At 41.3% G+C, this 72,089-nt stretch overlaps 2 protein-coding genes and 1 pseudogene across 2 annotated transcripts; all 3 read left to right on the plus strand.

Annotated features, from left to right (window-relative positions):
• Window positions 1–1,136: 1,136 nt before the first annotated feature.
• CRISP2 (cysteine rich secretory protein 2) lies at window positions 1,137–23,351 on the plus strand. The gene is made up of 10 exons (XM_006050711.4): window positions 1,137–1,233; window positions 2,478–2,577; window positions 5,250–5,286; window positions 7,509–7,579; window positions 12,136–12,252; window positions 13,108–13,195; window positions 17,312–17,457; window positions 17,856–17,953; window positions 20,747–20,835; window positions 22,913–23,351. The coding sequence occupies exons 4-10, from the start codon at window positions 7,511–7,513 to the stop codon at window positions 23,038–23,040; spliced, it is 735 nt and encodes a 244-aa protein (XP_006050773.4). The 5' UTR covers window positions 1,137–1,233; window positions 2,478–2,577; window positions 5,250–5,286; window positions 7,509–7,510; the 3' UTR covers window positions 23,041–23,351.
• A 21,862-nt stretch (window positions 23,352–45,213) lies between these two features.
• On the plus strand, window positions 45,214–65,564 carry RHAG (Rh associated glycoprotein). Its single transcript, XM_044925750.2, is given in 9 exon segments — window positions 45,214–45,376; window positions 56,529–56,712; window positions 57,324–57,474; window positions 59,092–59,239; window positions 59,435–59,601; window positions 61,409–61,546; window positions 62,094–62,219; window positions 64,720–64,786; window positions 64,995–65,564. Coding segments are annotated over 9 exon segments (1,311 nt in total). The 3' UTR covers window positions 65,162–65,564.
• A 4,145-nt stretch (window positions 65,565–69,709) lies between these two features.
• LOC112583033 lies at window positions 69,710–69,825 on the plus strand (annotated as a pseudogene).
• Window positions 69,826–72,089: the final 2,264 nt, after the last annotated feature.

The following is a 72,089-nucleotide window of genomic DNA, read 5'->3' on the forward strand; positions in this document are numbered from 1 at the left end:
ATCTTGAAAACTAAGCATAGAAGTAAATCATCTATTACTCATCTGTCCTCAGTGAGGATAGGCATGTCTTCAACCAGTGCCTGCTGAACGTGAAGCCTGCAGCCTTGGATCAGGACTTCTGGGCATTTTTCCAAGACTTGAATTTCTAGATCACAAAATTGTTGTGGAAGGGAAAAAGAGGAGTGAGACCACGACATGTTTGTGAGCAAACCATCAAAATGGCAATTTCCACGAGTGCATTGTTGGCAGTACACTAGTATTGGGCAGCAAACTCAAGTATCTATGGACTTTTCCAATCAGCCCTTTCAGTTCAGTTCAGTTCAGTTCAGTCGCTTAGTCGTGTCCGACTCTCTGCGACCCCATGAATCGCAGCACGCCAGGCCTCCCTGTCCATCACCAACTCCCGGAGTTCACCCAGACTCACGTCCATCGAGTCAGTGATGCCATCCAGCCATCTCATCCTCTGTCGTCCCCTTCTCCTGCCCCCAATCCCTCCCAGCATCAGAGTCTTTTCCAATGAGTCAACTCTTCGCATGAGGTGGCCAAAGTATTGGAGTTTCAGCTTTAGCATCATTCCTGCCAAAGAACATCCAGGGCTGATCTCCTTCAGAATGGACTGGTTGGATCTCCTCGCAGTCCAGGGGACTCTCAAGCATCTTCTCCAACACCACAGTTGAAAGGCATCAGTTCTTCGGCACTCAGCTTTCTTCACAGTCCAACTCTCACATCCATACATGACCACTGGAAAAACCATAGCCTTGACTAGACGGACCTTTGTTGGCAAAGTAATGTCTCTGCTTTTCAATATGCTATCTAGGTTGGTCTTAACTTTTCTTCCAAGGAGTAAGCGACCTAGATTCTGTTAATTCAGGAAATCCTGTTTGGAAAGGAGTGCCTCCTTTCTCAGCCACCTTCTGGGCATTTTGAATCCTCATATCTCCATCCTCCTCCTCCTCCTACTGCTCTGTTTAGGTGTGTGGGCAGACATTTATTTTTCTCCATCAAGTGATGGTAATGATGGTAAATGTGTAAGGTTTTCACGGTGCGTCCCTGGAAGGAGTCCAGGGAATTGAGCGAATAATTCAATTGGCCTGTGACTGCGCTGAGGTCATAAAGCCTGGTGACGTCGCCCCCACGTGGCTGGTGCGGTATTTTACAACCGCAGCAGGAGGGGCGAGCCAGCGGGCGTCTGACTGCCGCTCTGCAACAGAAGATCTCGGCTTTCCAACCAGGGTAAGAATTAGAGTGGACTGGAAAACTGGAAATGCCCAGGGCTGGGAAGTGGGATGAGTTCGAAGGGGTGAGGGGTCTTCACATCCTCCACGCCTCTTCTCAGGTTGGTACATGAGCTGTTTTAGTTCAAACAGATGAAAGTTGGTCAGTTTTGTTGCTCGGCGCCTAGCACAGAGGAACCTGACTGGGCTATGGTCCATAGGGTTGCAAGGAGCTGGACAAGACTAAAACGACTTACATAGCACACACCCAGGCACCAAAGATTCGACATCCTCTCCAGGGTGTCCTATTGAAATTCTTTCACTATCTGAAAAGTAAATCGTTCAATGTATGTGAAACACTCTGAGACACAGCAGAAGGCTGAAGTCATTTCTAACTCTGGCTTTTCATGAGATCAAACTGAGAGCTTTGGTTTTTTTATTTATGTTTGGAATGAACAGTTATTAGAAACTGTTTATTATAAACAATTAGAATTATGGCTGTGGACTCTTCTGGATTTTATGTAATCTGTTGTCTTCCAGGAAAAGATATGAATAAATATAGGTGGACCTTCCCCCTAGATCCACTCAATATATGCCCAACTATATATAGAAATTACTTTCTAGAGAGTGTATGGGTTGGAGGTATAAATAAGGAGTTGGGAGTCTTCAAAATATATTTTACATGTTATATTTATATTTTGAAGTCTTCAATATATCACAATATACTGTGATATTCCAAGAAAAGTATTCAACCAACAGTTAACAACTTTTAGTTAACAACCAACAGTTAACAGCTTTTTTTAAGAAGGCCACATCTTTGTTAATGTGTGAAGGAAATACCAGGACATCAAAACACAATCTGATCTCAGAAGATTATGGTCTTACTGGGTAAGATCCAATAAATGCAGTAAATTATGAGAGAAAATATCAACTAAATAACTGAGTCAAGTTTTAAGTTTGTGACAGAGATTGTTGATACTACCTATCTCTTCTTCCGGCTTCTGTGGTGGCTCAAATGGTAAAGAATCTGCCTGCAATGCAGGAGACTCAGTTTTGATCCCTGAGTCGAGAGGATCCCATGAAGAAGGGACTGGCTACCCACTCAATATTCTTTCTTGGAGAATTCCATGGACAAAGGAGCCTGTTGGGCTATCGTCCATGGGGTAACAAAGAGTCAGACACAGCTGAGCAAGTAACACTTTCACACACACACACCTCTTCTTCGTGTTTTTATTTTAAATGTTCTCTTTTCCCTTGCTCTAGGATTATGAAACCATACACCATGCTCTTCCTGCAGACATTGTAGAAGAACCATGTCACCCTGGTCTTAAAACATACAAAAGGTCACAGTGCTTTTCCATTTGTAAGTATTGAAGGAAAATAATGGGATCCATGAATGTGGGTTTAAAGGAATAAAATAGCAACTTTTCTTTAAATATACTCTCACAAAAAGTGTCATTGCTTTCATTGATGCAACAAAAATGATTATAGGTGAGTGAGGGAGTGGAGAGAGAAAGGAGGCAAAGAAGAGTGTGTGGCATCTTTTGTCTATTGAATTATGGAATTATGGGTTACCTAATACAAACCTATAACGTGATTAAGCTACACAAAATCATCAGGCTCATGTGTGTCTTTCAGTGAGTGATGAGGATACAACATCCCAGATGTTAGATCATTTTCCTACAGTTAGCCAGAAAGTCTCCAGTGGCACTGGGCCTTGAATGTAAGAATATATGATTAGATTATAATGATTTTTTCCTCTGATACCTGGAAGTAAATGCAGGTTTTATAAACACTTCTAAAACCAGCAATTCAAACAGTGTGATTTACTGAGAAAGAGTATGATCTCAGCAGACTACCACCAGCAAAGGATAATAATAAAAATATTAATCATTTCCATTTATTGAGTATTCTATACCAGGCTTTCTATACCAGCTAAAACAGCTATTGAATTGGGTAGGCTTACCGCACAATTGCACTCATCTCACACGCTAGTAAAGTAATACTCAAAATTCTCCAAGCCAGGCTTCAGCAGTACATGAACCATGAACTTCCAGATGTTCAAGCTGGTTTTAGAAAAGGCAGAGGAACCAGAGATCAAATTGCCAACATCCGCTGTTCATCGAAAAAGCAAGAGAGTTCCAGAAAAACATCTATTTCTGTTTTATTGACTATGCCAAAGCCTTTGACTTTATGGATCACAATAAACTGTGGAAAATTCTGAAAGACATGGGAATACCAGACCACTTGACCTGCCTCTTGAGAAACCTATATGCAGGTCAGGAAGCAACAGTTAGAGCTGGACATTGAACAACAGACTGGTTCCAAATAGGAAAAGGAGTATGTCAAGGCTATGCATTTTCACCCTGCTTATTTAGCTTATATGCAGAGTACATCATGAGAAATGCTGGGCTGGAAGAAGCCCAAGCTGGAATCAAGATTGCTGGGAGAAATATCAACAACCTCAGATATGCAGATGACACCACCCTTATGGCAGAAAGTGAAGAAGAACTAAAGAGCTTCTTGATGAAAGTGAAAGAGGAGAGTGAAAAAGTTGACTTAAAGCTCAGCATTCAGAAAACAAAGATCATGGCATCCGGTCCCATCACTTCATGGCAAATACATGGGGAAACAGCGGAAACAGTGGTTGAATTTATTTGGGGGGGGCTCTAAAATCACTGCAGATGGTGATTGCAGCCATGAAATTAAAAGATGCTTATTCCTTGGAAGGAAAGTTATGACCAACCTAGACAGCATATTAGAAAGCAGACATCACTTTGTCAACAAAGGTCGGTCTAGTCAAGGCTATAGTTTTTCCAATGGTCATGTATGGATGTGAGAGTTGGACTATAAAGAAAGCTGAGTGCTAAAGAATTGATGCTTTTCAACTGTGGTGTTGGAGAAGACTCTTGAGAGTCCCTTGGACTGCAAGGAGATCCAACCAGTCCATCCTAAAGGAGATCAGTCCTGGGTATTCAATGAAAGGACTGATGTTGAAGCTGAAACCAATATTTTGGCCACCTGATGCAAAGAGCTGACTCATTTGAAAAGACCCTGAACCTGGGAAAGATTGAAGGCAGGAAGAAAAGGGGACGACAGAGGATGTGATGGTTAGATGGCATCACTGACTCAATGGACATGAGTCTGGGTAAACTCCGGGAGTTGGTGATGGACAGGGAAGCCTGGAGTGTTATGGTACTTGGGGTCACAAAGAGTCAGACACGACTGAGCAACTGAACTGAACTGAGATTTTAGTATCCATAAGGAGAGTGAGAATATGCTTTACTTGTGTGTGTGCTCAGTTGCTCAGTCATATCTGATTCTTTGTGACCCTATAGACTGTAGCTTGTCAGGCTGCTCTGTCCAAGGGATTCCCCAGGCAAGAATACTGGAGTGGATTGCCATTTCCTCCTTCGCAGGATCTTCCCTACCCAGGGATTGAACCTGTGTCTCCTGCATTTCCTGCATTGGCAAGCAGATTCATTACACTGAGCCACCTGGGAAGTCCTGTTCTTAACTTACTCATGTTATAAGCTAAATGAAAGCTGCTGCTGCTGCTGCTGAGTCGCTTCAGTCGTGTCCAACTCTGTGCAACCCCATAGACGGCAGCCCACCAGGCTTCCCCATCCCTGGGATTCTCCAGGCAAGAACACTGGAGTGGGTTGCCATTTCCTTCTCCAATGCATGACAGTGAAAAGTGAAAGTGAAGTCGCTCAATTATGCCCAACCCTTAGCGACCCCATGAACTGCAGCCTTCCAGGCTCCTCCATCCATGAGATTTTCCAGGCAAGAGTACTGGAGTGGGGTGCCATTGCCTTCTCCAAAGTGAAAGCTAAATAATGTCAAAAACAACATCAAAAAAAAAAAAAACATCAGATAACTGTCAATGAAATTGAAAGCCATTGGCGTAAAAAAAAATTCTACTTTGGAAATGTACTGATTTAGATTTACTTGCAAACCAGAATGTTCTAAAACAGAAATAGATGTAATATATATTGTGCTCTAATATCCTCTGCACCCTTTTTCTTCCTACAGACAAAGCAGACTCTTCATCCTGCTCTGAAAACCAACAGTAAGGCATAACTCATTTATTTAAATGTGAACATTTTGTCAATCATTTTTATTTTGCCAGGGGTAAAATTATATGCTTAATAAATGTATCCTTGATTTTCAAGCTTAATGGATAAGTGTTTATTGAGAGAATGATCCTGGGTCAATTCTACTCTTACTATGTCAAGTTGAAACAAGTGAATTTTTTACATCTGATTCTAAAATACATAATATAAGGTTCCATTTTCTTGGAAAATTTTTTCCAAAAGTTTCCAACTTTTGAATATACAAGTTCCTATTTTTTACTTTGAAACAATTATACTAAAACTATATTTCCTAGAAAAATGTAAAATATGACAATTTGTATATATTATATACCCTTCCATGTTAGTGATTTTTATTATGAACATATACATTTATATATTAACATAGGGATTGTTAAAATAAAGCATCTCCATTAGACTGCAAAATGATTGATTTTTCCCAGTTGAAACTATGTTTTCCTTTCAATGTTCATTGACTTGGAAATCATAATTGGATGAAGGTTAATTTCTAACATTACTTTAGAACTTTTCATTGGCATAGGTCGATTAACTCTTCTAAGCCTCAGTCCTTTCATTGGTAAAATACTGCCATACCCACCAAGGTATGAGAGTGAAATTAGACATTGATTGCATTTTACCACAAACTATGCATAAATGTTCATTCCCCTCCCTTTGAAGATCATACTATTGAGAAGAAAGGCAACACACGGACTAAGTATCAATTGTCTACTCTTTACAAATTAATAAGACCTAAGAAGTACTGGCTTCCCTGGTAGCTCAGCTGGTAAAGAGTCCACCTGCAATGCAGGAGACCCCAGTTTAATTCCTGGGTCGGGAAGATCCCCTGGAGAAGGAATAGGCTACCCACTCCAGTATTCAGGCCTGGAGAACTCCATGGACCATATAGTTCATGGGGTCGCAAAGAGTCGGTCATGACTGAATGACAAGTACTGCAGATAAATAATTTAGAATTTTATTTCCCTCCAGGAATTTAGGAGTACTAATTTCATAGGAAGAGAGCTAATCAAGGTATCATTCCTTAATTTACAAAGTGATCAGTTTATATGACTAAGAGTGGAGAGGGAATATGAGTTCTTCCTAAACTTAGTTCTTGTTGCTTCATCCAAAGGACCAAGGATTTTTTGACACATTGAGGAACAAATGGACGCATGATGAGATGATGGTGATAAAATGTAGTTTTCTGACCCCTGGGCAATCCAGTACTAAATGTGGTTTTAAAAGTTAATAAAAGATACTTTTTTAATATACATTTATTTATTTTAATTGGAGGCTAATTACTTTATAATATTGTATTTGTTTTGCCATACATCAACATGAATCTACCTAATCCTGGATTCAGCAGATTTGAACAGCCTGGACTTTCAGTACATTTGTTCTATTTGCATTTTTTTTATACTGGGAAATTTGAAAATATAGACAAATATAAGGAAAAAAATAAACATCACTTCTAATGCCTCCGTTGGAGAAATAACTGCTAATAAAGTATTTGTACATTTATTTCTGTGTAGTCACAACCCTGAAATCTTGATTAGAGCCGTTTGTAAATAAAAGGACAAATATCTAGTTTTCATAGAAAAGAGGAAACTAAAAGATGGTATACACTGAAAATAAGCTTTCCCCACAATTGAACTGATAATCCATTGTTGCTATTGTTCTGTTGCTCAGTTGTGTCTGACTCCTTGCAACCGCGTGAACTGTAGCACACCAGGCTTTTCTGTCCTTCACCATCTCCTGAAGCTTGCTCATCCATTGAATCAGTTATGCCATCCAACCATCTTATCCTCTGTCATCCCCTTCTCCTCCTGCCTTCAGTAATCAATGCAGGATCATAATTATCTGTGAAGAAATCTGTTTTTTTTTTTCCATATTTTCTTTCTGATGAGTTCAGGAGCAATAGAACTGGGCAGAAAAAAAGATAGTATGTCCCTTGCCTTTACAGGTATAATTCAAAGGCAACTGTCAAGTTCTTTAGTTTATTGTTTCCATCAGAGACAGGGTGGTTCCACTGATTCCTCTGGCTCTGTATGGTAGTTCTCTCATGTTATATTACTTATGAACTTGGGAATCACAGCTCAGTTGAAATAACCAATGTCATTACATTCGTTCTTCCGTCTTAGTCAGAGGTCCCTGTGCTACATGTTTTGATGCAGATCTGTGTTCTCTTTGACTTACTTCCTAGCAATGGCTTTACTCCCAGTGGTGCTGTTTCTGACCGCTGTGCTGCTTCCATCTTTCCCCACTGAAGGAAAGGTAAGGTTAAAATCAAAAATCTTTCCAGAACTCTTTGGGATAGGAAAAAGTGAAAAGTGGAGAGTGGGAAAAGTGAGTGTCTGGTACATCACAGAGTACCCACTCATAGCTCGAAGAACTTAATTATCTAGATGAAAGTTTAAGGATGCTATCAGTCATACAAGGCTGTTGTGAAGACTTGAAATGTGACTTTTCTGTAACAAGATAAAATACAGACCAAATGTCAAAGATTTCGTATTTAAAAAAAAAAAAAGAAAAATATTTCAGTATTTTTATATTAGGTACATGATGAAATGATCTCGAAAATTAATGTAGTAGGTCTTTAGGGTTGTTGCAAAGAAATTCACACAATTTTGATGGCTTTGCAAATAGAAATTTATTCTCTCACAGTTCTGAAGGCCAGAAGTGTGAAATCCAGGTATCAGCAAGGCTATGCTCCCTCTAGAGGATCAAAGAGGAAGTCTGTTCAGTGTCTCCCTCCTAGCTTCTGGTGGTTCCTACCAGTCCTTGGTGTCCTTGGCTTATGGCTGCATCCCTGCAATCTCTGCCTCCACCTTCACATCATCTTCTCCTCTCTGTGTCTCTAACAAAGACGCGTGTCATTGGATTCATTTTTCATTCAGTATTGGTCCCTGTACTTCAGAACATAATAAGCAAACAGGAGAAATGGACACATGGGATGATGGTGATAATATGTAGTCAGACCCATGTTCACAGTATTTGCAGAGCTTTGAGGGGGCTCAGTGAGAAGGCGATGGCACCCCACTCCAGTACTCTTGCCTGGAAAATCCCATGGATGGAGGAGCCTGGTAGGCTGCAGTCCATGGGGTTGCTGAGGGTTGGACACAACTGAGCAACTTTCACTTTTCCTTTCATGCATTGGAGAAGGAAATGGCAACCCACTCCTGTGTTCTTGCCTGGAGAATCCCAGGGACGGAGGAGCCTGGTGGGCTGCCATCTATGGGGTCGCACAGAGTCGGACACGACTGAAGTGACTTAGCAGCAGCAGCAGTGCCAAAGAATGTTCAAACTACTACACAATTGCACTCAGTTCAGTTCAGTTCAGTCACTCAGTCATGTCCAACTCTTTGCAACCCCATGAACTGGGAGGCACACCAGGCCTCCCTGTCCAACACCAAGTCCCAGAGCCTACCCAAACTCATGTCCATTGAGTCAGTGATGCATTAAAAGCATGAGTCTCTGCTTTTTAATATGCTGTCTAGGTTGGTCGTAACTTTCATCTCACATGCTAGCAAAGTAATGCTCAAAATTCTCCAAGCGAGGCTTCAACAGTGTATGAACCAAGAACTTCCAGATGTTCAATCTGGATTTAGAAAAGGCAGAGGAACCAGAGGTCAAATTGCCAACATCCGTTGGATCATCGAAAAAAGCAAGCAAGTTTCAGAAAAACATCTACTTCTGCTTTGTTGACTACATCAAAGCCTTAGACTGTGTGGATCACAACAAACTGTGGAAAATTCTTCAAGATATGGGAATACCAGACCACCTCACCTGCCTCCTGAGAAATCTGTATACAGGTCAACAAGCAACAGTTAGAATCAGACATGGAACAACAGACTGGTTCCAAATTGGGGAAGGAGTATGTCAAGACTGTGTATTGTCACCCTGCTTATTTAGCTTATATGTGGAGTACATCATGCAAAATGCTGGGCTGGATGAAGCACAAGCTGGAATCAAGATTGCCAGGAGAAATATCAATAACCTCAGATACGCAGATGACACCACCCTTACAGCAAAAAGTAAAGAAGTACTAAAGAGCCTCTTGATGAAAGTGAAAGAGGAGAGTGAAAAGTTGGCTTAAAACTCAACATTCAAAAAACTAAGATTATGGCATCTGGTCCCATCACTTCATGGCAAATAGGTGGGAAACAATGGAAATAGTGACAGACTTTTTTTTTTTGTAGGAGGTGGGAGTGGTTCCAAAATCACTGCAGATGGTGACTGCAGCCATGAAATTAAAAGACGCTTGCTCCTTGGAAGAAAAGCTATGACAAACCTAGACAGCATACTAAAAAGCAGTGACATTACTTTGCCAACAAAGGTCCGCCTAGTCAAAGCTATGGTTTTTCCAGTAGTCATGCATATGGATGTGAGAGTTGGACTATAAAGAAAGCTGAGCACCAAAGAATTAATGTTTTTTAACTGTGGTGTTAGAGAAGACTCTTGAGAGTCCCTTGGACAGCAAAGAGATCCAACCAGTCCATCCTAAAGGAGATCAGTCCTGGGTGTTCATTGGAAGGACTGATGCTGAAACTGAAGCTCCAATACTTTGGCCACCTGATGCGAATAACTGACTCATTGGAAAAGGCCCTGGTGCTGGGAAAGACTGAAGGCAGGAGAAGGGGACAACAGAGGATGAGATGGTTGAATGGCATCAATGATTCAATGAACATGAGTTTGAGTAAACTCCGGGAGTTGGTGATGAACAGGGAGGCCTGGTGTGCTGCAGTCCATGGGGTCTCAAAGAGTCGGACATAATTGAGTGACTGAAGTGAACTGATGGGACTCAATACTAGAGGAGCAGAGAACTTATCCCAAGGTGTCAAGGGAAAATCAACAAAGTACCCCATCTGTTCAGACTTATACTTCAAAATTTTACCCATGCTCATGTAATATCAGCCTTTTTTTGTAAATTTGGGCTATCCAATTGTTAGACCTTGTGGGAACAATTCACACACCCTATTCCATCTCCAGAATTAGGGCTCAACCCTCCCCCAGCACACACACACACAATGATACACCAAGAATATCTGCACCTGGTTTAATACCTTATCAATTATATTTCTGTTACTAAAAGGAACAAAGCCAGGGATGGTACACTGATTGGATGGCTTTGCTTCCTTCTAATGGCCTTGGAGATTTTTTTTAATGGGGTCTTTTGAGTGATTCCATAAAATCTACCTATAACAGAATCATTTTACTAGAATATTGAATGCACTTTGGCTGACCCTAAACATTCTTAATCTAAAGACATTTATTGACTTTATTGACTATGCCAAAGCCTTTGACTGTGTGGATCACAATAAACTGTGGAAAATTCTGAAAGAGATGGGAATACCAGACCACCTGACCTGCCTCTTGAGAAACCTATATGCAGGTCAGGAAGCAACAGTTAGAGCTGGACATTGAACAACAGACTGGTTCCAAATAGGAAAAGGAGTACGTCAAGGCTGTATATTGTCACTCTGCTTATTTAACTTATATGCAGAGTACATCATGAGAAACGCTGGGCTGGAAAAAGCACAAGCTGGAATCAAGATTTCTGGGAGAAATCTCAATAATCTCAGCTATGCAGATGACACCACCATTATGGAAGAAAGTGAAGAGGAGCAAAGAGCCTCTTGATGAAAGTGAAAAAGTTGGCTTAAAGCTCAACATTCAGAAAACTAAGATCATGGCATCTGGTCCCATCACTTCATGGCAAATAGATGGGGAAACAGTGGAAACAGTGGTTGACTTTATTTGGGGGGGGCTCCAAAATCACTGCAAATGGTGACTGCAGCCATGAAATTAAAAGACGATTACTACTTGGAAGGAAAGTTATGACCAAACTAGATAGCATACTGAAAAGCAGATATATTACTCAGCCAACAAAGGTCTGTCTAGTCAAGGCTATTGTTTTTCTAGTAGTCATGTATGGATGTGAGAGCTGGACTGTGAAGAAAGCTGAGCACCAAAGAATTGATCCTTTTGAACTGTGGTGTTGGAGAGGACTCGAGAGAGTCCTTTGGACTGCAAGGAGATCCAACCAGTCCATTCTAAAGGAGATCAGTCCTGGGTATTCTTTGGAAGGACTGATGTTGAAGCTGAAACTCCAATACTTTGGCCACCTCATGCGAACAGTTGACTCATTGGAAAAGACTCTGATTCTGGGAGGGATTGGGGTCAGGAGGAGAAGGGGACGACAGAGGATGAGATGGCTGGATGGCATCACCGACTCGATGGACGTGAGTCTGGGTGAACTTCGGAAGTTGGTGATGGACAGGGAGGCCTGGCATGCTGCAATTCATGGCGTCGCAAAGAGTCGGACACGACTGAGCGACTGAACTGAAATGAAAGACATTCCTTCTCTAAGAACCGATACCATGTCAGATCAAACTTAACCTTAAAGTCCAGGGTGATTCTTGAATCTCGCTCTTATCCCCCTGCTGCAGCATGTAGATAAATCTGTCTTAATGTTCCTGTTGTATGCCTTTGTAGGCAAATTATAAAATATTATAAAGCATTATCACTCATATATTGAGAAAAATCACATTGAGAGTTCCCCTGAAACTCGAAATTGGCATTTGTGGCCTCAGAAGAGTTTTTAATTTGTCATGCCATGAATTAACATCCCCATTCTCAAAGCTTCAAACTATCTCTTTCCTATTTGTCATTACTTTGGCTCAGTTCATTGACAGTGCTTACCAATTCACAGTGTCCTGAATGGAACATTTTGTAAAGTAATCCCTGGTTCCTTAAATTAACTTATTGCCTCTTAAATGCAATTTTTTAAAAATGTTTTAAAAAATAACCTTACTTTTATTTTCCTTTAGGATCCATCCTTTACTGCTTTGATAACCACTCAAACTCAAGTCCAAAGAGAAATTGTAAATAAACACAATGAACTAAGGAAATCAGTCTCTCCACCTGCCAGTAACATGCTAAAGATGGTAAGAAGCAGGAATACAAAGAAAGTAGAGTGAGCCAGAGTTGGTACGAGTAAGCAGCTGGTAACTGGCCTATCTTAAAAATTTTGTGGCTTACAAATTTCTGTCTCTGTGTTTTTTGTTTTTTTTTGTCTCTGTTTTTTAATTTCATTTAGCGGTGTCATGGGCAGGGCAGAAATGAGTTTCCCTTTATAATGGTTGAATAGCTTGTCAAAGTTATAAGGCAATAAAATCGGGAAGGCAGACCGAGAAGCCAAATCTTCAGACATCAAATGTGAAGTCATTACATTTCTTTTTGTTCACTATCTTCCTCAGTCGAAAATGAATAAATCTATCTTTCAGGATCAATGCCTTTTAGGCATTGATTGAATATTATAACAGCCCATTTTCCAGGAAATAGTCCATAAAAACTATCACCTCCCATATGGACACAGTGGGCTACAAATGGAATTGGCAATAACCTGTGTCTGCTTATTACTGTTTAAATGTAGTTATACTCCCTCACATGTTAATTAGTATTAAGAGTAGCACCATTACTAAAAGATCTTAGGTGTGGTTGCTATGATATCATAGTCAGATAATATTGTATTATCTTAGGTGTTTCTTTCATTAAATATATCACCTGGGGACTTGTCTTTGCACTGGGGCAGATAAAGACACACATATGCAAATAAAAAGATATTTTAATACCAATGACAATTAGGTAATATTATAACTTATATTATAATTAGGTAATAATATAACTTTTTGGCCAACCTAGCATATCTACAGAAGTTTTAGTGCAAAATCAGCCTACCAATCAGATTTTAAAGTGTTGAGTTGAATCTTTGTGTATTTTGTTTTTCTTGGGACGTTTAGGAATGGAGCAGAGAAGTGACAGCAAATGCCCAGAAGTGGGCAAACAAGTGCACTTTAGAACACAGCAATCCAAATGAACGAAAGACCAGTACGTAAATCAATACATGTTTTCTGAATAAATGAGCAAATAAAATACTGGACAAATAAGATAGACCACTCTGGGGCATTGTACTAAGAAGACTTTGCAAATAAATATATGGCTGTATTTTTAAAATAAAGTGTCTGTATGTAGAGAGATACATACTAGTACTAGATACGTGCTGCTGCTGCTGCTGCAAGTCGCTTCAGTCGTGTCCGACTCTGTGCGACCCCAGAGACCGCAGCCCACCAGGCTCCCCCGTCCCTGGGATTCTCCAGGCAAGAACACTGGAGTGGCTTGCCATTTCCTTCTCCAATGCATGAAAGTGAAAAGTGAACATGAAGTCGCTACTAGTACACAGAAAAGTACTATATTGTGTATGTTGATTGTTTCTATTATGCAGACTTATTTCTTAAGCAGCATCTCATTTGTTCCTCTTGACCAGCTCATGGTAAAGAGATCATGCATAATCACTTTTCCAATTTTCAAGACTAAAAACTAAGGATGTGAAGGAATGTATTATGCAAAAACATAACAGGAAAGAGTGCCATACATTGGAAAATTAACCAGGCTTCCTAATTTCTCACCCTTTGCCTTTTTTGTTTAGCTGTTTGGTGTTTTGAAATCCATTTATTTTGCATTCCCAAAATGTATTAAAATATGTTGAATTGTTCCTAAATTTTGCACTAAAAATATATAAGCTTTTTAAAATCAGGATCGATATTTTGGGTGTGTTGATTCATTTTATAAATTTCTGATAACAAACTGTCAAATATTTCATATAGACTATGTGCCTATAATGTGTAGAATAATAGACACAAATAAATTATAAGACATATCAAGGATCATAAAAACCATGGAAGAACAAAACTTGAATGCATAAATGTTACATAAAATATTTTACATTATCAAGCATGATATGTACATAGACAAGCCCAGTTTAAAAGCAGTGAATAGCTTACCTGTTATTTCAGCAGAATTATTATTGTTTATATTGTTGGATGCAAGAATTATGATGAAATTACAAGAAGTGACTGCATTCAGTAGAGTATTGGAACAAATGGCCTTAAAAATCCAAGTCTACTGTTAGATTCTTAGTTTCTGTCTTTCCCTATTAAAGGAGATATTCACAAACATTTTATACTCTCTTTAAACAGCACACAGACATTGTATTTCAAGTCACCAAAATGTAAATATTAAATGAGGGCTAAAAAAGGTAGGGAAAATTTTCTGGACTACAAAGCAGTTATTTCTTTGTCAAATTCTTTTTTGTGGTAAGAACACATTTTTTTCAATTTTTAAAAAGGATATTATGATAGTAAAGACTCAACATGTGATCTACCCTCTTAAGAAATGTTTAAATATGTAATATGGTGTGCTTAACTACAGATGCCTTGTTGTCCATCAGATATCTAGAACTTATTCATCTAGCTTCCCTGGAAGTTTATGCCCATTGTTTAGTAACTCCCCATTCTCCCTTCCCCCAAGCCCAGCAACCACCATGCCTCTTTTAGATTCTATGAATGTAACCACCATGCCATTTTTAGATTCTATGAATGTAACCACCATGCCACTTTTAGATTCTATGAGCTACTTCACAAGGATGGAATCAGGCCCTAGTTGTCTTTCCGTGACTAGGTGGTTTCACTTAGCATAATGTTCTCAGGGCTCATCCATGCTGTTGCATGTTGCAGAATTTCCTTCTTTTCTAAGGATGAATGATATTCCATTGTATGTATAGACCACGTTTTGTTTATCCATTCATGTGTTGGTGGACCCCTGGGTTGTTCCCACATCTTGGCTGTCATGAAGAGTGCTGCGATGAACGTAATAGTGCAAATATCTCCTCGAGATCCTGATTTCAGTTCTTGTGGATAAATACTCAAACTCAGGACTGCTGGATCATTTGATAGTTCTACTTTTAGTTTTTTGAGGAAGCTCCGTACTGTTTCTCACAGCAGCTGTTCCATTTTGCATTCTCACCAACAGAATATACAAGGATTCCAATTTCTCCACATCCTTGCTATCACGTGCTGTCTTTTTTTTTTTTATAACATCTTGACAGGGGTAAGGTTATATATTTCACTGTGGTTTTGATCTGCACTTTCCTGATGATTACTGACTTTTGAGTCCCTTTGCATATACCTGTTGGCCATTTGTACATTATCTTTGGAAAAATGCCTCTTCAAGTCCATTGTAGTCAGAAAAGATTCTCAATCATTTCCTCAGGAAGCTCCCAGGAAAAAAAAAAAAAAAAGAAAATGGATTTCTGGACATTCCATCCAATTCTCTCTCTCCCTGGGGAAAGGCTAGCCACTAGGGTATTTTGTTTGCTCACTCTGTGCTGAACCAGGAAGGGAAGTTATGGCAACCGCCAGCCCAAATTTCTGTCTCTGTTCTTACTAGCCCCAGACCGTGAATTTATGCTAGGTCTTGTCAGCATTCCAAATCAGGCAAGTCCAGAGGCAGTTGCTCAGGCAGCCTCTGGAAAATGTGTGGCATCTGATAACCAAACCAACTTCTTCCCTCCCTGGGGAGAAGCAGGCAGTTGAGGTCTTTTTCTGCTTACCCTGTGCTGAGCTGTAGAAAAGGGCTATGATATATCTCTCAATCCAAATTGCCAACTCTGTTCTCCCCCAGGGAGCAAGACAGTGCTCTAGGACTGGTGAGGAAGGTGCCAGTTCTTTCAGTAACCCCAGAGAAATTGGAGCACTGTACACATTGCTCAACTCTACCTCTCAGAGTAGAGCTCAGAGCTAAGATTTTTCATCTGTTTGCTCTGGTGCTGACCCAGGAGGAGTTATGGGATCTATCAGCCCCATCCCCATCTCCTTTTTTTCCCAACTGTTAGAGCTCCAACTCTAGCAAGACAGAAGCCAGCCCTGTGGGGAGTCCCCTTGGAAAATTTGGGTTGCGGTACACATGAACCAACCTCTTCCCTCCTCTGGGAGAAGCTGGAAGGTAGGGAGTCTCTTCTGACCATATGGCACTGTGCTGAGGGTAGGGACTCTTGCAAAGGGGTTTTCCAATTTCCCTACAGACTTCAGGGAGTCTGGTTGTATATCCTTCAGAGGATGAAGTCTTAAAATTTGTTTCTTGATTTCTCACGAGGGCAATCAGTTCATGAATTGTTGCTGAGTCAGTGTGTCTGTTGAGGGTAGGAGAGGCCAAAGCTTCCTGTCCCAACATTCTGCCGATGTCACCTTCTGCAAAGTCCTTCCTGCCTAACTCCCTGAGGAGGGTCTGGCTTTGAGACATTATGATTTATTGATTAAGGAAAGATCAACAAGTTTTGAAAGTTGTCTTCCTCCTGATGTCAGTTGCCTCTTCATTAGAGGTCTTAAAGTCTATTGTTGGGAACTTCCCTGGTGGTTAACACTCAGAGCTTCCAGTGTAGGGGGCTTGGGTTCAATCCCTGTTTGGAGAACTAAATTCCCACATGCCCTGTGGCACAAAAAAAAAAAAAAAAAAGACTGCCTATAAACTTTTTTTTCCCCAAAGTTTACACAAATCATAATCATAAATCTTTATTCTAGCTCTTATATGTGAAAAATCACTACTGAGGGTGAGTAAGAGAAAAGAAATAATAGAAGTTGTTTGCTGCCTTACTCAAGCTTATAATACAAAGCCAAAGGTACACACATTATACATATAAAGGATTTAGCATGAAAAAGAAGGCACCTTTGACAGTCCAGAAGGAGGAGGATTTGTTTCATTTTAATTTTTATTGAAATAAAGTTGATTTACAATGTGTGTTAGTTTCAGATGTACAGTAAGGTGATTCAAATATACATATATATAAATATATGTATTCTTTTTTCTACATTCTCTTCTAAGTTATTACAAGATATTGAGTATCGTTCCCTGTGTATACAGTTGGTCCTTGTCAAAATAAAGTCTTCTTGACCTATTCAAAGGTTGCACGCTGTGACCAGGCTCAGTGGGCTAGGTAGATCTGTCTTCTCTTTACCTTTATAACTGATTAGGAATGGAAGCCCTTTTTTAATGTATTCAAGTTAGAACATATAGGCAGAGTCTGAAGGGTAACATTCTTGTGTTCATATGTTGACTTCTCTTGCCTTGGCATGCTTGTTGTTGTCTTCATGATGATCTGTTCCTCCTTAGGTACAAAATGTGGTGAGAATCTGTACATGTCAAGTGACCCTATGGCCTGGTCAGATGCAATCCAAAGCTGGTTTAACGAGCACCACGATTTTATCTATGGTTCAGGACCAAAGAGCGCCGGTGCAATTGTTGGACATTATACTCAGGTAAGCAGAACAAATGAAAAACTTCGGCTACAGATGCTCTAACAGTGAAAGCTTCTCCAAATGATGACCAACTCCAATGTTCAGTTTAGAAGAGCTTGAGTATAATAGAATCCTGGCATCTGGCTGGTAGTTCATTTCAAACCATTTTTACCATGCTCTGCAAAATTCTTAGCAGGGAAGTACATTCTGTACTTTTCCAGCATTAGAAATGGATAAGGTAGTGAATGTACATGGAATGTAATATTTGTAAAGTTTGTGACTTTGTTTCAGTAGTTTAAATATTTCCATAAGGCATATGGCTAAGAACGAGTCGCTGTTTTACGTTTGGTGTTATTTGCATTTTAATATTTACCCCTCTTCTTTAATGTACTCTCATGTATTCCCTTATGCATCTGTAGCTTGTCTGGTATTCATCTTTCCGTGTTGGATGTGGAATTGCCTACTGTCCCAATCAAGAGAGTCTAAAATACTATTACGTTTGCCAATACTGTCCTGCGTAAGTATACACTTTAAACTTTATACCAATAATTCATTGGCAATTTAATATTTTAAAATAGTCTTATATTTAACCAATCAAAATAAAAAGCCTATTTCAATAAAGGAAAGGGATAAATTTTTGGAAATGCTTTTTAAAATGGGATACATTCAGCTTACTAGAGAAGAGATCAAGTTCTCAGGTTCTGAAACACTTTCCTCAGTTATGAGTTGATGTCTTTTCTCTCAATTCCCTTTCCCTACAGCTCAAGGTTATTCCCTTGAGCACGTGTTATATACATTTCTCTAGATTTGGTGTCATTAATTCTTGCTAATTTCACATCTTAGAAAGGTGGAAGCTTGTTGGCTAAGCAAGAGGTAGTAGTGGGGTAGAAAATAAAGGATAGTAAATTGTGATTTCAGCCCTTTCTGCTAAAATGTTCCAACTCCTACCTATCTTAAAAACCATGCACGTTATTATCATTAGAAATTATTCATTCTTTGGGGTCTCAAAGGTTTTTTTTTTGTTTGATTTTTTCTTTTTTTTTATCCTTAATTTAAATTTTATTTTATTTTTAGACTTTACAAAATTGTATTAGTTTTGCCAAATATCAAAATGAATCCGCCACAGGTATACATGTGTTCCCCATCCTGAACCCTCCTCCCTCCTCCCTCCCCATACCATCCCTCTGGGTCGTCCCAGTGCACTAGCCCCAAGCATCCAGTATCGTGCATCGAACCTGGACTGGCAACTCATTTCATACATGATATTATACATGTTTCTATGCGATCTTTAATACATTTCAGAGCCCCAAAAAAGGTAACAGCCTAAGCTTTTGTTTCTCAGAAGTTTTCACAAAAACTCCATAATGAACAATCCTTAATGTCTTTATTTATAGCAAGAAACATGCTTTTCAGTAAGCAAAATGTTTGAAGTTATCCAGAACAAAGCCTGCAAATACATTGAAGACCGAACCTTAAGATATCTGTTAGTCTTGATTTCTTTTAAAACTTGGAATTCTTTACTACTACAGGCAGGGGGTCCCCAAAACCAAGCCTCCTACAGGGTTTACTTGATACTATAGGTGGCTCAGTTGGTAAAGCATCTGCCTGCAATGCAGTAGACCACCTACAATGCAGGATACCTGGGTTCAATCCCTGGGTCGAGAAGATCCCCTGGAGAAGGAAATGGCAACCCACTCCAGTATTATTGCCTGGAAAAATCCCATGGACAGAGGAGTCTGCGAGGCTACAGTCCATGGGGGTTCACAAGAGTCAGACACGACTTAGTGACTAAACCACCATAGGTGACCAGGCACATGAACTTCCTGTTTGAGGAGTGTGGCCTCCAAAGTCATTTTCCTGCAAACACCTATTGGACTTTAGTATTAATAGAAAGAATTGGTAGGTCATTTGGAGAAGGACCATTGAGGCCTAAGAAGATACTGAACTGATCTCCTCCCCTGGAGACAATGAATCTGCACCTACATACAGAGCAGGTCCTCCTGAAGAAGACGTGCGGGCTGATTGACTAGCTACCGTACATAGAAGGACCACACAGAAATGGGGGGAAAGATGGAGAATGTATCCAAACTCACTGCCTGGCTGTGAGAGACGAGGCATTTGGAGCCAGGCATTTGAAGTGAGAGTTGGCAGGAATAATGAGGAAAAGCAGGTGTGAGAGAACCTCTGGAACACTTTTGTATCCATGTCATCATTTCTCCAAGGGCGGCCACCGCACATACTGCTGTGTTCTGTGCAGGGAGACTGAGCTGCAGATACATTGCCTTGGGCCCTTGACTCCCTTGACACTGCTGAGATTTGGATTCCCGTGTATTTTCCAATGAATTACATAAACAGTCAATAGGATAATGATCATCAGTGAATTACAAGTTAGTCACTGTAATTGATTATACCCAGCATATTGGTGTTTATCAAAACTGTTAAAACTAATGTTTGTTTTTTAGTAAATATAAAAATCTCTCACATATCACCTCTGGAAACTCACAAGCCTCCCCTAGCTTTTCAGGCCCACAGACATACACATCATAAATCACTTAAGTATCAGAACATCATCTAGAGATGAAATATATGTATATTTAATGTGATATATATATGGGAGCTTTGTTGTCCCTAGTTCATAGTAGAGAAATTATGGTATTTATCCTCTTTTAAATATAAAATTATATTGTAACATTGAGTATTCTTTTTCATACTGTAACCCCCTACCACCAGGACCTTCCTCTGTCTCTGTAAGGGATATATTTACCCCTAGTCAGCTCATTGAGGTGAGCAGCCTTACCAGTTTGACTGAGACTTCTCTGGTGGCTCAGATGGTAAAGAATCTGCCTGCAGTGCAGGAGACCTGGGTTAAGTCCCTGGGTTGGGCAGATTCCCTGGAGAAGGGAAAGGCTACCCACTCTAGTATTTTTGCCTGGGAAATCGGGCGGAGGAGCCTAGCAAGCTACCATCCATGGGGTCACAAAGGATCAGACAAAACTTAGCTCCTAAACAACAAGGGGAGATGAAAAGTGTGTTACCACAAAAATGTACTCTGAAAGCATTAAAATAATTATGCCAACTTAGTTGCTCAGCCTGAAGAATTAGAGTCAAGGAGATGGGTCAATGTATGTGAAGTGTCTCCTTAATCTGGATGTTATCTAAATTATCTACATGTTGGGAATTGTAATTTTTCAGTTTTGTTAACATAACTAAAAACATTTAATAACCTATCATACCTTGAGTGATTGACGTTGCTCTTGGCAACCAAACAGCAAAGTGAAAAATATTTAACATTGTGTGTTTTAAATTGCAGTGGTAATAACGTGAGCAAAAAGAATACCCCTTACCAACAAGGAACACCTTGTGGCAGTTGCCCTGGTAACTGTGACAATGGATTGTGCAGTAAGTTTGAAATGATTAACTTGTATTATAGTCAGGAATTTATATTTCAGGACTCCTCTGGTGGTCTAGTGGTTAAGACTCCATGCTTCCAATGCAGGAGACGTGGGTTTGTTCCTTGGTTAAGGAACTAAGATCCCACATGCCACAGAAAGTGGTCCAAAATTTTTTTTCAATTAAAAAAAAGAATTGGTATTTAATTTTCTTTTTATGGGTTAAAAAATCTCCTAACAAACTTAAATAATGTCTTTATGCAAAAGACAAAATGATTACTCAACAGAGTGTAAGTAAATATTTTACACACTTCAATAACCTTTGTATTCTTTGCAATGAAAAGAGTACAGACATACCTCACTACAAAAAAGAGATAACTCTACAGAAAGTCACACACATTTGGGGGTTTGTCAGTGCACATAAAAACTATTTTACACTATCCTGTAGTCTATTAAGTGTGAAATAGTATTATGTCTAAAACCAATGTACTTAAGTTAACATAAATAGTACTTTCAGAAAAATGACGCTAATAGATTAGCTTGATGCAGGGTCACCACAAGCCTTCAATTTTTAAAAAACAAAACACAATATCTGCAAAGCACAATAAAGTGAAATGAAATAAAATGAGATATGCCTACATTACCACATGTAAGATGAAATGAAACATCTAGAATTCATTTATTTTTGTGACCATGGAGAGCTCATTAATAGCTATACATCCATGCTTCTGATAAATAGTTTATTTTATCAACATTAATACCATTACACCAAAGATTGTATTTTGAAAGAGCAAAATGTATAAATTTAAGGATGTGAGACCACATTATGGCTCAGTCTACACAAACAAAATATTTCTTTTTGTGCAAATGAGTCCCTCATAATGATTTAGCATTTTTTTTCTATAGTATTAATTGGAAGCATGGTGATTAACATAATCAATGATCACCGTCCTATAATTTAATCATGATTGTATACACATTTTTAATGATAAAATCCAACCTGTACTTGATATTGGTTCATAGAGTCCACAAACATATTGTTGAAAGGGAAGGAATAAAATAAATGTTATAAATGTTATGTCTAAAGTTGTCATGATCTGAAACAAAAACAGCTGTTGGCTTTTTATAGTTGGGATATTTTTATTAAAATTATTACCAACAGTAGAGTTGAATTCATCTATAGTCCACATTCCTTCTTACTGAATTATAGAACAATGATGTCAGAACTATAAATCAACTGGAGGAAAAATATCAACTTAAAAAAATGTGGAATATCTCTACCTCTACTGAATGCTATATTTGCTAAGGAGCTTGGAATTTATCCTATTAGCAATAAGTACACAATTCAAAGGTTTTCAACAAAAGAGTAACAAGGTCAGAATAATGTTTTATAAAGAGCTTTCTAGCAATGGTGTGAGGAACTATTGGATGGAATTCAGTTAGAAAACTGTTGAAAAACATGAAATTGAAAAGAAATTGAGGGACTTGCCTGGTAGCCCAGTGGCTAAGACTCCAACCTCCCAATGCAGGGGGCCTGGGTTCAATCTCTGGTCAGGGAATTAGATCCTACATGCCACAACTAAGACTCAGTGAAGCCAAATAAAGAAATTGAATGTCTTGACTGCATTACTGGCAAAGTGAATGAGGAACAATGGACAGGGCTAAGAGACAAGACGTAGAATAGCCAGTGTTCGTTACCAGACTAGCTTACTAGTAGCTGCTGGTCTCAAGTGGTCTTTGAACACCGTGGCTAGTAAGATTAAGGAACCAAATTTTAAATTTTGCCTAATTTAGAATAAATAATTTAAGTTTAAATAGCTCTGTGTGGCTGGTATGTCCCATATTAGAGTCTGCAGGTATTTTCATTTCTCACTCTTTGCTAAGGGAGCAAAGCAGAAGTGGTGGTTGATCAGCGCACTCAGCTAAGGCACCTTGCATGTCCCTGAGGAAGTGAAAGGCCCTTCATGGTGATGTGACCCTGACTCGCTTATCCAGTCTCGCTGCCTTGTGTGTACTTTGAATGTGTGGATTGCTTTGTTGCTAGTGAGGAAAACGATAATGATGTTAACTCGTCTGTTTTGTTACAGCCAATACTTGCGAGTATGAAGATCTCCTCAGTAACTGTGATTCCTTGAAGAAAACAGCTGGCTGTGAACACGAATTGCTCAAGGAAAAGTGCAAAGCGACTTGCCTGTGTGAAGGCAAAATTTACTGAAATGCCCGATTTGCATTGTGTGGGACTAAATGGAGAAAAGCTGCATCATTTAGTTGACACATACCAAGAGGGAGACTGTAGACGTGTTAGATAGACATCTGATTCCCAACAGTAATGAACCTTTTTTTCCTGGATATTTACAGAGATCTCTTTCATACAGCAATTTACAAAAGCAGCATAGTCTACAATGACAACTTTGGACTGATACAAACGTGTCACGTTATCTTTAATTAAATGAATCAAGTTGAAGATTTTGAAAGCTGTACAACCACAGGATTTAGTCTGGATTAAAATAGTTACGTTTCCTGAAACACCATGCCAAAAAAAGAAGACTGTAACATTGTCACTCCTTAGAATGAATTCAAAACTTGACATCTACCTTTGTTTTCCAACCTCTTCTTTAAACAAAAGCAAACAACTTTAAGAATAAAGAACGTATCTAAGCAAACATGTGGATGTGATTTAAATAAATAAAATATAAAATCATATTTTATAATATTTATACATAACCCTAGTTAGACTCAGGCCAGATAAACGATAAGACAAAGCAAAATTTCTGAAAACAGTTGCCTATAAAATTAAATTTTAACAATAATAATAGCAAAATGAATCAGTTATATTCTCATTTGTTTTTTGACTTTTTTATCTCCTCCTAACTGGCTTGGTAGGACTTCCCTGGTGGCTCAGATGGTAAAGCGTCCACTTACAATGTGGGAGATGCGGGTTCGATCCCTGGGTCAGGAAGATCCTGTGAAGAAGGCAATGGCCCCCCACTCCAGTACTCTTGCCTGGAAAATCCCATGGACGGAGGAGCGTGGTAGGCTACAGTCCATGGGCTTGCAAAGAGTCAGACACAACTGAGCAACTTCACTTTCATTTTCACTTAGCTGATTTGGTATCCTATTTTTTATGTAAAAAAAAGTCAATACAAAAATACACATGTATTCGTTGGGCAAAATGTTTGTTCGGGTTTTTCTGTACTACATAATGAAGTTTTTGGCCAACCCAATACCTTCATATTTACAGAAAAATGTACATGCCACATATGAAAAGTGTACAGAAACGAAAGAGATTGGTTACATAGAGTAAGTGGGCACAGAAGGGAGGGATGGGGAGTGTCAAAATGATAGGAATAAATGTGTGGGGGGAGTGACTTCTTCATTTGCATAGCTTTATTTTGTGATTTTTGTTAATATTTCACACACTCTTTAACATAAAATATAATCAACAGCATGGAGAGAAAATCCAAAATGTAATAGAAATAAGAATAAACTATATTGATTATAAAATAATCACCATAAAGTGTGAAAAAGAATCAATTCAACTAATGTTTGAATGCTATATATGGACTATATGTCTTCTATATATTTATACAAACAAATATTCTAGTGAATAAAATTTTGCTTTTAACATAGACCCGTGGATTAGTAGTTCTGAAAGTACTGTGTACCCTGTGCTGTGCTTAGTCACTCAGTCGTGTCCAACTTTTTGTGACCCTCTGTATGGACTGTAGCCCGCCAGGCTCCTCTGTCCATGGGGATTCTCCAGACAAGAATACTGGAATGGGCTGCCGTGCCCTCTTCCAGGAGATCCTCCCAACCCAGGGATCGAACCCAGGTCACCCGCGTTGCAGGCAGATTCCTTACCATCTGAGCCCCCAGAGAAGCCCAAGAATATTGGAGTGGGTAGCCTATGCCTTTTCCAAGGGAACTTCCCAATCCAGGAAGCAAACCAGAGTCTCCTGATTTGCAAGCGGATTCTTTACCAGCTGAGCTACCAGGGAAGCCCACATTGTACCCTACAAACACAAATAATTACAAAGAATGGAAGTCAGGTTTCTCACTGCTGGAGAAAGGATTTACACATATAGAAATAAAAAAACGGATCAAATCCTGTGTTGTACTGGAATTGAGGTATTGGTGTGAATTTGTAGTTTTTCACATATAGAGACAGAAATGCAAGAGAAATATCAGTGATAGAAGCAGAAGGAATTCCTCCCCTTCTGAAATCTGAATGGTTGATTTCTGAAACTGGAAAAGAACAAAATGGTCCCCAGAGCCACTAGGGATACAAAGCATATTTTGGTATGCTAATTTTGGATGATCAGTTCAGTCACTCAGTCTTGTCCAACTCTCTGCGACCCCATGGACTGCAGCATGCCAGGCCTCCCTGTACATCACCAACTCCCAGAATTTACTCAAACTCATGTCCATTGAGTCGGTGATGCTGTCCAGCGATCTCATCCTCTGTCGTCCCCTTCTCCTCTTGCCTTTGAGCTTTCCCAGCATGAGGATTTTTCCAATGAGTCAGCTCTTCACATCAGGTGGCCAAAGTATTGGAGTTTCAGCTTTAGCATCAGTCTTTTCAATGAACATTCGGGAATGATTTCCTTTAGGATGGACTGGTTGGATCTCCTTGCAGTCCAAGGGACTCTCAAGAGTCTTCTCCAACACCACAGTTCAAAAGCATCAATTCTTCGGCGCTCAGCTTTCTTCACAGTCCAACTCTCACATCCATTCATGACCACTGGAAAAACCATAGCCTTGACTAGACGGACCTTTGTTGGCAAAGTAATGTCTCTGCTTTTTAATATGCTATCTAGGTTGGTCATAACTTTTCTTCCAAGGAGTAAGCGTCTTTTTAATTCATGGCTGCAGTCACCATCTGCAGTGATTTTGGAGTCCAAAAAAATAAATTCTGCCTGTTTCCACTGTTTCCCCATCTATTTGCCATGAAGTGATGGGACTGAATGCCATGAGCTTTGTGTTCTGAATGTCGAGCTTTAAGCCAACTTTTTCGCTCTCCTCTTTCATCAAGAGGCTATTTAGTTCTTCTTCACTTTCTGCCATAATGATGGTGTCATCTGCCTATCTGAGGTTATTGATATTTCCCCCAGCAATCTTGATTCCAGCTTGTGCTTCATCCAGCCCAGCATTTCTCATGATGTATTCTGCATATAAGTTAAATAAGCAGAGTGACAATATACAGCCTTGACGTACTCCTTTTTTTTTTTTTTTTTTTTTGATGTACTCCTTTTCCTATTTGGAACCCGTCTGTTGTTCCATGTCCAGTTCTAACTGTTGCTTTCTGACCTGCATACAGATTTCTCAAGAGGCAGGTCAGGTGGTCTGGTATTCCATCTCTTTCAGAATTTTCCACAGTCCATACAGTCAAAGGCTTTGGCATAGTCAGTAAAGCAGAAATAGATGATTTCTGGAACTCTCTTGCTTTTTCTATGATCCAGCGGATGTTGGCAATTTGGTCTCTGGTTCCTCTGCCTTTTCAAATATCAGCTTGAACATCTGGAAGTTCACGGTTCACATATTGTCAAAGCCTGGCTTGGAGAATTTTGAGCATTACTTTACTAGCATGTGAGATGAGTGCAATTTTGTGGTAGTTTGAGCATTCTTTGGCATTGCCTTTCTTTGGGATTGGAATGAAAACTGACCTTTTCCAGTCCTGTGGCCACTGCTGAGTTTTCCAAATTTCCTGGCATATTGAGTGCAGCACTTTCACAGCACCATCTTTTAGGATTTGAAATAGCTCAACTGGGATTCCATCACCTCCACTAGTTTTGTTCGTAGTGATGCTTCCTAAGGCCCACTTGACTTTGCATTCCAGGATGCCTGGCTCTAGGTGAGTGATCACACCATCGTGATTATCTGGGTTGTGAAGATCTTTTCTGTACAGTTCTTCTGTGTATTCTTGCCACCTCTTCTTAATATCTTCTGCTTCCGTTAGGTCCATACCATTTCTGTCCTTTGTTGGATGATAATTATTCATAAAATGTAACAGCAAAGGGAGAAATGCAGTCTTAGTCACTTTTCAGTGAAACACATAGTACCTTTGAGTTTAAAAAGTTCCAGAAAAAATGGTTTCAGACTGGCCACATGAAGTATTCATTCTTCTCTCTGGAACACAAAACTGGTGGTAACTTACGAGCAGCCATCGGAGGGCTCAGTGGAGTCCAGAAAACAAACTCATCTTTGAGATCTGAAGCTACTGTAAACATGCTGAGGGAGAGTCCCCAGACATCGGAATACTTAGAGTCACAGATCTGTGAAAGAAGCTGGTGCAGGAGCATAGAGAGAGAGCAGGCGCTATGGAGGAGGTGCTAGCGTCTGTTAGCACAAGCAAGAAAACCCCTGGGGTGCCCCGGATCCTTGGGGTTAAAAGAAGGATTTCTGGCTCTTTCAGTGGCAGGAAGAAGGGAACACTCCCTCTCCCCATCACACACATACATGTACATACACACATGAAAACAATTAATGGAAGTTGTTTTAAAACCAAAACCATAGTACTGGGAAATACAATTACAAAATGTACTTCGGTGACTGTGCGACTGTTTGTCAAGGCTTTTCCCAGTGTAGGAACATGTAAACTGGGTAGTACTGAAGCATCTATTGTAAATAGAAAAGTACAGAAGAGCTTCCTTCAGATCAGTGCAGGCTTTAAAAGAAATTCTATTATCAATATTGTTTTAAAGCTGATTTGTCTTTAGCGATTTTGTGAACAGAAGAACACATAAAGCAGTCCTTCCCAAACTTTGGAAAAAATGTGTATTGCACAGGACACTGGGCTTTGTTTCAAGGTCGCTTGGTCAAACACATTAGGAAGTAGTGAATTCAACTAATAACAGACTTCTTAAAAGGGTACCTGGAACTTTATATATAAGCTTTATATATAAATTACTTCGCAAATTTCTAAGAAGATAGCCTATGCAGCATTTTCCATATATATTTTTTGACTCTTCATTCTGCAGGATGTGGTATTAGACATTCTATCATAATGAATGAATTGTTCAGAAGTGTATTGCCTTTAATAATTGTCATTTTATTGAAACAACCCAGGTGAATTATAAGATATTTGGAAAATCTAGAAATAGACGAGGAAAAAAATAGGAGCACCTGCAGTTTTACCACTCACATCATCATGTATTGGTTTCCACTTATGTCTGTGTGTCTGTATATGTGTTTATAGAAAATTATGATCATTGTACATCCATAGAGTTTTGTCTCCTGTTATTTAATAAAAGCCCTTAATGGAAACGAAAAAAAAAAAAAATGTACTTCGATCTGTATATAGAATATTTAAATGTCACCAGATACTGGTTTCTCTTTTCAAATTGAGATGATTTTTTTTCTTTTCTAAGTGAAATAACGCATGGAAGATACTTAGCAGTAAGAGAGACTAATCGTGCTCAAGAAATTCTAATTCACTTCTCTGTGTCTCCTTCATGCAACCGAAGTTAATACTGAGTGTACATTCCAGGGGATATGCTGATTGGCTTATAGTCATTTTTGCACTTTATCCTCCTAATAGGCCTTTGTCTCCATTCTGCAGGTAAGTGAAGAGGGACAGGAGAATTTTTTGGTCTGCATATAGACAACCATGCAACCTCAGAGCACAGACTCAACCCTTGGGCTTTTATGCAATATGCAATGCTGTTTCCTGATCTAGACTAACACTAATTGACAGTTTAGATTAATAAATGCACTCAGACTGAGGATTTAATATGAAATAAAACAAATGTTTATACAACATTCCTAAATTTCTTTGTCCTATATTCTTAGAGATGTGTTTACCTTTGACAATCAGACATTTAAGACTTGTAGTTCAATTGTAGTCAGACATAGAATACCTTCATAGAATTGTATAAAATTACATCATGACTCAGTCCTATTGACTTCCATTTTATTATTTTAAAAACCGGTTCTATAAACCGTAAAATTACTACAGAAATGTTCTTTGTGAGACTGACATAGATTTGTTCAGACATCAAAGGTTTCTTTACCAAGAAGAATGTATTGCCAAAGAAATCATTAACATACTTCCTGCTGAAACTGTAGTGAAAGAACACTGTCTGTTCTCTAATTGAACAAAAAGAAAGAAAAAAATAATTGTCATCTCCACCTTTTCGGTAAATATGGCCCACCACTACTGTTTCTGGGGGGAGGAAGAAATAGGAGCTTGGCCTCAGCGGATGCGGCACGAAGGCTGAGGAGCGCCTCTGCACCCGGGAACTCAGCGGATGGGGAATCCAGCATCGTCCTTGGCATTGCAAGTTCCCGTTCGTGTAGAGCGGGCTTCTCATGGGACTGACATTTCGTGGTGGAGCGCACAGACGCTGAGATTCGAGGGCTTCCCTAGTTTCAGCTCTCTGCCTCAGTAGTTGTGGCAGCTTGGCTGTAGAGCGTTGGCTTAGTAGCTCCTCCCCACGAGAGATCTTCCCCCACCAGGAGTCGAACACTTGTCCTCTGCTTGCAAGTCAGGTTCTCAAGCCCTGCTGCTGCTGCTTCTAAGTCGCTTCAGTCGTGTCCGACTCTGTGCGACTCATAGACGGCAGCCCACCAGGCTCCGCCGTCCTTGGGATTCTCCAGGCAAGAACACTGGAGTGGGTTGCCATTTCCTTCTTGCGTGAAAGTGAAAAGTGAAAGGGAAGTCGCTCAGCCGTGTCCGACTCTTAGCGACCCCATGGACTGCAGCCTACCAGGCTCCTCCGTCCATGGGATTTTCCAGGCAAGAGTACTGGAGTGGGGTGCCATTGCCTTCTCCGCTCAAGCCCTGAGTCACCAGAAAGACCCACATCACCTTTTTTGAGGGCCAATGTTCCCTCAAGGTCTGCAGGGCTTGGGAATGAAGATGAAGTGGTTCACAGCACCAGCTTTAAAGCTGCAGCTGCAGGAAATGTCCACGAGATGGCAACACTCTTTCATTTACTACTGGAATTCCTAGAGCCAGCCGAATCCTGGACAAAGTCGTGTTCCTCAATTTCAGATGAGAGGCGGGTGTACCAGGTAATGGGTCTCATGCCTTCTTCCCCCTTAACCTTCCGCCAACCCGCAGCAAATGCCAAGCCATGCCCACAGTGCGATGCAAAAGGTGCTGTTTCTTCCTCCTTAGGAAGGGAACCGCCAAAGAAGAAGGCTGGCACTGGCAACCCCACCATGAGGGGCTGGGTGACCAGCTGACATTTCAGCTCTCTCTCTGCCCATGGGGACCACTGTTTTCTGGGTCCACACTACTTGGTTGAGTTGTCGGAGGACCTGTCTAGATCTAGAGGTCGCAGTCCCATGCACACAAGACCAAGTGCTCCAGCTCAAAAAGGGGCTCCTCCCCTGGACCCCCTCCCCGGGCCCCTCAGCTCCACCTCACTCCAACCCTGGGCTCCAAGGAGCTAACACCAGCCTGGGTTATGGAGGCCTGAGGGGAATACCCTTGGTGTTTCTCCTCTGTTCTTTTTTAATTTCGTTTCTATTTTTTATTAAAGTAGTATGGATTTACAATGATGTGCATGTATCCAGCCAGGGCAGTCTGATCCAGTTACCCAATACATCAATCTCTCCCAGCCAGACTTTTCCCACGTCGGTATTACAGAGTGCTGAGTAGAAATCCCTGTGCTGGACCGAAGGGCCTTGCTGATTCACTTTTCAGATCTACTACTGGGCGAACCTGAGGCCCAGCCTCCTTGTTTCTTCTTCCCCTGCCCCATTTTTTCTTTTCAGAAACCAGAAGCTTTTTGTCTGTGTCCTGGAGTCTGTTTTTTGTTTTCAAAATGAGTTCATTGGAATCAATTTTTACATTCTATCTGTAAGCCATACCCTAGGATCCTTCTCATTCTTGCCCTGTCTGCCCTCACTCAACATGACCATCTCCAGGGTCATCCATGTCGCTGGAAAAGGCATTATATTATTCATTTGGATGCCTGAGTAATACTGCCTTATGTAGATAAATATATAAAACATCTATTATCATGCCTCTGACGGTGCCCATTTTGGTTGCTTCCATGTCTTGGTTTTTGTAAAGCATCCTGCATGAAGGCTAGGATGCAAGTGTCTCTTGGAAAGAGGATTTTTCTATGTGTATAGGCCGAGACATGGCATTGCCGAATCCTGAAGCAAGCCTGTTTGGGGGGTTAAGACACTTCCCTACTGTTCTCCATCCTGGCTATTACCAGTTTAATTTCCCTCATATCCCTAAGGAGAATTCTATTCCCTCTATGCTCTCACGCTGGGTATAATTGCTAGACTTGTGTGTGATGGCAATTGTGACCTTTTAGGAATGATACCTCATTATAGTTTCGATATGCAGTTCCATACTAAAGAGCCACATGGAGCATCTTTTCCATTGCTTTGAAACACCAGAACAAAAGCCGTATGCCTTAACTTGACCTGTGGAAACCAGATTATGGAAGGACAGTGCTTTGAAAATATTGTTGCATTCCCTAGGGCAGCACCTTTCTTTCTGTCTGTCTCACTTTATAGATTTGTTTTTGCCTGGGCTGCATCTTTCTTACTGTCCCGGGGTTGTCTCTGTTTGTGCACAGCGGGCTTCTCATGCACTGGCATGTCTCAGAGGGGTGCATGGGCTTTAGGGTTCATGGGTTTCACTAGCTTCAGCTCTCTGGCTCAGAGCTGCAGCTGCCTGGCCGTAGAGCGTGGGCTCAGCAGATGTGGCGCAAGGGCTTAGGAGCTCCCCACACCTGGGATCTTCCTGGACCAGCAGTGGAACACTTCGTCCTCTGCGTAGTGAGTTAGGCTCTTAAGTCCTGGGTTACCAGAAAGACCCACAGGACCTTTCTAGAAAGCCGGTGTTCCTTAAAGCTCTGCAGGCCTTGGGAATGAAGGTGAAGTGTTCCCTTGCACCAGCTTTAAAGCTGCAATTCCAAGAAATGTCCACGAGGCAGCAGCATTTTTCCGTGTACCACTAGGATTCCTAGGGCCAGTAGAACCCTCGAGGAAGTCCTGTTCCTCAGTAGTAGATAAGAGTCGAATGTGCCAGGGCAGGGGTCTCATTGCTTCTTTCTCCTTTGCCTTCTGCCAGTCTGGGACAAATTGCAAGCCGTGCCCCAATTGTGATGCTGAGGGTGCTATTCTTCCTCCTCAGCTGGGAAAACACCAAGGAAGAAGGCTGCTGGTGGCAACCCCACCACCGAGAGATTTGGTGGCCAGCTGCCTTTTCAACGCTCTCTCCGCCTGCAGGGACCACCTCGGGACCACGTTTTCTGGGTGCACGATGTGTGGTTGAGCTGTCAGAGCACCCATCTAGATCTAGAATCCCAGTCCCGTGAACACGAGACCACGTGCTCCAGCTTCCACAGGGGCTCCTTTGCTGATGCCCCCTCCCCAGTTCCCTCAGCCCCACCACTCTCCAGCCTTAGGCTCCAAGGGTCCTCAGGCTCCAGGGATGTGACACCAGGCAGGGTTATCAAGGCCTAAAGGGAATCCCCTTGATGTTTCATCTGTGTTCTTTTTAAATTTAACTTTTGCTCAATTAAAATACAGAAGGTTTATGATATTGTGTTTGCTTCAAGCTACAGCAACTGGATGCCGTTACACAGGTCCATAAATCTACTCTTGAGTGCATTGTTTTCCCACATAAGTATTATAGAGGGCTGAGGAGACACGCGCGTGCAAGAGTAGGTCCTTGCTGATTCACTTTTCATGTCTGTAACTCGGCATTCGTGAAGTCCCGCCTCCTCTTTCTCCCATCTAAGGCCCCATCTTTTCTTTTTGGAACCCAGAAGATGGTTGTCTGTGTCCTGAGGTCTCTTTGTTTTCTTTTTCAAAATGAGTTCAGAGGAATCGATTTTTATATTCTACCCATAAGTCATCTCCTAGGATCCTCCTCCTTCTCTGACTGCCCTCACACACTATGACCATCTCCAGGTCCATCCATGATACTGGACAAGGCATTATGTTATTCATCTGGATGCCTGAGTAACACTGCCCTGTGTCAATAGATATATTAAGCATTTTCTTTTATCTGTGGCTCTGACGGTGCCCATTTTGATTGCTTCCACATCTTGATTATTGCAAACGCTGCATGAAGGATGGGATGCAAGTGTCTCTTCTAAGGAGGATTTATGTCTGCATATAAGGCCCAGGAGTGGCATTTCCAGATCCGGAATCAACTCTGTTTGGGGGGTTTAAGGCACTTCCCAACTGTTCTCCATCCTGGCTGTTACCATTTTGCATTCCCTCAAATCTGGTAGGAGAGTTCTCTTTTGTCCAAGCCCTCACGCCACGTGTAGTTCCTCGACTTAGACGATGGTAATTGTGATCTGCGAGGAGTGACACCTCCTCCTAGTTTTAATATGCAGTTCTATAATAATGACTCATCTGGAGCATCTTTTCTCGTTCTTCTAAATACAAACAGCAAAACAAAAGCCCTGTGGGTTAACTTGACCTCCAGAGACCAAGTTTTGGAAGGATGGCCAATTTGAAAACTTTTCCCACTATCTATCCCGAGAATATCTTACTCTCTGTCATTTTCATTTACAGGTTTGTGTTTGCCTGGGCTGTGTCTTTCTTACTTTATTAGGGTTGTTTCTGTTTGTGTACAGCAGGTTTCTCACGGCACTGGTATTTCTTGGGGCCCTCGGACTCTAGGATTCGAGGGCTTCGCTAGTTTCCGCTCTCTGGCTCAGGAGTTGCGGCTGCTTGGCTGTAGAGCGTTGGCTTAGTACCTGTGGCACAAGGGCCTAGGAGCTCCTCCCCACGAGAGATCTTCCCCCACCAGGAGTCGAACACCTGTCCTCTGCATAGCAAGTTGGGTTCTTAAGCACTAGGTTACCAGAAAGACCCACAAGATATATATTGAGGACCAGTGATCTAACCCTAACCCTTACCCTAACCCTAACCCTAACCCATTCTTAAAGGTCTGCAGGCCTTGTGAAACAAGGGGAAATGGTCCCAAGCAGCAGCGTTAAAGCGGCAGTTTCAGGAAGTGTCCACAAGGCGGCAGCACTTTTCCATTTCCCTAGGCAATTCCTAAGCTCCGCAGAGTCCTGGAGAAAGTCGAGTTGCTCAGTTGGAGATTAGATTCGAATGTGCTAGGTCTCGGTTCTCATTACTTCTTCCCCTTTAGCCTTCTGCCACCCCGAGACAAATGCCAAGCCCTGGGACTTGGACCTCCAGATCTAGACAGGGTCTCCAACAGTCTCCGGAGGAGACTGCCTTTCGGAAGCATGGCTGCATTGAAAAACTTTCCCCACTGCGTATCGCAGGACCTGTGTTTCTTCCTCTCTCACTTTGATTTACCGATTTATTTTTGGCCCGGCTGCGTCTTCTTTGGTGCCTCCTGGCTTTGTCTGTTTGTGCGGAGCAGGCTTCATATTGCAGAGGCTCCTCTTGCCGGGGAGCACAGGCTCCGGGTTTCACTGGCTTCTCTCGTTTCAGCTTTCTGGCTTAGGAGTTGCAGCTTGCTGGCTGTAGAGCGTGGGCTCAAAAAATGCTGCACAAGGGCTTAGGGGCTCGGCTTGGGCTAATCTTCCCCGAACCAGATCAAATCCTTGTCCCCTGCATGGTAAGTCGGATTCTCAACCACTGGACCACCACAGAAGCCCCACCGGGCATTTTTGAAGGCAGGTGTGCTTTAGAGCCACGCTGGCCTTGTGCAAGTGGCCGCGAGCATCAGCTTTAAAGTCGCAGCTGCGAGAAATGTCCACAAGGCGGCAGAACTTCCCCATTTCGCTCTTGGAATTCCTCTGGCCAGTTGAGCCCTTGAGAAAGCACTGTTCCTGGGCTGTTGATTAGAGTGGGCTGTGCCAGGCCACGGGTTTCATTACTTCTTCCCGCTTAGCCTTCCTCCCCACCAACGAAAAATGCCAGGCCCTGCCCAAACTGCAACGCTGAGGGAGCTGTCCTTCGTCCTCTAGGCGGGGGCCTCCAGGAAGGAGGCTGCTGGTGGCACCACCATGGGGGAAGGGGGGACCCATTGACTATTCAATGCTCTCTCAGCCCGTAGGGCCCACAGTTTTTGGGGGTGCCCTAGGGGTGGCTGAGCTATCAGAAGGCCCACCTGGATCTGGAGGTCGAGGTCCCATTTACGGGACCAGGTGCTCCAGGTCCCGAAGGGGCTCCTTTGCTGGCACCTCCTCCCCAGGTCCCTCAGCTCCGCCACAGTCCAGCCTGAGGTTCCAAGGCTGTTCAGACTCCAGGCATGTGACACCAGCCCTGGTCACCGAGGCCTGAGGGTGAGAGAGTCATTTCCTAGGCAGGTTGATAGGGAGTCTAGGGGTCCCCAAGGAGAGAGGGGTCTGGAATTCTCAAGGAGGAAGAAAGGACAAACTTTTTTTCTTTCTCCACATTCCTTAGGATTATATAACAATAATGTATCCTGCCTAAGGACAGTCTTTGGATTCAACCTTCTGTTATCTTAAAATGTTAATTATGGGAGTAGACCTGGTCTTTACAAGGATGTATCTTGCCTGAGGACAGTGTTATCTTAAAATGTAAATTATGGGAGTAGGACTGATGAGGTCTTTACAACCTCCAGATATTCTTTGGATTATATAACTTCTTTGTTAACACTAGCAAGTGGGTACTCTTTCTGCCCCCTTCTGATGCCTATGTCAGAAGCTTTCTCTATCTCCTTTATACTTTAATAAAACTTTATTACACAAAAGCTCTGAGCGATCAAGCTTCGTCTCTGGCCCCGGATTGAATTCTTCTCCTCCGGGGGCCATGAATCCTGGTGTATTCGTGTGATTCAACAACAACCTTTCAAGGGGAATACCGTTTGTCCTTTCTCTCTGTTCTTTGTAAATATAAGTTTTCAGTTCGGTTCCGTTCAGTTGCTCAGCTGTATCTGACTCCTTATGACCTCATGGACCGCAGCACGCCAGGCCTCCCTGTCCATCACCAATTCCCGGAGTTTACCCACACTCATGTCCATTGAGTTGGTGATGCCATCCAGCCATCTCATCCTCTGTCATCCCCTTCTCCTCTCTTCAATCTTGCCCAGCATCAGCGTCTTTTCAAATGAGTCAGTCCTTTGCATCAGGTAGCCAAAGTTTTGGAGTTTCAGCTTCGACATCAGTCCTTCCAATGAACACCCAGGACTGATCTCCTTTAGGATGGACTGGTTGGATTGCCTTGCAGTCCAAGGAACTCTCAAGACTCTTCTCCAACACCACAGTTCAAAAGCATCAATTCTTCAGCGCTCAGCTTTCTTTATAGTCCAACTCTCACATCCATACACGACTACTGGAAAAACCATAGCTTTGACTAGATGGACTTTTGTTGGCAAAGTAATGTCTCTGCTTTTTAATATGCTGTCTAGGTTGGTCATAACTTTTCTTCCAAGGAGTAAGCGTCTTTTAATTTCAAAGCTGCAGTCACCATCTGCAGTGATTTTGGAGCCCCAAAAAATAAAGTCTGCCTCTGTTTCCATTGCTTCCCCATCTATTTGCCATGAAGTGATGGGACCAGATGCCATGATCTTAGTTTTCTGAATGTTGAGTTTTAAGCCAACTTTTTCACTCTCTTAAATAAAATTTAAGTTTTATTTGATATTAAAATAGAGTGGATTTACCATGTTTGTTTTGGTGTACATACAGCAACCTGATTCAGTTACACATGAACGTGTATCTACTCTTGTGTGATTTTTTTCCCATGTAGGTATTACAGAGTGCCGAGCAGACTTCCATGTGCTAGACAGTAGGTGTGTGCTGATTCACATTTTGTATGTATTACTGGGCATATGTTAATTTCAGTTTCCTCATTTCTCCCTACTGCATCGCTTCTTTTTGGCAACCATAATTTTGTTTTTTGAGTCCTTGAGTGTCTTTCTGTTTTCAAAATGAGTTCATTTGCATCGATTTTTAGATTCTACTTAAAAACTGTATTCAAATCTCTTTCTCTTTCTCCGACCTCCTTCACCTATTATGACCATCTCCAGGTCCATTCGTGTTGCTGAGAGTGGCATTATTCATTTTTTAAATGGCTGACTATACTGCATTATATATGTGTATAACTTCTTTCTAATCTGTTCATCTGAAGATGGAGATTATGATTGCTCCCACATCTAGGCTATTGTAAAACGTGCTTCAGTGAAGGTTGTGGTGCAAGTCTCTTTTCTAATTATGGTTTTTCTCCACATACAGGCCCAGGAGTGGCATCTCAGTTCCTGCAGTAGGTCTCTTTTTAGTTGATTAAAGAACCTCCATACTGTTTTATGGGGCTTCCCTAGTGGCTCAGAGGGTAAAAAATATGTCTGCAATGCAAGAGACCTGGATTCAATCCCTGGATTGGGAAAATCCCCTGGAGAAGAGAATGGCAACCCACTCCAGTATTCTTGCCTGGAGAACTCCATGAACAGGGGAGCCTGGGGGGCTACAGCCCATGGGGTCCCAAAGAGTTGGACACTATTGAGTGACTAACACTACTGTTCTCCATCCTGCCTATTGTCAATTTATGTTCCCCAAAACACTGTAAGAGGGTTCCCTTTCTCCACGCCCTCTCTGGCATTTATTTTTTCTAGGTTTTTGGATGATGGGCATTCTTACTGGTGGGAGGTGCTACCCTACTGCCATTTGATTTGCTTTTGTTTAATCATGGGTCAATCCTAAAGGAAATCAGTCCTGAATATTCATTGGAAGGACTGATGCCGAAGCTGAAGCTCCAATACTTTGGCCACCTGATGCGAAGAACTGACTTATTGGAAAAGACCCTGATGCTGAGAAAAATTGAAGGCAGGAGAAGAAGGGTACGACATAGGATGACATGCTTGGATGGCATCACCGACTCAATGGACATGAGTTTGAGCAAGCTCCGGGAGTTGGTGATGGACAGGGAAGCCTGGCATGCTGCAGTCTATATGTGGTCGCAAAGAACAGGACACGACCGAGCGACTGAACTGAATCATGAGCCATATTGAGCATCTTTTCACATGCTTTAAAAAACAAACACAGAAAGAAAAACCTTGTGAGTTAAAATGACCTTCTGACACTGGCTGTTTTAAGGACAGCTTCTCTGAATTCTTTTCCGATTACCTACCACAGGACATTCTTCAGGGCGGGTGGTCTTTACAGCCAGGCAGGTGCCTTCTTAAATATGACGTGTCCCTAAGGCCTCATCTTTATAGTTGTAGTTACAGAAAATGTCTACAAGGCGGCAGCACATTTTCATTTCCCACTGAGATTCCCAGGTCAACAGGAGCCCTAGACACAGTCGTGTTCAAGGGTTGTAGATTTTTTTGGAATGTGCCACATCTAGGAGCTCATTGCTTTTCCCCCCTTAGACTTCACTCCCTGCCCAAACAAATCCAAAGCCCTGCCAAAACCTCGAGGCGTGGAGTGCTGTCCTACTTAGGTGGGGGGACCCTGAGGAGACAGTGGCCAGTGGGAACTGCAGTACTGGGAGTCAGGGAGGCCAGGCGACTTTCCAAGGTCCATCATCCTCTCAGGGCACTAGGCGTGGCTGAGCTGCAGAGGCCCACCTGGAGGGCCCACCTGGAGGTCGGGGTGCCATGCACAGCGGACCAAGCACCCCAGATCCAAGTGGGGCTCGTTTGCTGGCGCCTCCCCCAGTCCCCTCCGCTCCACCACACTCCAGCCTTAGGCTCCAAAGCCCTTCAGGCTCCAGGGATGTGACACCGCTCCAAGTCACGAGGCTGAGGGCAATTCCCTTGGCATTTCTTTTCTGTTCTTTTTAAATTTAATTTTTATTTTATATTAAAACAGAATGGGTTTTCAATGTTAGAGTTTGTTTTCAGTGTACAACAACCTGATTCAGTTACACATGTACATAATTTTATTCTTCAGATTCTTTTCTCATTTTTGTTGTTACAGAGTGTTGAGCAGAGTCTGGCTTGCTATTGACGAAGACCTTGCTTTTTGTCCATCCCATGTACACTAGTTTGCATTTGCTAACCCCAAGCTGCCAATCCTTCCCTCTCCCACGGCCCTTCCCTCTTAGCAACCAGAAGGCTGTTCTCTATTTGAGGAACTTTTTGTAACTGTGGAGGTCATAAAATATTTAGGGTTAGTGGGCTACATAGCACCTCTGTCTCATATTCTTCATTTTTAAAAAATACACTGTGGACATAGACCTCTTATCATCAAATGGGATGCTATAGCCAATAAAAATCATTCATTTGCAAAGATGGAAAGTCATGTGAAATGTGGTTTGGTGAAACCAAAAAGAACATCTTTTCTCTACCTAAAGACCTTGTTATTTTTTATAGTGGAAAAAGATGTTATCCATCAGCCATATATACATATATATTCATTTCTTTCCTCTTGTTCAAATGGAAAAACTGTCTTACTCCATCCAAGGCCAACCACGGCATCTGTTCTCTGGTTCCCAATTCATTTTGGTCACTTGATAAACTTTTTTCTTTTTCATTTTTTTCCTTTGCAAGGAAATTTCAAATTGTTTTGTTTTGCTTCATTGCCACACCGCAGGGGATAGGGGATCTTAAATACTCAACCAGGCATCAAACCCGTGCCCCCTGCATTGGAAGCATGGGGTCTCACCTCTAGACCACCAGGGAGGTCCGTCCAATTGTTGTATTAATTCCTTCACTTCTGCTTTCCCATTTTCTCTTTAACCCACTCCATTCTTTCTTTTACTACTGCTATGTCTCTGAAATCCTTGTCATTAAGGTCAGTAATACCTGAAAGACTTAGGAAGAGAGCATCAACATCCATTAGCCAAAGAAAAAGAGCAACAGTCAGATAGACTGTATTCTAATCTGAGCCCTGGGATTTTTCTAAATGCTATTAGGCCTTGGGAGTCATTTATTAATAGTTTCTCTGTTTTCCCATTTTACGATAGCAGTAATAAACAAACCTACCTTGTTGGACAGTTTGAAGGATTCTAAGTAGTCTGTGTAAAGAGCCTGGCAGCTCTCAGGTACCAGTGGTTATTCAAAAGGCCACTAAAGGCCATCTTTCTTACTGGAAAGATACTTTAGGGCCTGAAGCCCAGGGAGCTGAGGCACCTTGATAAACACAGTCGGGAAAGGACCAAGTTCTGGAAGAAAAAAAAAAAAAAGGTAGTCATGCTTTCGGGGAGGCTCTTCAGTTCTTACCTTATCTTTGGAAAGCAGCTTGCTCAGCACCAGGCCTGGTTACTCGACCTGCCTTTCATTTTAGCTCCCCTCCCTTGTGCCAATTGCCAAGGCCCTGATAAGGCGGGATCTCCCTGGAACGCAGATGCACATTTCTCTCCCACCCACCTCCTTCTCTTTTATTCTTTTTGTTTTTTAATTTTGTACAGTAGAATAGCAGCTGCTACATTTTATTAAGAGTGAATTTAGGGAAACATATTTGGGACCTCATCTTTTCTTGGCAAGACTATGGGGGGAGGGGAATGAAAATTTCTTAACATCCAACTTCTTCTCCATGTTAACCATGTAGCCAAGACTAATATCCCCAGTGATAAAACATATCCATATCACTCACTCTGTGATACAACAGAAGAAGAAGTGCATTTCACCTCTGGAGTAGATAGCCCTAAAATCCATAACCCCATCTAATCACGAGAAAACATCTGGCAAACCCCATTCTGCAAAACACCTGACCAGTATTCTTCGAAAACATCAGGATCATCAGAAACAGGGAGAAACTAAGAAACTCTTGTAGATGAAAAGAGTTTAAAAAGACACGATGACGACATGCAACATGGGACCATGGACTGAACTTTGGAACAGAAAAGACACTAGCAAAAAAAGTCTGGGGCTAATGGTGTTGTAGTGTTAACTGTGGGCTTCCCTGGCAGCTCAGCTGGTAAAGAATCTACTTGCAGTGCAGGAGACCCCAGTTTGATTCCTGAGTTGGGAAGATCCCCGGGAGAAGGGATAGGCTACCCACTCCAGTATTCTTGGGCTTCCTTGGTGGCTCAGATGGTAAAGAATCCACCTGCAATGCAGGAGACCTGAGTTTGACCCCTGGGTTGGGAAGATCCCCTGGAGGAGGGCATGGCAACCCAGTCCAGTATTCTTGCCTGGAGAATCCCCATGGACGGGGAGCATCAGTATTGTTCCAGTGTTAACTTCCTGATTTTGACCACTATGTTATGATTATGTTAGATATTAACATTAGAAGAAACTGTGTGAAGGATAATAAGGAACTCTTTTGTCTTGCAATAGAGATAAACCTAAAATTTTTATTCTAAACCTAAAATTATTCAAAATAGAAACTTTTAAAATCTCTTCTGATTCCTAATGTTGATAAGATATAAACACTTTAGTAGTTTTACCATTTAAATAGTATGTTTTTATTTTTCCAGCTTATCCTTGGTGTGCTTGTACTTATACCAAGGTTTCAAAATTTCCCCCCAAACTGCCTTATATATTTTCCACTGTTAGTTTTTTAATAACCTAGATGTCTCATCTCTTTTTGATTTATAAAATACCTGCATATATTCTCTCTTACCTAGTCTTTACAACTTCTTGAGATGGAAAAGAGTCCTCAGCCACTTTAAAGATGAGAAAAAATATGACAAAGGAAGTCTGAGACTCACTTTATATGGTATCTGAGTTAGTGACAGAGTTCTGTCAAGAACCTGAATTGGTGCCACACTTTAAAAAAATCATGAGCAAAGGATCTGAGCAGACATTTAAGATATGCAAATGGTCAAAGCACATGAACAGATTCTCAACATCATTAGTTATCAGGGAAATGCAAATCAGAACCACAAGGACACGGCACCTCATACCCACTGGAATGAACAGCTGGGTCAAAAATTCAGACAACAGCAAGTGTTGACGAGGGCATGGAGAAACAGAATCCTCCACACTTCTGGTGGGAACACAACATGGTGCAGCCCCTTGGTCGTGCTCAGGCACGTCCAACTCTTTGTGACTCCGTGGACTGTAGCCCTCCAGGCTCCTCTGTCAGTGGAATTTTCCAGGCGGGAATACTGGAGTGGGTTCCCATGGTGCAGCCACTTTGGAATACAGCCTAGTAGTTCCTCAAATGATTAGTTATAGTTATCATGTGACATAGAAACTCCAGCCCTCTATATATACCCCAAAGAAATAAAAACATATTAATATGTCTACAAAAAAAACTTGTACATGAATGTCCATAGCAGCATTTCTTATATTAGTCAAACGTTGGTCTGAAAATTCTGCAAGTAGCAAGAAGTGATCTCCTTAAAAAGGGGATGTTCAACTGTGTCTCAACTCTTGAAGGGTGTGCACACCCATTGCGTGCCATGCACCTTTTATGCCATCTTTGGTCCTTCTAAGCTTCATACACTGGGCTTGACTTCAGTTTTGTTTGAGCCACAGAGGTCCTGATAAGAAGCCCTCACTGACCAGAATAATGAGAGAGCAAACAGCAATATTAAGGTCACAGCTGCGGTTCTACACGCCATAATTTAAAAGCAGTTTGTGAAATGAGGTAGTCTCTATCGCCCTTCTGCATAGCATTTGGACTGCCTTCTGAGCTTTTTGCCCCCTTCAAGTCTGTCTTGAACTTAATTCATCTAAATGGTATTTATTAATTGTCCACTGCGTGCTGGGCATGGCATTGACTCTAGATAACAAATGATGTGCAGCAAAAATGCAGCCCTGGTCCTCAAGGTGCAACAAGCCAGCCAGGGAGACAGCCACTTTTTAAAATGCCATCTAAGTAACACACACCATGTAAACACAGCACACAAAACCAACTAATGGTGAGAAGTGTGTGAAAGAAGAGATCGTGATTCAATGAGAGATGATTGTGAGAAGTTGGGTAAAAATGGGAGTGAAGGAAGAAACATTTTAAGAACTAAGAATGATGTGCATGAGGTATGGGGAAAGAGTGTGTGGAGAGAATGCTCCAGATGCCTAGAGAGGACAGCTTGAGTGAAAAGCCCAAGTACTTTTCCCAGATCACAGATGGTTGAGCTTATTTCAGTGCAAAGGGCATTGAAATAACCAGAAGGGCAACAAATCTGAACTTCTCAATGTTTAATAAATACTCCAATATTTCTCATTTTTTGGAATAGTTTAAAACCACACGGATTTCTGATATTGTTTAGATCTCCATGCAATGTATAATTTGTTACTTGATGGATTTTTTTTTATGAGGGACGATCATTTTCTTTTAATTTTTGTATTTTTTTTTTTTGGCTGCCCTGTGTGGTTTTTGGGGTCCTAGTTCCCCAACCAGGAATTGAACCTGGAGAAACCCAACCAGGGATTCCCCCTGCAGTAGAAGCATGGAGTCCTCACCACTGAACTATCAGGGAATTCTCTGTTACTCGGTATTTTACAACCTCATGTAGAGTTTATCAACATGAGTACTTTGCATGTATTGTCTGTTGGAATTATCTTGAGCACCCTTTGGGCCAATGCAAAACCAAAAATCAAAGTAAGGAATATACCTATGTGTTCCCAAAGTTAAACCTCTGAACCTACTCCTATAGAGCCTCCTGGGAAGGAACAGTGGAAATAGCCATTTTCAAAAATGTAGAAAATAAACTTATGATTACTAAGGGAGAAAGTAGGGGAGAGGAATAAATTGGGAGATTGAGGTTGACATGTACACACTACTATTATAAAATAGATGAATAATAAGAACCTAGTGTATAGCAAGGGGAACTCTAATCAATACTCTGTAACACTCTATGTGGGAAATGAATCTAAAAAAGAATGTATGTTTGTGTGTGTGTGTGTGTGTGTATAAAACAATCATTTTGCTTCTGTTGTTTAGTTGCTCAGTCATGTCCAACTCTTTGTGACCCCATGGACTGTAGCACATCAGGCTTCCCTGTCCTTCACTATCTCCTGGAATCTGCTCAAACTCGTGTACATTGAGTCAGTGATGCCATCCAACCACCTCATCCCCTGTCACCCACTTCTCCTGCCCTCAATCTTTCCCAGCATCAGGGTCTTTTCCAATGAGTCAGTTCTTCACATGAGGTGGCCAAAGTATTGGAGCTTCAGCTTTAGCATCAGTCCTTACAATGAATCCAGAACACCTGACCTGCCTCTTGAGAAACCTGTATGCAGGTCAGGAAGCAACAGTTAGAACTGGACATGGAACAACAGACTGGCTCCAAATAGGAAAAGGAGTACTTCAGGGCTGTATATTGTCACCCTGCTTATTTAACTTATATGCAGAGTACATCATGAGAAACGCTGGGCTGGAGGAAGCACAAGCTGGAATAGAGATTGCCAGAAGTGTCAATAACCTCAGATATGCAGATGACACCACCCTTATGGCAGAAAGTGAAGAAGAACTAAAGAGCCTCTTGATGAAGGTCAAAGAGGAGAGTGAAAAAGTTGGCTTAAAGCTCAACATTCAGAAAACGAAGATCATGGCATCTGGTCCCATCACTTCATGGCAAATAGATGGGGAACCAGTGGCAGACTTTATTTTTGGGGGCTCCAAAATCACTGCCAATGGTGACTGCAGCCATGAACTTAAAAGATGCTTACTCCTTGGAGGGAAAGTCATGACCAACCTAGATAGGATATTAAAAAGCAGAGACATTACTTTGGCAACAAAGGTCCGTCTAGTCAAGGCTATGGTTTTTCCAGTAGTCATGTATGGATGTGAGAGTTGGACTATAAAAAAAGCTGAGTGCCAAAGAATTGATGCTTTTGAACTGTGGTGTTGGAGAAGACTCTTGAGAGTCCCTTGGACTGCAAGGAGATCCAACTAGTCCATCCTAAAGGAAATCAGTCTTGAATATTCATTGGAAGGACTGATGTCGAAGTTGAAACTCCAGTACTTTGGCCACCTGATGCAAAGAACTGACTCATTTGAAAAGACCTTGATGCTGGGAAAGATTGAGGGCAGGAGGAGAAGTGGGTGACAGGGGATGAGATGGTTAGATGGCATCACTGACTCAATGTACATGAGTTTGAGTAAACTCCAGGAGTTGGTGATGGACAGGGAGGCCTGGAGTACTACAGTCCATGGGGTCGCAAAGAGTCAGACACAACTGAGTGACTGAACTGAACTGAACTGATCTTCCAATGAATATTCAGGGTTGACTTCCTTTAGGATTGACTCGTTTGATTTCCTTGTTCTCCAAGGGACTTATATATACTTTGATGTGTGTGTATGTATGTGTGTGTGTGTATATATATATATATATATATATATATATAACTTAATCATTTTGGTGTACAGCATTTTTAATTTTAAAATGTAATAGAAAGAAAAAAGAGTTTAGACACTTGTGTGCAAAGGATCATTTCTGTCAGCGGGCTGCTGTCAATCTACACCGTATTTTCTTCAAACCAGCATTTACAGCAATCTGATTAGGGAGCACAGTTTTCCCCAGTGAATGGGTGTCTTCACCAGTCTTGCCCCTTTTTCTTCTTGCAGCGTCACTGGAGTGCCTTGAGCTTATAGCCTAATTCCACACGCAGCACAGCCCCTCTGCCTTATCAGCCTCCCACAGCCCGGGAAGCCTCAGTGTGCCTCTGTCTTTTGCCACAAACATGAGGTTCAAGTTCCCTCTCATGGCCATTGGCCTGGAAGTTGTCATGATTGTTTTATTTGCATTATTTGTTCAGTATGAAACGAGTGTGAACACTTCCAAGAATCCCAACAGGACCGAGTCAGCTGCCATGGACGTGGACAAAACCATGGAATTGTATCCCTGTGAGTGAGCCGTGCTTCTTATTGTACTTTTTTGGGTTCTCAGAATGGGAGGTCTGTGGAATTGTAACCTGTAGCGCTCTACATTGGAGCCCCTTGTAGAATTATGTGACAGTTCTGAGTGCTCAGGGTATATAAGTTTATGCTGGGACATTTGGTCTCTGCAGTTCATGTGTTTGGATAGAATCCATATGTGTGAAACTATCAGAACAAGAAGCTGAGAACTGAATTAATTGATCGATTTTTGACCTTCTTTTTCTTTTTTTAATTAAAAAAATGTTTTACTGGAGTATAGTTGCTTTGGAGAAGGAAATGGCAACCCACTCCAGTATTCTTGCCTGGAGAATCCCAGGGACGGGGGAGCCTGGTGGGCTGCCGTCTATGGGGTTGCACAGAGTCAGACACGACTGAAGCGACTTGGCGGCAGCAGCAGCAGCATAGTTGCTTTACAATATTGTATTAGTTTCTGTCGTGAGGCAAAGTGAATCAGTTACATGTATACATATGTCCCCTCTTTTCTAGATTTCCTTCCCATTTAGGTAAATGACCTTGCCTTTTTTTTGATTACTAGTTCTGCAAGGTATAAAAATATCCCTCCCCTACTGAAAAAAAAGACTTAAGAGTTAACTTTGGAGGAGAAACAAAATGTAATGGGGAAAGGGAACCTGGATTTCATGTGAGAGCCCTAAGGTATAAGAAGGGATATTGAGGATGATACAGGATATAAATGATACTGTTGTTGTTCAGTCACTAAGTCATGACCAACTCTTTTGTGACCCCATGGACCACAACTCGCCAGGCTCCTCTGTCCATGGGGTTTCCTAGGCAAGAATACTGGAGTGGGTTGCCATTTCCTTCTCCAGGGTATTTTCCTACCGGAGGGATGGAACCCACGTCTCCTGCATTGGCAGGCAGATTCTTTACCTCTGAGCCACCAGGGAAGCCCTGGAAATTCTGTACTGAGGGTTTTATAATATTCTGAAAGGAAGACTGTTCCTCTGAGACGAGAATAGAATTGTGAGCACCCAACATAGTTTAAAAGCAGAACCCTTCCCTGGGAATGGCGACTGAAAGAAAGAAAGGATTTAATTTCAAGTTTGGAAGAACAGGTTACGAAATATTTAGTATAACAATAATAATTACCATTTACTGACTGCCTATGATGAGCCAGGCATACTCCTCACCTTGTTAACCAGGGGGGGAGGAAGTAACATAATCCTCTTCTATAGATTGTTTTTTTAGTGAGGTATAAATAATTTATTATTTATTAAATGTTAAATTGTATTAAATTATTCTAATAGCAATATTTATTATAGTTCTACAGCCTATCTCTAAGCTTTTCAAAAACAATGTGACATTTGTTCTTTTATTTCTACATTTTTTGAGGGAACATATATAATGGGGAGTATTCTCGAGTAGAAATTATGACCTAGAGTTGCTGAGTCAAAATGCACCATCTCAAGTAAAGGACACGGTTAGGGCTGTAAGTCAGAGGCTCTGGGTCCACATCTAGTTCTCTTTACAGAGATATCCGAAAGGATTCGGGATGCAAGAATTTTACAATTTGCAAGTTCAAGAACACCAAAACAGAAAAGAATTCTGTTCAACTCTGTGTGCTTTTGTTCATTTCATTTCATCATCTATTCTTCTGGCTCTAACTTGAAAGTATTGCTCACAGGATTTTCTGTTATATCAGCTATATCATACATGAAAACAAGAGAGGAATCAAAAAAGAATGATGTCAAGGGTAGAGTGCTTTTTCATTTTACAGAGGAAACATCAAGTCATAGTTGTCAATAATAATAATAATTAACAATCAATGTACTTTGAAACAGCCAACACACACACACACACACTCACACACACACACACCCCCCACAACCTCTTCCTCGCCGTAAGGGCAGGAGGGCTGGGACACAGGCAGGGGCCAGGATAAAGGAGGGAAGATTCAAGCAATAGAGGCCCCTGGGGGCCCAGAAGAAAGGCAGTAACCAGAAGACAAAGTGACATTTTACATGGAAAACCGTCTTCTTGCATTCAAAGTGCTCTCCACAGCCCAGTCTATATACAATTCAAAGTTCTCCTTTCTAACAGGTCCACAGATACAGAGAACAGGCTTGTGGTTGCCGAGCAGGAAGAGGGGTCGGGGAGGGATAGCCTGGGAGTTTGGGATTAGCAGGTGCAAACTATTATATATAGAATGGGCAAAGTCCTAGTCGTCTAGCACAGGGAAGTATATTCACTACCCTGTAATAAATCATAAAGCAAAAGGGAAAAGAGTTCTCTCTTCAGTAAGGTGGCTCTCAAGATGTAAAATTCTACCTAGTGATAATCTTCCAGTTCAGCTACCTTCTCACTGGTTAAAATACTTTGTAGAACAACCCTAGAAATGACATGATTTTACTGATTATATGTATATATTTTTCCCCACATTTCAAAATGACCTATATACACCAAACTTATGTAACAGCATAAGTCACTGGAGAGAAGTTTATGAAACATTCACTAATTAAGAAGCAAAATTCAAGTCAACAAATATTTGAGAGTGCCTGCCTAGCACCATTGGAGAAGACAATGGCACCCCACTCCAGTACTCTTGCCTGGAAATCCCATGGATGGAGGAGCCTGGTGGGCTGCAGTCCATGGGGTCACTAAGAGTTGGACACAACTGAGCAACTTCACTTTCAGTTTTCACTTTCATGCACCAGAGAAGGAAATGGCAACCCACTCCAGTGTTCTTGCCTGGAGAATCCCAGGGTCGGGGGAGCCTGGTGGGCTACCGTCTATGGGGTCGCACAGAGTCAAACATGACTGAAGCGACTTAGCAGCAGCAGCAACAGCCTAGCACCATGCACTGTGCCAAGCGCAGGGATTCAAGACAGAAAAGGCTCAGTTCCCATCTAAGAAGCTTACAGTGCATTACAAGAGTTCTCAATTGCAGTATGCTGAAAGTCATGAATTTTTCACAAATAAATCAGGGTGTTAGTCACTATGCTGTGTCTGACTGTTTTGTGACTGTAGCCCAGCAGGGTCCTCTGTCCATGGGATTCTCCAGGCAAGAATGCTAGAGAGGGTTGCCATGCCTTTCTCCAAGGGATCTTCCTAACCCAGGGCTCGAACCCAGGTCTCCAGCATTGCAGGCAGATTCTTTGCCATCTGAGCCACCAGGGAAGCTCTAAAAATAAATCAAGTGGGATATTAATTTGTATTTGAAACAAATTCAATTGAATATAAGTTTATTCATCCCTCTCACTTACTGCATTCAGCTGTGCAATGCCGAGAAAGGGGAGAGGTCACAGAGACCTGGCCTCTGAACCCATCCTAGGGCACAACCACAGAAGTGGGTGGCACACCCGACGTCACATGGCACGTAATGACAGACCCCAGGGAAACTAGCTCGACTCCATGGTTTCGGCTTTCATGGCACCCAGCAAAGAGTTGACCACTTTGTTGAGGCCAATAATTTGACAAGAAATGAGGACTGACTGTGGCTGAGGCTCAGTGTAAAGAATCCACCTGCCAAAGCAGGAGACGCAGGAGACACAGGTTCAACACCTGGAGTGGGAAGTCCCCTGGAGGAGGGAATGACAACCCGCTCAGTGTTCTTGTCTGGAAAAAGCCATGGACAGAGGAGTCTGGTGGGCCAGAGTCCATGGAATCGCAAAGAGCTGGACGCGACTGAGCGCACAGGCACACGACTACGAACTAATTCTTGTTAACACACAGAAAGACTAGAGAAAAGTAGAATTTAAGAAGAAGGCTCTTTAAAGACTATTAGAAATTCTACAAACACAAGGTGTTTAAGGCTCATGGGACATTAAAACCACATCAATGAATTCTTCATCCTCTGTTAAACATTAGAATCCATTAGCCTATCTTGTCACTCTGAGTGGATCGTTTGTCCATGTGTGACCTTGTTACATTGTACATTGATCACACTTGAAGAAGTACGGAAGATACAGCAACAGATTAGTACAATGATTTATTTTTAAAATCTCCATTTAAGAAGGTCCCTATATTTATTCAGATTTTATTTATTTATTTACTCATGTTTGGCCACGGCAAGGCTTGCAGGATCTTAGTTCCCAGCCAGGGACTGAATCCAGGTCACAGCAGTGAGAGTGTCGAGTTCTAGCCACTGGACTGCCAGAGAATTCCTCCTTCAGTTCATTTATTACAAGAGATTCAGCAATCTAGATATATGTTATAGGCGAAGGGTTACTAAAAGTGCCAGAAGACAATTCCTAGGAAATTCCTAGGAAATTATTTGCTTCTATTCTAAATGATACCCGAAATTGTTACAATAACTGAGTTAACATGGTGTGTTTTATAATCTAACAATAAGATGCTGGCCTCTGGTATGCTGCCTCTGAGTTGAACAATTTTGTTTATGTGAAAGAACTGGAAGCAGTGAGTAGAAATAGAACTGAAATCTTGGCTTCTAACTACCTTCTCCACTGAGAGGCTCATTCCAGGTCAGGGCAAAGAAAGCACAAGGTAAACCAAGTAGGTATACACTAACAGGGATGTGTCAGGAGAACACAGGATCCTACGTGAAAGAACACCAATTAGCTGAATTGGGGGGCAATGGCACCCCACTCCAGTACTCTTGCCTGGAAAATCCCATGGATGGAGGAGCCTGGTAGGCTGCAGTCCATGGGGTCGCTAAGAGTCGGACACGGCTGAGCGACTTCCCTTTCACTTTTCACTTTCCTACATTAGAGAAGGAAATGGCAACCCACTCCAGTGTTCTTGCCTGGAGAATCCCAAGGACAGCAGAGCCTGGTGGGCTGCCATCTATGGGGTCACATAGAGTCGGACACGACTGAAGCGACTTAGCAGCAGCAGAGGATTAAGAATAAGAATAGTGTGATGATGATAGATTATAACACACTGAAACAAAGGAAAAAGGCTTCACTGAGTCCATAGAAATATACCCTAAAGCAGGGTAAGGGGATCAGATTGGAGTTCTTTATATACAAATCCAACTAATTAATACAAAAGAAATAATAGATACAAAAATTATAATTTTGAAATTAAAAAATGTAACAATTGACTCTAGCAAGGTTCACAAATGACTGCTAAAATTATTAGGTAAAAAGTGATTGGGCAACTCAGGATGAAAGGTATATCCACAGGGAGCGATCTGGCAAAACAGTCTTAAGCAAGTGGTCTGATGTATCATCACCAGTAGTAAGACAAACAAATTATGTGCTACCTGGTATGATGAAATGGCAATTGCACGACACCATCTGTATTCATAGTCTTGCCAAAAATATATAGTCTGATTCTAATTTTGGTGAAATAAACAAATGCAAACTGTGGTACATTCCATATTAAAGGCAAATCAATACCACCAGTAAAAAGCATGGTGTGAAGTGAAGTGAAAGTCACTCAGTCATGTCTGACTGCAACCCCATGGACTATATAGCCCATGGAATTCTCCAGGCCAGAATACTGGATTGGGTAGCCTTTTGCTTCTCCAGGGGATCTTCCCAACCCAGGGATTGAAACCAGGTCTCCCTCATTGCAGGCGGATTCTTTACCAGTTGAGCCACAGGGGAAACCCAAAAAAGCATGGTGAGAGACTCTAAATTAAGAGTCTAAAGACATGTAATAAGGGCTTCTCAGGTGACTCAGTGGTGAAGAATCCACCTGCCAGTGTAGGAGATGCAGGAGACACAGGTTTGATCCCTAGATTGGGAAGATCCCCTGGAAGACGAAACGGCAACCCACTCCAGTATTGCTGGGATAATCCCATGGACAGAGGAGCCTGGAGGGCTACAGTCCGTGGGGTCACAAGAGTTGAGCGACTGAGCATGCATACAAAGACACATAACAAACAAAATATATGAAACTTGAGTAGATAAAGGGGGTCAAAAATCCTATAAAAGGACAATTGGAAAACAGTCAAATAAATTCAAATAAAGATTCCAAATCGGATGTTACTGTATCCATGTTATATTTTTAGATGTGAGGATAATACTGTGGTTATTTAAAACAATGCTCTTTGCTTTGGAGATTCACACTGAAGTAGTTTAGGGAAAAATGTCATACTTTTCAATGGTTTGACAGATATATCTGGAAAGAAAGAACAAATACAGAAAATATTAGCAACTAATAAGTCTAGGGAAATAGTACATAGCTCTTCATTGTACTATTTTTTCCAAATATTTGAAATATATAACAACAGAATATGTGAAAGTAGGGGAGGAAAGATACCACTACTGGGATACTACTTTCAGAAAAGATAAGTTCAGGAAGAACCCCAGATGGTTCAAAAGATTGGAACTCATGAAGAACCAATCGCTATCTGCATGCAAACAGCTTGCCAGCCCTCAGTCATTAAAAAACAAACAAACCAAACCAAACCAGCCAACCAGCTTCTAATTCGAGAGTGAGTTGAACAGTTTTAACTACCTGATCCAGAAGAATCCTTTCTCTGAATAAGAGCCCTAGAATCCCAAAGAGGCAAATTCTCAGCAGCCCTCACGTGTGAGTCCTTTATTCCTGCATAAACTAGGCATCTCCGGAAAAGCTGCAGTTGCCAGACTTTCTGCTGTGTCTCCAAGAAACAAGCCATTTAGAGATTCCTACCTTAACGTTTGCACTCACTTTCCCCTGGAAGCATGCCTTACCAGCAGTACTCGTTCAACAGTCTGTCTGAATAAATGGTAAACGGGCACAGACAAGCACATAAACACATGAACTAAAACCAGAGGGGCACACACAGTGTTACAGCTGTGCCCAGCGGCACTGTGCAGAGCGCCTGGTCCTTGAAAGTCATCCGGAAGTAGGCCAGGTAAAGAAGCGTTGCAGGTGGAGGAATTCCCTAGAGGTCCAGTGGTTAGAACTCAGTGCTCTCACTGCTAGGGCCCCAGGTTCAATCCCTGGTCAGGGAACTAAGATCCTATAAGCCACACAGAGTGCCCCCCCACCCAAAAAAAAGTCGGGTGTGGGGAGGAGCGGACATTCTAGGCAGCAGGCATGTACAGGAGGTAGAGAGGAAAGAAGGCTCTGTTTCATTTTGTTTGTGGTTGGTGGTGGAAGAGGAGAGTTGAAATCATCAATTACATTTTAAAGTTATCAGGGCTGTCAAAGATATCCTGGTCCAAGCTAAATGTGATAGTAAAATACAGAATAAAATTACCAGACATTGCCAAATTTACTTTAGAGGCTAAAATTGCCTGCTATTGACAGAAACAGACAAATACTATATGACATCACTTATGCGTGGAATCTAAAAAATAATACAAATGAATCTGTATACAAAACAGATACAGACTCACAGACACAGAAAACAAACTTATGGCTACCGAAGGGGAGAGGAATGGACAAATTAAGAGTATGGAATTAACAGATACAACCTGCTTTACCTAAAATAAATAAGCAACAAGGATTTACTATATAGCACAGGGAATCTGACTCAATATCTTGTAAAAACCTATAATGGAATGTAATCTAAAAAAAAAAGTGAATCACAGTACCTTAAACCTAAAACCAACACAATATTTTAAATCAATTATAATTCAATTTTTAAAAATTGCCAGCTATTGAGAATATCTGATTTAGATGAGACTTGGCAGTCCTTGAAACCTGTCAGGGTACTTCACAGAAATTCCAACCAGTAAAGAAATACCTTTTTCCTTCCATAAAGAATTCCTTTAATTCAGCATAATTGAACTACACCATAAAACTGACTTGATGACCCTCTCCCTAGTGCTTACCCACAAACAAATTCCTAGAGCAGGATGAAAGATAATGCATAATCCTGATTATAAACCTTTTTATCCATACCTTTTATACAGAATCATTATCTGTTGAATCAACTTTGTAAGCTCTCTTTAGCAATTTAAATAATAGATGAGGTTCTAGGGGTCTGCCCTGGTGGCTCAGAGGTTAAAGCCTCTACCTGCAATGCGGGAGACCTGGGTTCCATCCCTGGGTCCGGAAGATCCCCTGGAGAAGGAAATGGCAACCCACTCCAGTACTCTTGCCCGGAGAATCCCATGGACGGAGGAGCCTAGTGGGCAACAGTCCACCGGGTCGCAGAGTCGGACACGACCGAGCGACTTCACTTTCTTGAGGTTCTTAGGCCCCCTTGTGGCGAAAAGCAGTAACAAGCATGAGATGACAGGAGAAAAAAAATCGGAGCACCGTCAACGCAGAACATCCCTCCGTCCTACAGCATGTCTGGTTTTCCATCAGCTGTAAGAGCTACTCTGGGGACAACTAGGGAAATCTGAACATGACGTGCTAGATTATAATTATAAATTGTGATTATTCTGCCAGGAATGATGATGGTGTTGTGATTGTGTAGAAAAATGTCCTTAAATTTTTAGGGATACATAAGTATTTAGGAGTGAAATGTCATGTCTGTTATTTACTTCAAAATATTTCAAGAAAAAATAGGGGATGAAGCATGTACATAGCAAAATGTTAACAACTGTTAAATCTAGGTGATAGATATATTTGTGTCCATTATACAAGTCTTCTACTTTTCTGTAGGTATGAAAAATTTGTATAAGAAAAATTAAAAATAAAGGGGGGAAATGTCTGATTTACCACCAAAGGGGGAGGAGGATGGAATCTGAAGAATTATTCCTCCTAGTGTGAGACATTAAAAACTGGCTAAGCCAATTTTTAAATTAGTTGGCTACTCCATATTTTTAAATCAGCAGACTATAGGAGGAACAAGAGCACTCTAGGGGGAAAAAAGGAAAAAAAATTTAGAAAAGTAGCTTGAAGTAATGAAAAAACCCAGTGAAGTCAGTAGACTGGGTTTTTACTCTTATTTTAGCTTTGTGAGTATAACTAAATTATCTAATTTCCCTGGATCTTAGAGTCTGATCTAAAAACAAAGTAAAATGAACAACAAAGACCTATTGTACAGCACAAGGAACCCTTATAATAACCTATGGTGGGAGCACATCTGAAAAATAATATAGATAGACAGGTATGAATTACTTTGTTATATGTACATTTGAAATTAACACAATATTATAAATCAACTATGCATCAATAAAATAAATATCAGCAAAGGAAGTTGTAGAGCTAGGAGAGACGTTAGACTTCATCAAATCCAAACTGTTCTTTAAAAGAGGAGAAAAGTGAGTTTCAGAAAGGTCTAATAAAATCATAGCAAGTCAGTAAGTCAGGCATATTCTCTGAGCTCCACTCCAACTATGACCTAAATCAAATGTTTACATTAAAAAGTGGTAAAAACAATTTATAAAGAAAAAAAAAAATATATATATATATATAGTCACCTATATTTCCAAAGCCAAACAATTTGACAGTTGCCTGTTGATAAGTCAGGTAAAATCCCAATTCATTAGTTTTCTGGGTGGATAGGCAATGAGATGAGGGTGGGCATTCAGAATGTGGGTATAAGTCAAATTGTTGCCAGTATACATTATCTCACTAGGAAAAAAAGACTGCAGCATTCTCCTCTCTGAGACCTCATTCAAAGCTGCTAAGGAAAGAGAATCTTCAGAAATTTATTTTTTCCCTTCTCACCCTCCTCATACTGACTCTCTTGGGAGGTGGAGCCAATGAACAATAAAATGATCAAAAGACTCACTGCCTGGATGGGGTCGAAAAAAGGCTGATGCTGTGTGTGCCTGAATTAGGAAGTTTGGGTCTGGTTTTCTCATTGTCTTTATTCTTAACATTTGCTGGACTCATGCACAAATGAGACTAGCTTCTAGACCACCAAAAGACCCTTGTGATTCAATACATGATGCCAACCTCTGCCTGTCCTGGGATCTGTCATAGAATAAGACTGTAGGGTGAGTTCCCACACTTCCAACCAGCCCTTTTCAAATACTGGGAATCCTTGGAAACACAGCATCTTCATCCACTTCCAGGTGTATGATCACTGCTACAGATTAGTGCATCGGATTTAACTTGCAAAGTTTGAAAAAAATGTGATATACAAGTTATGTCGGAAGGAAAGTCAGGAAAGCTCTACAGAGACAAGGGGAGCCCCCAGGAAGGTGCTATAGACTCTAAGAGCAACATTAGCCTGAAGGAAGTTTACTGGGGCATGTCTTATGATCAATACCTGCAGCAGAAGGGTTTGGGCAGAGAGAGAAAGCCTCAGGTGACCATAGGAAACTCTGAGACTGGGATTGTCTAGCTTCAAGTGGCTCTTTTCCCAAGGCGAGGGGATGCTGTTGTGAACCAGTCATTGGGTTCAGGTGACCCAAGGGAAGGGCTGTGACTGGACAAGAGCGTTTCTCAGAGAGAAGTGAGAGCTGTCACTCGACAGCACTCCCTACAGCCCCAGAAAATGTGGAATAGAGCCTTTTCAGTAGGCTTGCAAATGAGACCGCCAAAATGCTCTGAGGAGAAGTGACTTGCCCAAGGTGATTTGCCCAAGGTCACACGATCACATGACACTGTTGGGGGAACCTCAGCCTCCATCTGCAGAACTAAGTCAAGAATTTGTTCCTTGAGAGGATACAGCCTTCCTTCCATTGGTTTAGAAAGTGCAAACAAAGACATCAACCCATATGACTTAAATAATGATCTGTTAAGATTTCCATTTGAGACATAAAGATACCATCTCAATCATTTAGTCAATAGTGCCTCATTCTTTATATGCAGGCTTTTGTGACAGATTCGGGGGTCAAAAGATGAGAAAGCCCTAAACCCTTCAACCAGGAAACTCACAAGCTAGTGCAGGTAATGGACCCCTCATCAAATAACTATTACAGTATGATACGTGGTAAATAAATGGTAATCCAATGTAACAACTGCTAAAGCTGAGGTTTGGGGAAAACTGGAAAAAATATTAATTTTCCCTGGGAGTACTTGGAAAATCTGCAAGAACAGGTGATTCTGGTACTGTATTTAGCAAAGGTGTCCTCGCGTGAAAAGTAACAGAAAACTCTTCAAGGAGAGGATGAAAGACATATTGGTATGATAGTGCATAGTCTTCTCAGAAAAGGCTCAATCACTTGCCCAAGGTCTCCTCGCGGGTAAGTAGCCACGCTGGCACTGCAACCCAGCCTTTGGCTGTGCAGTTAACTTTCCTTTTGTAGTGTTTTCTGAAAAAGATGCAGCACTTAGTAAATGGAATATACTATGATGTCACACTTTCTCAGTGCTCCCCTTATGCAGATTTCTCTTTCTTTCTCCTCTTTTGCAGACTTCCAAGATGTGCACATTATGGTATTCGCTGGGTTCGGCTTCCTCATGACCTTCTTGCGGAAATATGGCTTCAGTGGTGTGGGCATCAACCTACTTATAGCTGCTCTGGGACTCCAGTGGGGCACTATTATACAGGGGATCATTCGTAGCCACGGACAGAAATTCCTAATAGAAATGAAAAAGTGAGCACCCATTACTTTCCAATCATTGTGTTTTCAGAGCAGTTGTTTCTCTTCTTAGTCTCCTAAAAGTCAGCCTCTGAACTAGCTTGCAGATTGTCTCCCTTCCATGAAACAAAGATCATTGGGATCCAAGGATCTAAATCAATGCCTTGCTCAACTGAACTGGGCCATATATTCATGTCTATATGCTCTCTGATTTGCCCTTAAGGGTATAAGAAATCCCCTTCCATAAAATTATTATTCCTTTCATTTTAGCTAGAGAGGGCAAAAATCCTTCTTTAGTAATTTTTCTGAGACTATTTTTGGCATGTAAAGGCTCTAGAAGGTAATTCATTTATCAGATCAACAGAAATAAGGTAAAACCCTAAAAGAAGTAAAGAACAGGTAGGCTAAAGGAAATGTGAGAGTAACTAAAGATTGCATGGTGAATGGAGGTGGAGGTGGGCAAGGAAGTGGGAGAGGATAAAAGTAGGTCTGGAAGAAGCACCTGATGGGAGGGAACAGATGGGGAGAGGGGGCTTGAACTCTGGACAAGGGGATGCTATATTCATTACAAGTCACTTATTTGAGTTGCGCATTGTTTTTCAACGTCTTATTTCTTCTTCCCTCAGCATGATACACGCAGACTTCAGTACAGTCACAGTTCTGATTTCTTTTGGAGCTGTCCTGGGTAAAACAAGTCCAATCCAGATGCTGATCATGACAATTTTAGAAATTACTGTCTATGCTGCCAATGAATATCTGGTTTTTGAGATATTATGGGTAAGGGTTCAATTGATACTTACCTAGCTTTGAACAGCACAACACACGTTAGATGCCCACCATAAATAAGCAGGGACAAACCTTGGTGGCCGTGACACCATAGCAAGTAATAGTCATAGTCATTTGAGTAACTATTGTAAACTAGAAATTCTATAAACATTATCTAATTGCATTGACACCACAACAGTGTTAGACAGGTATTATGATGCATTATTATGATTCATTTATAGACAATGAAACTGATGATTACAGATACTAAATGACCAACTTGCCTGAATCTGAATTCAAATCCAGAATTTCCTAGCTCTACAACTCTTTTTATGTAAATACACTTTCTATCAATGACCAATTCCTATTTATATTTCAACTACTAAATGAATTGCCCTTTCAAAGTCTTTTATTAAAGCTTAGATCAAATGTCTTCCCCTCCATGAAAATCTGATTGATTCCCCCAAGGGAAATTGAATATGTCGGGCACTCTCCAGTATTCTATTTATTCTCGTTGTTGTTCAGTCGCTAAGTTGTGTCCATCATTTGGGGACCTCATGGACTACAGCACAGCAGGCTCCTCCATCCTCTACTGCCTTCCAGAGTTTGCTCAAATTTGTGTCCATTTATGCTTCTAGTGAACATGTGACTTGATAACAAGTACTTTGGCAAATTTCTAGGTATCATGTGTTGGTGATTCAGTTGCAAACGTCTCTTCATAGAGTTTACAGTCTAGTGGGAGAGACAGACATCCAACAAATATTCATAAATTCAACCACCTACCCATAGAATCACAAACACACACAAAATTATTACTATAAATTGCAACACATACTATGAAAAATAAATAGAAGGGCTCTGAGGAAATATACCTAGAAGACCTAATTTAGATTGTGGAATCAAGGAAGTTTTCTTTGAGGAAAGTGACAGCTAAACTGGACCTGAAAGGTATGTAAGAGTTTATCAAGCATGAAAATGTAAATAAATTAACAAATTTGTATCATTTTTCTACTTTCATAAGTACACAGCAATGCCTTGTGTTTGGAACTCTGAACTTGCCCTCTAGAGACAAGAACTGTAGGAAACTGCATCATATCCACTCAGTGTTCTAAAGAGGGACCTAAAATACATTTCTTTAAATGAATCTTGGACCTCAACTGGTTTTCATGTCATCATAGCAGAGTCAATGAATACAAAAGTCATGCTTGTTTTGTAACAGGTGCAATGCATAATATCGCACTAAGAATCTGTTTAACCTGAAAAGGTAACCTAAAATGTATTGAGTGCCCACTAAGAACCTAGCCCTTGAAAAACACAGTCCCATCTAAATCCCACCACAACTGTACTGGCTAGGTAACATTTCTCCATTTCACACAACTGGAGATTCAAAGAAGTAGAAATAATTTGTCTAAAGTCACATCAGAGAAGTACCTGACCTAGGACTGAAAGTCAGTTCTGTGTTGCTCCAATGCCCGTGCCTTTTCTTTTACATGATCCTGTTTTATTCCCCTTTCTCTGACACATTCATTTTCTCTCTTGATCTTTTTTGTTTAACGCATGAAGCAGTCCTTAATGACCTCCCTCCTGTGTTGTGTCACCTCTATTTACATGAATGCTTTCCCCCCTCAGGCCTCTGATACTGGAGAATCGATGACCATCCATGCCTTTGGGGCTTACTTTGGTTTGGCTGTAGCAGGCATCTTGTATCGATCAGGATTGAAAGAAGGACATCCCAATGAAGAGTCTGTATACCACTCGGACTTGTTTGCGATGATTGGTGAGTTGGGATGAAGTTGCCTGATTCTTGTCTATTTGCTCAGACACAAGGGAATGCCTCTCTTTCCCCCTAACTCTTAGACAACAAAGCCTAAAAGTAAAGACAGCATGTCTGTGCCCAAGGTAAACAACTTCCTCTGGACTGTCTTTCATATTCAGAACGATTAATAATATCCGTTTCTGTGATTTACTGCAGGGACTCTTTTCTTATGGATATTTTGGCCTAGCTTTAATTCTGCCTCTGCTGGTGAAGCAAAGAAACAGTACAGGGCCATCGTGAACACATACTTCTCTCTCGCTGCCTCTGTGGTCACAGCCTACGCATGTTCCAGCCTTCTCGAGAGCCGAGGCAAGCTCAATATGGTGAGTGCCATGTTAACCCCCATGGAAGTTTGCTAAGCGACCCTGATGGCTGCTCTGATGAGTAACTCATTTCTGCATCACTGCTGAGCTGCCAGAACAAATCACAACACTGTAGACCTTGGAGAATAATCTGAAAATAACATTCCTTTATTTTTCAGATGTGTACTGTGACAAATTAAAAAAATCTTATCAAGCAATTTAGTTTTACAGGGAATATAGTCAGGTTTCCCAGGTGGCTTAGTGGGTAAAGAATCTGCCTGCAATGCAGGAGATGCAGGAGACAAAGTTTCAATCCCCCAGTTGGGAAGATCCCCTGGAGGAGGGCATGGCAACCTGCTCCAGTATTCTTGCCTCGAAGATTCCACGGACAGAGGAGCCTGGCAGGCCACAGTCCATGGGGTTGCAAAGAGTCAGACATGACTGAAGCGACTGACCATGCACACAGGAATATAATCATGCCAAAAATCAAAGATCTGAAACATGTTTCTTTACTGATAGAGCCAACTGTCCCCAAGTTTTCAGAAAATCTTTCTTAGAAATAGCACTTTCTATAAGGGTAGAAAAAGAGTGGGAGAATGCAAGTTGGTTCTATTTTTCTAACAGCAAATATTTCAAAGAAATAACAACTAAATGTACTGAGGGATCCTGAATGGTGGTTTAGTTGCTAAGTCGTGTCAGAGGAGCCTGGCAGGCTACAGTCCATGGGATTCTCCAGGCAAGAATACTGGAGTGGGTTGCCGTTTCCTTCTCCAGGGATCCTGAATAGGATTCTGGAAAAGAAAAGGGTTATTAGTGGCAATATTGGTAAAATTCAAATAAGGTCTTCAATAGTAGTACACCAATGCTAATTTCTTAGTTCTGTGATGACGTAAGATGTTAACATTGGGGGGAACTGGATGTGGTATATATGGAAATCCTCTGCAATACTTTTGCAACTTTTACATGTCTATAATTATTTTGAAATAAAACATTTTTAAAAATCCCCCATAATGGTCTTTTTAGTTTCTTGCCTATGAGCTAAAGAAATGTCAGTGAAGGAATAATCCTCAAATCGGCCACTCTTTCTAAGCTGAGAGAGAAAAAAGATATTGTATCAAAATATTTCTAAACATAGCTAAGAACATGTCTTTTGGTTCTCTACAAATTGTTTCATGAGAAAAATAAATGAAAACAATTAAAAGAAGCAATCATGCATGGCTCAGTGGATCTCTTTCAAAAGTACTGACAACCTTTTTTCCTTTGGCAGAACAACCAGAATATAATTTTTCTGAGGAATTCTGGTAAATGGAAACTGGTTCCTCTTTCCTCCATTCTCAGATGTTCTCAGAACAGTGACACTTGGCAAAAGCTGTTGTCTCTGATGTGTAATATGTACATTTCAATGCCTTTAAATCCTGTCCTTGATTAGTGGAACATCAAGGACTCAGCAAAGCACGCAGCAGCCATAAGCCTGTTTCAGTTCACAGTAACCATAAACGCATTCCAAAGCTGCGTAAAGAGGCCGAACACTGCCAGAATAACTGCTGCATATTCCCACCCTCCCACAACTTCTCTTGATTCTGCCACATCCCTCCCCACCCTAGTCTTACTAACTCCATCTCTCGTGAACAACCAAGGAACCCTATAAGAAAGATACCACAGGTCAACTGCTGGGAAGAAAGGCCTTCTGGAACTACAAAGAGCCTTCTTAAATAAGAATCCATAACCCTTCCAACTGAAGAATGTATGTGGAATCCATCGACCCTGAGATTGCTACAGTCCTTCTACACTCCAGCTCCTCTTGCTCACATTTCTGTGCTCCACGCAGGTTCACATTCAGAATGCAACTCTGGCTGGAGGAGTGGCTGTGGGCACTTGTGCGGACATGGAGATTCCCCCCTATTATGCTATGATCATTGGGAGCATTGCAGGAGCGGTCTCCGTGTTTGGGTTCAAGTTCCTGACTGTAAGTATTTACAGACACTCTCAGTCAAACTTTGGACATGCCCCATCACCTTCTCATATCCCACCAGCAGAGAAACGCTATGAAAAGTCCTTTCCTAAGCACCTCTCCTTGGAGCACTCAATGTGTCAGTGTTCCTGCGGTTTCTACTCTTTCTTGCCTTCTTTTGTGGATATCGGTTACTTGTAACAATATGACCTGAATGTTAACTACTTGTATTACTTTTCTCAGTTTTTGTCGTGGTTGACATTTGTTGATGATGTTTGCTTTGTGTAATTAAAGACTCTGAGCCCTTTCCAGAGGATTTAAGATCCCACCAGCAGGTAAGAATGAGCAGGACTTAAAATCACTTACCGTCACATCCATCTACCTAAGACTGAAATGAAAAGTTTTGCCACCAGTATATTCAGATTCTTTGATGTAAGTGGGTTTCAGATGTGGATGGGAAACTGGCCTGGAGATAAAAATTTTCCTGCATGTTCATTTACTTTAGTCACAGGGCTCTCTATAGCTAACAAAATAATAAGGCTTCCTCTTTTTACAATTTCAGCCACTTTTCACTACTAAACTGAGGATCCATGACACCTGTGGAGTCCATAACCTACATGGCTTACCTGGTGTGATAGGAGGCCTTGCTGGCATCATCACCGTAGCCTTGGAGGAATCTGACTCGTGAGTGAAAGAATGTTTTCCTATTCCCCAAGGTCAAGTGCTGTTTCCTCTCACTCTTGGAGAAACCCAGTGATAAGAGTTTTTTCTTTAGCAATCCAGACCACAGTTTGTAAGTTCTGTTCTTACTGAAGCCAAAGAGACATAACCGAGGGCCAAAGAAACATTTCCCAATTTGCATTTTAATAATCTGAATAGATACACGAGAGTAAGTAGGCTTGATTCTTGCTTAGTGGCCAGATTTGGGGTAGATTTCATGGTTAAGAGTCTAGTCCTTGGGTATACAGATTTAGCAACAATTTAATTTACTCAAGAGGAGTTGAGGGGGCAAACCTTGGAAAGTCCATTCACATGTGTGGGCAAAATTCACACATATCTCACACAGTAGATACAATACTTTGTCCTTGAGTCAAGCCTACTTACTCACATGTGTCTATTCAGATTATAAAAATGCAAATTGGGTTTATTGGCAAACATAGAACAAGGAAAGGTTAATATACTTAGGGGACATTTTTTCCAAATCATGGCAGCCTAACTTTAATAATGCTGTTAATTTTGTCTAATCCAGCATTTTGCAAGTCTATTTTATCATGGAATATTTTTCATCAGAACATCTTTTAATACCTTGTAAAAGATCTTGGTAAATTCTGGTAAAATTAACAGACAGCTTACAAAAGAAGAAAATCAAATGAGTATCATGATGGTGTGATCACTCACCTAGAGCCAGACATCCTGGAACGTGAAGTCAAGTGGGCCTTAGAAGGCATCACTATGAACAAAGCTACTGGAGATGATGGAATTCCAGTTGAGCTATTCCAAATCCTGAAAGATGATGCTGTGAAAGTGCTGCACTCAATATGCCGGCAAATTTGGAAAACTCAGCAGTAGCCACAGGACTGGAAAAGGTCAGTTTTCATTCCAATCCCGAACAAAGGCAATGCCAAAGAATGCTTAAACTACCGCACAACTGCACTCACCTCTCGCGCTAGTAAAGTAATGCTCAAAATTCTCCAAGCCAGGCTTCAGCAATACGTGAACCGTGAACTTCCTGATGTTCAAGCTGGTTTTAGAAAAGGCAGAGGAGCCAGAGCTCAAATTGCCAACATCCTCTGGATCACCAAAAAAGCAAGAGAGTTCCAGATAAACATCTATTTCTGCTTTATTGACTATGCCAAAGCCTTTGACTGTGTGGATCACAATCAACTGTGGAAAATTCTGAAAGAGATGGGAATACCAGACAACCTGACCTGCCTCTTGAGAAACCTATATGCAGGTCTGGAAGCAACAATTAGAACTGGACATGGAACAACAGACTGGTTCCAAATAGGAAAAGGAATACGTCAAGGCTGTATACTGTCATCCTGCTTATTTAACTTTTATGCAGAGTACATCATGAGAAACGCTGGGCTGGAAGAAGCACAAGCTGGAATCAAGATTGCTGGGAGAAATATCAATAACCTTAGATATGCAGATGACACCACTCTTATGGCAGAAAGTAAAGAGGAGCTAAAGAGCCTCTTGATGAAAGTGAAAGAGGAGAATGAAAAGGTTGGCTTAAAGCTCAACATTCAGAAAACTAAAATCATGGCATCTGGTCCCATCACTTCATGGGAAGTAGATGGGGAAACAGTGGAAGCAGTGTCAGACTTTATTTTTCTGGGCTCCAAAATCACTGCAGATGGTGATTGCAGCCATGAAATTAAAAGACGCTTACTCCTTGGAAGAAAAGTAATGACCAACCTAGATAACATATTAAAAAGCAGAGACATTACTTTGCCAACCAAAGTCCGTCTAGTCAAGGTTATGGTTTTTCCAGTGGTCATGTGTGGATGTGAGAGTTGGGCTGTGAAGAAAGCTGAGCGCCGAAGAATTAATGCTTTTGCACTGTGGTGTTGGAGAAGACTCTTGAGAGTCCCTTGGACTGCAAGGAGATCCCACCAGTCCATTCTAAAGGAGATCAGCCCTGTGTGTTCTTTGAAAGGAATGATGCTAAAGCTGAAACTCCAGTACTTTGGCCGCCTCATGCGAAGAGTTGACTCATTGGAAAAGACTCTGATGCTGGGAGGGATTGGGGCAGGAGGAAAAGGGGACTACATAAAATGAGATGGCTGGATGGCATCACCGACTCGATGGATGTGGGTTTGGGTGAACTCTGGGAGTTGGTGATGGACAGAGAGGCCTGGCGTGCTGCAATTCATGGAGTCGCAAAGAGTTGGACACGACTGAGCAACTGAACTGAACTGAAACCCTTTCTGAGGAAGATATTTTCATCACTTCTGAAGAAAAAGGTGGTTCTTGTATATGTGCTTATAAGAATTTGTGAACATGGACTAAGAGTTTCAAAGAAAATATATGAGATTAAAGAAAAATTGTAGTAACTGTTTGCTGGTATGTCATGCTGCACTCTGGCCAGAAGGTGGCAGGCATGCACACCCTCAGGAGATGCCGTTTTTATTGCCAGGCATGTTGGACAAACAATTCTGTATTTTTTGCCTCCTAGGGCTAAGACGCTCAGTCAGTTGGCCGCGCTAGGTTCATCCATTGCAACAGCACTTGTTGGAGGGCTAATCACAGGTGAGCATAAAAAATAAACATTTCCCTCTAACTCATGCTGTCAACATAATAGATATTATTAAACATTGGTAAACAAAATTTTTCTACACTTCTGACAGTAATCAGGTAAGCTCCAGGGGATGACTTTATAACAGTATTTTAATTACTAAGCAGGTTGATTTTCCTTTTCAGCCTCATGACATGATTTATTTTCTCCCTGCTTTCACAGGTGTGATTTTAAAGATTCCTTTCTGGGCGCAACCACCTGATGAGGACTGCTATGATGATTCTGTTTACTGGGAGGTACTGTGTAGTGTTCTGAGGATGCGTATGATGACTATACTAGGCAGCGTTCTGCCCACCACGTGTCTAGATGTCTGTGTGGCATCCTTATGACAAAATTGGGGAACTCCCTACTTATAGAGAGAAATTGAAACAATGTGCCCAGAAAGATAAAATCAGAAGCTATGATATCTTGCAAAGCGGAAACTAGATGAAGGAAAAACAGACTTTAGTTGACAAGTACCCTTTCACTCCTCTAAGAGCAATAAAAAAAAAAAAAGCTCCTCATAAAAATATAGGAATCCTGGGCAGCTGTGTGAGATTTTACATCACATATAAGTAGACCGAGCAGGTGGGACATGCAGGGTTGAAGAATCTTGGTGAGGATACAAGAAGTTCTGTGACTCACGAAACATTAGCTTCTTTCCATCCTCCGGTTTCTACCTCTTTATTTCGTTGACATTTTCTTCCAAATTATTTCCTGCAAAGCCTAAGAGTGACAGATACTTGGATGCGTTCAAATGGGATTTTCAAAGAGAACAGGTTTGCGAAAGAGAATGTAGTCAGGATGGGCGGGATAAATATTTTTGTTCTTTTGTTTCTTCCCAACTCAAACAATTTTTATTCCCAGTTCTTTCTATACTTGAATAGTAACTACAGAAAATATCTTTGTTTCAATACTAACCTGTGATAAGTCCAGTGAAAGAAAGTGTAAAAAGTGCCTTAATCTTTTTTTTTTTCTTAAGGTTCCTAAGAGTACAGAATATGACAACCGTTTCCATGAACTTCTCGACCCCCCATTATATCATGGAGCCTAAAAGCCTGTGCCTCAGCTTCTTTTCCCATTATCTAGACTTGAAACAAAATGGCAGCTTCCAATGAGTATATGGAATGGAATGGATAGATCCTGAGCCCCACATATCCAGTGTGAAAACATTTTAACAAAATCTGGAGAGGTCTCTTCACATCAGTGATTCTTTAATTGAAGAAATGTGACTCATACAACAGATGGTCAAATGGATTCTTGCCAGTGGGTGGTTACAGGGTGAATATTCCATGTATTTTCTTGTATTTTTTTCCACATGGAGGAGGATTTACAATGAAACCAGCACTTTCTAATCATGTCAGTTCCTTAATGTACATACTATGTCTTCAATCCCAAAGATTATAACTGAAGCCAATGAAACAACAATTTATGTAAGAAATAAGAAGGAAATGTATGTATGTAAACAGGAATATGATTTTTTTTTTTGACAGTGCTTTCTGGATTTTAAAAATGGTCTATTTTAGAAGAATTGTGTTTTATTTGGCAGACTTGCTGAGGATTTAAATTCAGAAGGCCGTCTCTGAAATAGCTTTGAGGACTGTTCCAAAGAGCGGGAGCAGGGGGTGGGGTGGGGTGGGGGACAGGGTACATAAGAGTTTTGCAACAAAGACCAGGTGATCAGAACATCAAAAAATTACTGATTAAAGAAAACCAGGTATTTCAAGTTAATGAATTTAACTCTTTTCTAAGTATGGAAAGATGCAAGAGTCTGAGCTCACTGCAATCATTCATTTGATGTGCACCTTAGCTCTCTAGGGTCAAGTCTTGTTCTTTTCCTTCCGGAGTTCCCTCAAGGTGCGCTGTGAAGGTGCCTGCAGTGACTGAGGGCTTGATGGTGGGCATTCTGTGTTTTCATCCTGAGTTCCTTCAAGGCTCACCCTTGGGAACAGAGTTAGTGGCTGGTGGCTGCAACATCTTTCATATTCTGATATGGCAAGCAATGTTTTTCATTCACAGTTTGAATATTCTTATACTTCACTTCTTTTGCATGTTTACTATTTGAAACAAGAGCTCAAATGCTATCTGACCAAAGTCTATTTTGTATAAAATGCCAGTGGATTAAATGTCATTATAAAATAAAATGTTTGTCTTTGGCTCTTTTTTCTTCTGTGGTTAGAATTCACTTTAGTAACAAGCACCTGCCCACACACACACACATACACCACACATTGTTCATGTTTAGTCCATACTCAATTCAAAGAAATTGTTACTGGACTGTGAAGAAGGCTGAGCGCGGAAGAATTGATGCTTTTGAACTGTGGTGTTGGAGAAGGCTCTTGAGAGTCCCTTGGACTGCAAGGAGATCCAACCAGTCCATTCTGAAGGAGATCAGCCATGGGATTTCTTTGGAAGGAATGATGCTAAAGCTGAAACTCCAGTACTTTGGCCACCTCATGCAAAGAGTTGACTCATTGGAAAAGACTCTGATGCTGGGAGGGATTGGGGGCCGGAGGAGAAGGGGACGACAGAGGATGAGATGGCTGGATGGCATCACTGACTCAATGGATGTGAGTTTCAGTGAACTCCGGGAGTTGGTGATGGACAGGGAGGCCTGGCGTGCTGTGATTCATGGGGTCGCAAAGAGTTGGACATGACTGAGTGACTGATCTGATCTGATCTGATCTGAACAACTTAATTAAATTTGCCCATTCCAGTCCATTTTAGTTCACTGATTCCTAAAATGTTGATGTTCACTCTTGCCATCTCCTGTTTGACCACTTCCAATTTATCTTGATTCATGGACCTAACATTCCAGGTTCCTAAGCAGTATTGTTCTTTACAGCATTGGACTTTATTATCACCACCAGACACATCCACATCTGGGCGTTTCCAGTTTGGCTCAGCTTCTTCATTCCTTCTGAAGCTATTTCTCCACTCTTCTCCAGTAGCATATTGGGCACCTACTAACCTGGGAAGTTCATCTTTTGGTGTCATATCTTTTTATCTTTTCATACTGTTCATAGAGTTCTCAAGGCAAGAATGCTGAAGTGGTTTGGCATTCCCTTCTCCAGTGGACCACATTTTGTCAGAGCTCTCCACCATGACCCATCTGTCTTGGGTGGCCCTACATGGCATGGCTCATAGTTTCTTTGAATTAGACAAGGCTGTGAGCCATGTGATCAGTTTGGTTAGTTTTCTGTGATTGTGGTTTTCATTCTGTCTTCCCTCTGATGGATGAGGATTAAAGGCTTGTGGAAGCTTCCGGACAGAAGGGACTGGCTGTGGGGAAACTGGGTCTTGCTCTGGTTCTGCTAATGAGTGGGGCTGTGTTCCCTGCCTGTAGTTTGGCCTGAGGCCAAACTATAGTAGGGGTAATGGCATGAATAGCAACCTCCTTCAAAAGGACTTTCACCAGCATGCTGCAGGTCCCAGGACTGCAGCATTCAGTGCCCCTGTCATCCCGGGCCTCCTGGACATTCAGAGGCAAGTCTGGATCAGTCTTTTGTGGGGTCACTGCTCCTTTCTCCTGGGTCCTGGCGTGCAAAATGTTGGTTTGTGCCGTCCAAGAGTCTGCTTCCCCAGTCCTGTGGAAGTTCTGTAATCAAATCCCACTGGCCTCCAAAGTCAAATTCCCTGGGAGTTCTCAGTCCCTTTGCTGGATCCGCAGGCTGGGAAACCTGCTGTGGGCCCTAGAACTTTTGCAACAGTGCAAGAACTTCTTTGGTATAATTGTTCTGCAGTTTGTGGGTCGTCTGCTCGGTGGCTCTGTGGTGGTATTAATGGTGACCTCCTCCAAGAGGACTTATGCTGCACGCCACACCTCCCAGGTCGGCTGCAGCCAGAGCCCCTGTCCCTGCGGCAGGCCACTGCTGACCCCTGCCTCCACAGGAGACCCTCAAACACTCAAAGGCAGGCCTGGCTCAGTCTCCTGTCGAGGTCACTGTTCCTTTCCCTGGATCCTGATGCACACAAGGGCTTTGTCTGCACCCTCCCAGCATCTCTGGCAGGTATGAGGTTTAATTCTAAATGCAGTTTCTCCCATCCTACCGTCTTGTTCGGGCTTCTCCTTTGTCCTTGGATGTGGGGTATCTTTTCTTGGTGGGATCCAACGTTCTCCTATTGATGGCTGTTCAGCAGCTAGTTGTGATTTTGGTGTTCTTGCGGAAGATGAGCTCACGTCCTTCTACTCCACCATCTTGACAACTGTGGTTTACTTACTTATATAAGTATTTTTTAAAAAATCAAGTTAATGCCTCATGTTATAGCATAAGTTTTTAAAAACTGAGTTTGGTAAAGGTAAACAACATAATCATATAAAATCATTTCTAGAGAAATAACGTGAAATTTTTTTCTCTCTGTTAACTGTGAAGATTTTTCTTCTGTTTCAGGAGTCCCGAACTCTTGCCAGGATGTGCTTAAGCATCAAGGAGGCCTTTTCATAATTAATAGGACTTCAGAACTGAAAATCTACAATAACAGTGAATTAATATACTATTTCTCTGGAAAAGCTGTATTTAAAATATTTTACAAATAGGTGACTTTTTTCAAACCTACTTCAATTTCTCTTTCAAATAGGCTTTTTGAAGTGTGCTTACTTATAAAAGCCCACTGTCCCCTCTCCTGCTGATCATCACAAAGAATCATCCTCATCACCAGGATGTCCCAAGACCTCCTTGTTCCTGCTGATCATAAGGCAACATTCAGAGGGTTTCCAGAGAGTTCATTTGGATATGCAAGTCAATAGATTTCAAAAAAAACACACCACCAACATTTATTCTAAAGTGGCTATTTGAGGGACTTCCCCGGAAGTTCAGTGGTTAAGACTCTGTACTTCCAATGCAGGGGAAAGGGTTCACGCCCTGATTGGGGAACTAAGATCTCACAAGCCCTATGGTGTGGCCATAAATAAATAAAGCGGCAGCACATATAGTAAAATTGAAATGATACAGTGAAGATTAGCATGGCCCCTGCACAAGAATGAAATGTACTTCATGAAGTATTCAATATTTTTTAAAAGATACAAATGATTATGTATAAAATAAACTAAAAGGATATATTGTACAGCACAAAGAATGTGACCAATATTTTATAATAACTATAAGTGGAGTATAAACTTTAACAATTATGACTCACTATATTGTGATTATATAATATTCTACATCAACTTATAGACTTATGTAATACTCTGCATCTGCTATTCTTCAGTAAAGTTGTTCCTTGATATTTTTGTAGGTATTTTTTAATCAACATAAATCCAAATGTCACCTTTCCGTATATTTTATTGTTATCCTCCTGAGATGAAATCTATTAAAGGATGGCCAAATATCTTCAGAAAATAACTTGGATATTTTGCTCAATCAGTTCACTTCAGTTCAGTTGCTCAGTCACGTCCAACTCTTTATGACCCCATGAACCACAGCACGCCAGGCCTAACTATCCATCACCAACTCCCAGAGTTCACCCAAACCCATATCCATTGAGTTGATGATGCCATCCAACCATCTCATCCTCTGTCAACCCCTTCATCTACTGCCCTCAATCTTTCCCAGCATCAGGGTCTTTCAAATGAGTCAGCTCTTCACATCAGGTGGTCAAAGTATTGAGAGTTTCAGCTTCATCATCAGTCCTTCCAATGAATACCCAGGATTGAGCTCCTTTAGGATGGACTAGTTGGATCTCCTTGCAGTCCAAGGGACTCTCAAGAGTCTTCTCCAACACCACAGTGCAAAAGCATCAATTCTTTGGCGCTCAGCTTTCTTTATAGTCCAACTCTCACATCCATACATGACTACTGGAAAAACCATAGCCTTGACCAGACAGACCTTTGTTGACAATGTAATGTCTCTGCTTTTTAATATGCTGTCTAGGTTGGTCATAACTTTCCTTCCAAGGAGTAAGCGTCTTTTAATTTCATGGTTGCAATCACCATCTGCAGTGATTGGAGCCCAAAAAAAATAAAGTCAGCCACTGTTTCCACTGTTTCCCCATCTATTTCCCATGAAGTGATAGGACCGGATGCCATGATCTTAGTTTTCTGAATGTTGAGCTTTAAGCCAACTTTTTCACTCTCCTCTTTCACTTTCATCAAAAGGCTCTTTAGTTCTTCTTCACTTTCTGCCATAAGGGTGGTGTCATCTGCATATCTGAGGTTATTGATATTTCTCCCAGCAATCTTGATTCCAGTTTGTGCTTCCTCCAGCCCAGCGTTTCTCATGGTGTGCTCTGCATATAAGTTAAATAAGAAGAATGACAATATACAGCCTTGACGTACTCCTTTTCCTATTTGGAACCAGTCTGTTGTTCCATGTCCAGTTCTAACTGTTGCTTCCTGATCTACATACAGATTTCTCAAGAGGCAGATCAGGTGGTCTGGTATCCCCATCTCCTCAGAATTTTTGGCAATTTTGCTCAATACCTTTTTGAAATAACTAGACTTCCCACAAGTTTTTATTTTAAAATAACCTTCAGCTTTCAGAAAAAGTTATAAGTAGAGTACAAAGAGCTGTTTTTTTCTCTTTTTTTTTTTTGAAGCTTTTATGTTTCTAGGCTGCATAAACAGTGAATACTTTAGAATGTATTTCTTATTAACAAATAATCTCTCAACCAGAATAAAACCATCAAAACCTAGAAATTAAAATGGTTGAATTATGACCATTGTTAGTCCAGGCTGCCATGACAAAATACCATAGATTGGGAGGTTTAAACAACAGAAAGTTATTTTCTCACTGCTTTGGAAGCTGGAAGTCCAAGATCAAGGTGTTGGTCAATTTGGTTTCCGTTGAGAACCTTCTTTCCGGCTTGTAGACATCTGCCTTCGTGTGCTCACATGGCTTTTTTAAAGTGTATGAACACACAGCAAGAAACAGAAAACTTTTTCTTCTTATAAAACAACCAACTTGTCAGATAAAGACCCCACCCTTATGATCCACTTTAACCTTATCTCCTAAAAATTCTATCTCATATTGGGAAGAGGGTAGGCGAGTGGAGTGGCTAGGGATTCATGAATTTGAGAAACACAATTCAGTCCATAGAAACTGTCAAGTCCTGAAACACCATTCAAGTTTCACCAAATGTCCCAGGGATGCCCTATACAGCGGAAGGATCCAGTTCCAAATCACGTTTTTGCCTTTAGTTGTCATTTCTCTCTAACCTCTGTCTAACAGTTCCTCATTCTGCCTTTGATTGTTATGACCTTGATACTTTGGAAAATTATAGGCTGGTTATTTTGTAGAACAAAATAAAAAGGTCAGAGTACTTCCCATGATTTTCTTAACT

Source organism: Bubalus bubalis, chromosome 2 (genome assembly GCF_019923935.1).
Source record: "Bubalus bubalis isolate 160015118507 breed Murrah chromosome 2, NDDB_SH_1, whole genome shotgun sequence".
Lineage (NCBI taxonomy): Eukaryota > Metazoa > Chordata > Mammalia > Artiodactyla > Bovidae > Bubalus > Bubalus bubalis.

Coding starts and splice junctions, on each gene's coding strand:
- CRISP2 (XM_006050711.4), top strand. CDS start 7,511: ATGGCTTTACTCCCAGTGGTGCTGTTTCTGACCGCTGTGCTGCTTCCA. Junction 17,954..20,746: donor GTTTGCCAATACTGTCCTGC/GTAAGTATACAC, acceptor TTTAAATTGCAG/TGGTAATAACGTGAGCAAAA. Junction 20,836..22,912: donor CTGTGACAATGGATTGTGCA/GTAAGTTTGAAA, acceptor GTTTTGTTACAG/CCAATACTTGCGAGTATGAA.